This window comes from Crassostrea angulata, chromosome 5 (assembly GCF_025612915.1).
Source record: "Crassostrea angulata isolate pt1a10 chromosome 5, ASM2561291v2, whole genome shotgun sequence".
NCBI classification, from domain to species: Eukaryota; Metazoa; Mollusca; class Bivalvia; order Ostreida; family Ostreidae; genus Magallana; species Magallana angulata.
Genome location: NC_069115.1, coordinates 18307371 through 18379459, shown reverse-complemented (window position 1 = coordinate 18379459; position 72089 = coordinate 18307371). Strand labels below are relative to the sequence as shown.

The 72089-nt window shown below is 33.7% G+C and overlaps 4 protein-coding genes and 2 pseudogenes across 5 annotated transcripts; 2 read left to right on the top strand and 4 right to left on the bottom strand.

The window, feature by feature from the left end:
* LOC128185813 (uncharacterized) overlaps positions 1–11851 on the bottom strand; it is a 22953-nt pseudogene extending 11102 nt beyond the window's left edge.
* A 5284-nt stretch (positions 11852–17135) lies between these two features.
* Positions 17136–26786, bottom strand: LOC128185669 (pyruvate dehydrogenase E1 component subunit alpha, mitochondrial-like). Of its 2 annotated transcripts, none has more exons than XM_052855292.1 (9): positions 26683–26786; positions 25914–25976; positions 24947–25120; positions 23700–23826; positions 20844–20935; positions 20089–20337; positions 19598–19734; positions 18804–18912; positions 17136–17814 (listed from the first exon to the last, which is right to left on the bottom strand). In XM_052855292.1, the coding sequence occupies exons 1-9, from the start codon at positions 26731–26733 to the stop codon at positions 17650–17652; spliced, it is 1167 nt and encodes a 388-aa protein (XP_052711252.1). In that variant the 5' UTR covers positions 26734–26786; the 3' UTR covers positions 17136–17649. The 2 variants fall into 2 exon arrangements, with proteins under 2 accessions (XP_052711252.1, XP_052711253.1); XM_052855293.1 differs by lacking the exon at positions 23700–23826 and adding an exon at positions 22855–22981.
* Positions 26787–30358: 3572 nt separating this feature from the next.
* LOC128185739 (recQ-mediated genome instability protein 1-like) lies at positions 30359–40239 on the bottom strand. The gene is made up of 14 exons (XM_052855383.1): positions 40036–40239; positions 39455–39601; positions 37341–37445; positions 36964–37083; positions 36301–36434; positions 35530–35684; positions 35192–35253; positions 34003–34255; positions 33173–33817; positions 32879–32967; positions 32317–32430; positions 31820–31861; positions 30994–31044; positions 30359–30630 (listed from the first exon to the last, which is right to left on the bottom strand). Exons 1-14 carry the CDS (start codon positions 40144–40146, stop codon positions 30460–30462), a joined length of 2199 nt encoding a protein of 732 aa, XP_052711343.1. The 5' UTR covers positions 40147–40239; the 3' UTR covers positions 30359–30459.
* Positions 40240–43577: 3338 nt separating this feature from the next.
* Positions 43578–47324, bottom strand: LOC128184730 (sorting nexin-12-like). The gene is made up of 4 exons (XM_052854303.1): positions 47102–47324; positions 46745–46840; positions 45024–45148; positions 43578–43904 (listed from the first exon to the last, which is right to left on the bottom strand). Exons 1-4 carry the CDS (start codon positions 47270–47272, stop codon positions 43799–43801), a joined length of 498 nt encoding a protein of 165 aa, XP_052710263.1. The 5' UTR covers positions 47273–47324; the 3' UTR covers positions 43578–43798.
* Positions 47325–47539: 215 nt separating this feature from the next.
* Positions 47540–55627, top strand: LOC128184729 (AFG1-like ATPase). The gene is made up of 13 exons (XM_052854301.1): positions 47540–47686; positions 47958–48193; positions 48931–48997; positions 49431–49532; positions 49952–50082; positions 50438–50537; positions 50765–50823; positions 51176–51258; positions 51395–51468; positions 51825–51925; positions 52342–52482; positions 53003–53119; positions 54317–55627. Exons 1-13 carry the CDS (start codon positions 47599–47601, stop codon positions 54455–54457), a joined length of 1440 nt encoding a protein of 479 aa, XP_052710261.1. The 5' UTR covers positions 47540–47598; the 3' UTR covers positions 54458–55627.
* A 2839-nt stretch (positions 55628–58466) lies between these two features.
* On the top strand, positions 58467–71004 carry LOC128182812 (uncharacterized; annotated as a pseudogene).
* The last annotated feature ends 1085 nt before the right edge of the window (positions 71005–72089 follow it).

Below are 72089 nucleotides of genomic sequence, written 5' to 3'. Positions count from 1 at the left end.
CGAAATTTCTACTATCATTACTGAACATATATAGAGAGAAAGTACAGAGTTATCTTTTCTTGGGCGAAGAGATTGGGTTTCTGCAGCAGACAGCGGTTTTAATGGGATAAAAACGCTTTTTACCGAGTTTATTAGGAATATTTGAGTGTGAACGTGTTTTTTGACAACATTTGCAACATTGTGTGCGAGGATTTGCGTAACTTTTGTGAAGTAAGTTGTTTTTGACATTGTTTACAAATCGTGTCCTACTTTCGATTCTTCCCTTGTGTATTGTGGCTATTGGTACTTTGCGGAACGGAACGGAACGGAACGGAACCAGTTAAGAGGCCCCAAAAGGGGAAACAATATTTTTTTTAAACGTCATTATTTCAATTTAACTTATCGTAAATGGAAGATTGTTTTACAAATTTTGCTGTTTTAATGAACTGTGTATTACATAAAATATGCTACTCATTGCTCTATAAGTCAATACACGCTTCTTTCCCGAGAAAACCTAAAGTCACTAGTTGTTTTATGATGTTTGATTGACACTGTAAATATAAAGTTGAGGTTTAAACCAAACTCAATTAATCTGTGTGTGTAAAGTCGATGAAAATTACTTAAGTAATCTTTCTTCTGAATAAATTTCTTCTGGTTCCGTTCCGTTCCGCAAAATACCATTCCCGAGTGGATATTGGTATTTTACGGAACGGAACGGAATCTTTCAAACTTTTTAAATAAAGGAAACCATCATAACAACTACTAGCTGTTTGTTTATTTCTATGTTCTTTTGAGATAAATGAAGCAAATCATTTCATCAATTCAAACATCTTGCATATGTGCATATCACTCCTGTGTTGTGTACAGCTATAACTTTTATTTCATCTATGATACTACATTAATTACACGGATGATATTACTAGTTTGTTCATCAAGCTAGCAATAACGCAATGTGTATCCTATATTACGTAGAATTCTAAAATATAACGAGCACATTCGCAAGGAAAAAGTTTAATATTCATCACTTACCTTCCGTCTGAACAATTTTCTTCTGGTTCCGTTCCGTTCCGCAAAATACCATTATCCGTGTGGATATTGGTATTTAACGGAACGGAACGGAATCTTTCAAATTTTTTAAATAATGGAAAATATCATAACAACTACTCACCGTTCCTTGAATTTTTTATCAGATTCTTTAAAGATGAATGAGTCTATCAATCAAATCAATTCAGTCATCTTGTGTATTTGCTGATTATTAATTTCAGCGTTTGTGTGCGTGTGCTGCATACAACAACTCTGTTTTCATTTTTTTTTTATCAATTTCATATCATTGTCACGGCAGAACTAACTAGTTGGTTAATTAAGCTAGCAAAAACACAATGCTTATATCAAGTAGAATTCATATTATACCAAGATCATTCGCAGCGCAGGGATAATATCGATAAAAATACTTGATAGTCTTATTTGAAATAAATTTGAATGAATGATGATATAACAAATGTTGTTACCATACTTATAAATAATTTTCTTCTGGTTCCGTTCCGTTCCGCAAAATACCATTACCCGTGTGGATATTGGTATTTAACGGAACGGAACGGAACCGTTTAAAAATTTTGAAATATAAAATATATCATAACAACTACTAGCTGTTCGTTTATTTCTATGTTATTTTGAGATAAATGAAGCAAACCAACAAATCATTTCATCAATTCAAACATCTTGCATATGTGCATATCACTCCTGTGTTGTGTACAGCTATAACTTTTATTTCATCTATGATACTACATTACTTACACGGATGATATTACTAGTTTGTTCACCAAGCTAGCAATAACGCAATGTGTATCCCATATTACGTAGAATTCTAAAATATAACGGGCACATTCGCAAGGAAAAAGTTTAATATTCATCACTTACCTTCCGTCTGAACGATTTTCTTCTGGTTCCGTTCCGTTCCGCAAAATACCATTACCCGTGTGGATATTGGTATTTAACGGAACGGAACGGAACCGTTTAAAAATTTTGAAATATAAAATATATCATAACTACTACTAGCTGTTTGTTTATTTCTATGTTCTTTTGAGATAAATGAAGCAAACCAACAAATCATTTCATCAATTCAAACATCTTGCATATGTGCATATCACTCCTGTGTTGTGTACAGCTATAACTTTTATTTCATCTATGATACTACATTACTTACACGGATGATATTACTAGTTTGTTCATCAAGCTAGCAATAACGCAATGTGTATCCCATATTACGTAGAATTCTAAAATATAACGAGCACATTCGCAAGGAAAAAGTTTAATATTCATCACTTACCTTCCGTCTGAACAATTTTCTTCTGGTTCCGTTCCGTTCCGCAAAATACCATTATCCGTGTGGATATTGGTATTTAACGGAACGGAACGGAATCTTTCAAATTTTTTATAATATGAAAAATATCATAACAAGCACGGCATTTATTCAATCTATAACGAACATGTATTTGTTACGGGAGTTTACGGGAGATTAAACGAGTTTGTTTATCAAAGTAACAATATACAATGTTTACATCCAGTAGAATTTTATATTATATCAAACATATTCTGAGGGATAACATTATTTCCAAAAATAATTGATGGCTTTATTTGTAATACATTAAAATAGATATTAATATAAGAATATGGATTCCATACTTATTAATAATTTTCTCACGACTCCGTTCCGTTCCGCAAAATACCAATACCCGTGTGGATATTGGTATTTAACGGAACGGAACGGAATCTTTTTTTTTTAAAGCCATCTCAGGGCTTTGTTCGTACGATCAGTTTTATAATAGAGATTAACTGCCATTGATCATGGCTAAATATACATTTACATGCTTTATATGTTAAAAAATATAATGTGCACATTAATTGGATTGCATGTCACTGAATTTTCATATCCATGATACAGCAATAGACAGATTATCATTATGTTGATTAAATGTGCTTAATTATGTGTCTCTGTATTCCACTTGTAAGTTTGTGTTACTAATCAGTGCAGTCTAATTGCAACTTCTCGGGCCTTCCCGACAGGCTCGGAAAAAACATGAATGCATTAACATTACCGGATGTTAGAATTTTATACAAAATGGAGTTGCTTCCCATTTAAATAAGGATAGACTAAACAGCCTTGTGTGTCGTTTTTCGTGGTATAATTTAGGATATATCGTTGGCTTTAATGAAGTCTATGTCAGGTCTCAACAGATCATAGATTGCGTTGTATTTATATCAAGTTTTATAAAAATGGATGTTACCATGTACACCTATCTAATACTTTCAATTCTGTCAATTTCAACTGTTACCCTCCAAAACAGGACTTTTTTATACTGAATGTTTTAAAGGGGCATGGTCACGATTTTGGTCAAATTTTATTTTTCTGTTTTTATCATTTACAGTGCTTTATGAATGCATTTCTAATGATCACATGAAATTTGGGTGCCCGTCGGTGAGTTTTAAGCAAGATACAGGGCTCACAATTCTTCATAATGTAAACAAGGCTCGTGCCCTGTTTTTGTTTACATAGGTTCAATATACCAGTAAAAATATCTTTTTCAAGCTGATTTGTCTATATTCTTATTTATTTTAAGCATAAATAATCAGTTCCTAACGATTAACACATTCATTTTAGGTCTAAAACTGGAATTTTCACTTCAACAAAATGTAAACACAAGCTTTGTTTACATTGCGAGGAATTGTAAGCTCTGTAACTCGCTTATTAGTCAACAAATGACACTAAAATTTTGATTGTCTATTAAAAATGCCTTTCTGAAGCATTATAAACATTAAAATCGAAAAAATAATTTTTGACCAAAATCGTGACCATGCCCCTTTAATTTTAGAGAACATTTTACTGCTTCTACATAGAAATGACGAGAATTATACAGCAAACCGTACGCGTATGTAACAATTTGTGTGTTACCCGTTGCCAAGGGAGTTGCTAATGCTGAGGGTAATATAACGGATTATCAACTGTGTCTAAACCAATCAGATTTCAGTATTTTTTTTTTTATTCGAACTTTCATGTACAAGTTATTCACATCATCTTATATATTTAGTTTTACAGTGCATACACATCATATATTCACTTCATTTGAGATTTAGAATATAAGTATAATATAGACACAGTCACATAACGAAGATAAAAAAGCACATGTACAGACAAGTGTATACACCGACAGACAGACGTATATATGGACAAACAATCTCGAAAACTTGCTTTCAGAAATTAACATAGAATTATAATAAAACAAAATATTCGGAAATGTATTTATTGGCCAATAAATCTCTCATCGACGGTAGAAACTAAAATATACATATAAAGACAAATGAATTCAAAGCACAAATCACACACCAACGCTAGATCAATCACAACGACAACTGATTACCCTTATGGCACGTCATACTATTACTTATTAGGTTAGTTACTGACTCACTACGCCTCGCTTTCGATAAGTTTGGCAAGTATCTAGTACATTTCGGAAAGATGTGTTTATTATGCAGCGTACAGATGTAGTCAGACGATAGGAATAAGTAATTTTAACATTTTACAACCTATATATCGTCAGAAATCGTTGGAGAAACGGAAGAACTTGTTTAAAGCATATCTTGAAATGAGGACCCCCTATAAATCCAAAATGGCGAGTGTCGTCCCTTTACTTTTTTTAATGTACATTGAATACACTTTTTTAACATGATTGAAACGGGAGGTTTCGGTGAATTTATTTATTGCAATACACAGAAATACACATAAGATTACCAATTTTAATCAATTTTTTCTTCGGGAACAAATAATTAGGAAATTCACTATCCAACAACCAAGCCCCTGTGATTAAAGTATTCTCGTGCAAAATGTGACATAAAGTAAGCATTAAAGATTTTAATTGACTGATAACTGCAATGCGATAAGAATCTGTAATAAACAAAATACAAATAAAAATGACAGGTATTGGTTTCCATAGAAAAACAATTCAATAAACCTTTCACATAGAATTAAGTAATGCAACATATCTTAAATATATTCTATAAATAAATTCATTAATTGAATAGAAAATAATGAGTTAAAACCGTAATCAATTGACTTTATTAAACTGACAGTACGTAATTATCAAGTTCAAAATGTAATGTTTGTCGACGAAATGGCTCACCATACTTGAAGCACATGGTAAACTAAAATCCATCGGTAACAAGAATATGCAAAACTAAGCATAGTTGACAATAAAGACAGAGGTAAATTACATCACTAAAAGATTAATGATACATAATTATAACAGTCAAAACACTTACACAGTGGAATCAAAGCTTACAAAAAACTCTAGTAATCGAGCGATTAGAAATATGGCGCAGTACTCCACCCATAAACAAACAAGTCGTACACAAAATCTTTCGTACAAAATACATGTATACTCTGTCCCAAGATATTTTGGATTCACGTTTGGCTTAATTGTTTGATATTGATAAATACCTAAGGATTCAAACGATGTTCATTCAAAAGTATAAAAAATTTCCAAGATTTCTCAGTCAAAACGCCCCTGTTAGCTTATCAGGTTTCAATACAATGCTAAAAAATGTGATGTCTACGGAGATTTTGCATTGCAGCAAGCCCGGATGATAACGTTGAAATATTGCGCGATGTATTCCGAGTGTATTCCGAATGGAGAAAAGATGTAAACATTCCCCATTATAAATCTCCGTAAGGAATCTGTTTTCGTTCCTGTGAATTTTTCCGAGTGAAAGATGATAATGTGTCAATGAAATTATCTTGGAAAATATCCCTTTCAACTATTTCAATTGCACTTCTTTCACAGGTAAGTGTATTTTTATTAAAAATCGTCCAAATGTGCAGCATAAATATCTCGGGACAGACTATAGTAATCAAAATAAGATATGCACAAGACATAACAGAAATTAAAGTTAACGTTGTACACAAGATAAGCACACAAGATATTTATAATTTTATATTAATGAAATGGTTTGTTAGCTTGCTTCTTATATCCCAAAATGATGTTTTGATATTTTCCATTATTTTTTTTTTTAAGATTCCGTTCTGTTCCGTTAAATACCAATATCCACACGGGTAATGGTATTTTGCGGAACGGAACGGAATCATAAGAAAATTATTCAAAAGTTTCGTAACAACATTTGTTATATCATTATTCATTTCAATGTATAACAAACAAGCTATAGGTTAGCTTTTTAAAAAGAAAGTTAAGAAAGTCAGCCAGCGGAATATTATTTTTGGTCAAACGTGAATACACAATCTATTAAAATACAGGTAATGTAGTTTTCAGAAGAATGATAATAGGCAAGTGTATTTTTAGTTTGCACGCTTATTTTCATGTCTGTATGCATATGTGCGGAGAGAAGCTTATATATTATAGCAAAGTACTTACATTGTACGATTGCAAATCTACTTATTACTTAAAATTGTAATTTGCAAGATTGCACTCTGAATTTCATGGTCCTGTCGCAAACTACTGCCGATGCATTTTCTCTCCAATCTCACTAAGCTGATTCCGAAGACCCCGGCCCGTGAATGCAGACGATACTTATGGGCAGTCTTTCAAGATATATATCCAGTTTGACCTAGAATCTTCGAGTTTCTCTAACAAGGACTGTCTAATTCCTTCCCAGAATTTTAATTTACGGAAGCGCAATTGAAGTTTAATCCCAAATTAATAAGTCAGCCCACTCATAAGGCTATCAAGTATTTATTTTTAAAAATGATTATAACCCTGGAAATGGATTTGATATAAACTTTGACTTGATGTAAACATTGTCTTTCGCTAGCTTGATTAACCAACTAGCTAATTCTTCCTAAAAAAAATCAAATAATTTATTATATAATGAATAAATGTTGCCTTTGTAAAAATATGTTTCACATATTAAAAAGTTTGAAAGATTCCGTTCCGTTCCGTTAAATACCAATATCCACACGGGTAATGGTATTTTGCGGAACGGAACGGAACCAGAAGAAAATTGTTCAAACGGAAGGTAAGTGATGAATATTAAACTTTTTCCTTGCGAATGTGTTCGTTATTTTTTAGAATTCTACGTAATATGGGATACACATTGCGTTATAAACTAGTAATATCATCCGTGTAAGTAATGTAGTATCATAGATGAAATAAAAGTTATAGCTGTACTCAACACAGGAGTGATATGCACATATGCAAGATGTTTGAATTGATGAAATGATTTGTTGGTTTGCTTCATTTATCTCAAAATAACATAGAAATAAACGAACAGCTAGTAGTTGTTATGATATATTTTATATTTCAAAATTTTTAAACGGTTCCGTTCCGTTCCGTTAAATACAAATATCCACACGGGTAATGGTATTTTGCGGAACGGAACGGAACCAGAAGTAAATTATTTATAAGTATGGTAACAACATTTGTTATATCATCATTCATTCAAATTTATTTCAAATAAGACTATCAAGTATTTTTATCGATATTATCCCTGCGCTGCAAATGATCTTGGTATAATATGAATTCTACTTGATATAAGCATTATGTTTTTGCTAGCTTAATTAACCAACTAGTTAGTTCTGCCGTGACAATGATATGAAATTGATAAAAAAAAACCAAAACAGAGTTGTTGTTGTATGCAGCACACAAACGCTGAAATTAATAATCAGCAAATACACAAGATGACTGAATTGATTTGATTGATAGACTCATTCATCTTTAAAGAATCTGATAAAAAAAATTCAAGGAACGGTGAGTAGTTGTTATGATATTTTCCATTACTTAAACAGTTTGAAAGATTCCGTTCCGTTCCGTTAAATACCAATATCCACAAGGGTAATGGTATTTGGCGGAACGGAACGGAACCAGAAGAAAATTGTTCAGACGGAAGGCAAGTGATGAATATTAAACTTTTTCCTTGCGAATGTGCTCGTTATATTTTAGAATTCTACGTAATATAGGATACACATTGCGTTATTGCTAGCTTGATGAACAAACTAGTAATATCATCCGTGTAAGTAATGTAGTATCATAGATGAAATAAAAGTTATAGCTGTACACAACACAGGAGTGATATGCACATATGCAAGATGTTTGAATTGATGAAATGATTTGTTGGTTTGCTTCATTTATCTCAAAATAACATAGAAATAAACAAACAGCTAGTAGTTGTTATGATATATTTTATATTTCAAAATTTTTAAACGGTTCCGTTCCGTTCCGTTAAATACCAATATCCACACGGGTAATGGTATTTGGCGGAACGGAACGGAACCAGAAGAAAATTGTTCAGACGGAAGGTAAGTGATGAATATTAAACTTTTTCCTTGCGAATGTGCTCGTTATATTTTAGAATTCTACGTTATATTGGATACACATTGCGTTATTGCTAGCTTGATGAACAAACTAGTAATATCATCCGTGTAATTAATGTAGTATCATAGATGAAATAAAAGTTATAGCTGTACACAACACAGGAGTGATATGCACATATGCAAGATGTTTGAATTGATGAAATGATTTGCTTCATTTATCTCAAAATAACATAGAAATAAACAAACAGCTAGTAGTTGGTATGATGTTTTCCTTTATTAAAAAAGTTTGAAAGATTCCGATCCGTTCCGTTAAATACCAATATCCACACGGGTAATGGTATTTTGCGGAACGGAACGGAACCAGAAGAAATTTATTCAGAAGAAAGATTACTTAAGTAATTTTCATCGACTTTACACACACAGATTAATTGAGTTTGGTTTAAACCTCAACTTTATATTTACAGTGTCAATCAAACATCATAAAACAACTAGTGACTTTAGGTTTTCTCGGGAAAGAAGCGTGTATTGACTTATAGAGCAATGAGTAGCATATTTTATGTAATACACAGTTCATTAAAACAGCAAAATTTGTAAAACAATCTTCCATTTACGATAAGTTAAATTGAAATAATGACGTTTAAAAAAAATATTGTTTCCCCTTTTGGGGCCTCTTAACTGGTTCCGTTCCGTTCCGCAAAGTACCAATAGCCTGTATTATTATATATATGTCATAGAGTGTAGAGCGGATACGATGTCCCTGTGCTTGACGTAGGCAACATTCTTTTTACGATATAAAATAATTCTTTAGCAAATCAGAAAGCGCGTTACAACCAGAATTAAATTATTCAAAGATAAAATATTTGCAATATCTTCTAAGCAAAATTCTGTGTAATATGTTACTGACATCTTGTGTATTTACGGGTATTAGTAAAACCCTGTGACCCAATTTCAGCTGTAATGCAGAAGATCTGTTTACAAAGTCTAAATTATTTCCTGATAATCTTAGCATTTACTTTGGAGGCTTATTATCTAATTACCAGATACTAACTAATGCTACTGTCTTCCCAATAATTTATTACCACTGTTTGTAAATTTCTAAGCACTTTAAAATGCATCACTCATTATGCCGTGGCGTATAACCGTATAACTAGACCCAAAAGAAGACTCTGCTAGTTGGGTTTGTTAGGTCACAATATGGGTTCTGTCCAGTTGTGAGAACCTTTTAAAATAATCGTCACTGTTGTCCCCATTACTTGATCATTTGGGATATAATTAAGCCACCTTTAATCAATTACGGCAAATCTACTGACCAAAAAGCACACAGCTCGACAAATCAAAAGTTGTAAATATTACTAATGCATTTGGGAATTTTTATCCTGAAATTTGAAAAATATGTGGCTTTTTGCCATTGGGAATGGGTCCGATATTCGGTTCAAAACTGAGGGAGTGACAGCCCTGCCTTGTAAAATATTGTCATTGTACATGTAAGAATGCTTATTTAGATTGGACTCAAAAAACAATCTTTATTAAAAAAAAATATTTCTACACTTGATATTCCAAAAAAAGTAATACATGTATAAATGCATAAACATATCATGAAAATGGTAAGTTTGTTTATAATAATTATTGTTAATAAAAGTAAAAAAAAAACAGTCTGTCTAAACGTAATATTTGATTTTCTTCAATTTACCTGTGTAGTGCTCAGCCATAAAGAGGTTATTGCTAGTGTCCACACATAAATCCCATGGACACTGTAAATGACAGTTGTCAATGTAGCAGAGGAACTGTCCGTCCTGATCCAGGATGTGGATACATTCATTGCTACAGTCTGCTGTCAGGATCCGACTCTGGCTGTCTGTAATGATGCCGATTGGTTCAAATAGATTTTTGGTAACATGGGGAGGACCAGTGTAAGTAAACCGGAGTTTTCCAGCCTGGTTTACCACCACTACTGCACACATATTGGGGTCACTGTCAGCCACACAGATGTCTAAGTTCTTGTTCTCACTGATGTATTTGGTATGGTTAGAAATTGAATAGAGAGGTTGTCCTTTGTCATTGTATTGAATCGTTTGTTTTTCTGTGGAACCAGAATAACGCACAACCTTTGCTTGTTTCTTTTCAGAACTCATCATTGTAACCAGGAGGTCACCAGAGGATGTACTGCAGACATAGCCAGGTGTCCACCCCCATAGCCTGATCACTGTCTGTATCTGTGTATTTTTCACAATGTTCACAGTTTTGTCCTTGGGATCAGTATAAACTAGTTCACCACTCTGTGTCACTGCAATGTCTCCGGGCATGTTCCCTGACTTGGTTTGGATTGACTTCACTAGTTTACCATGGAGGTTGTAGAGTCTCATCATGTTATCCCGACCACGCGTCCACACGTCAATATCACTCAGAGAGGATATACTACATAATCTATTAGATTCTGCATACTCTGTGTTTATATCTGTGATGACCAGTGGTACATCAATGAGCGGTCTGTTTGGGGGAGAGAACTCGGCACCAGGAGATTCCATTGTGTAGCCATGTTCTTCTGTTTTGATAGATAACGCTGACAGAGAACCAATCTGCAGATAAATCTGTTCCTTGTTAATCTTCTGAGGGGTGAATCTTGGTAAGGAAAATGTGGGTTGAAGTGGCAATTTTCGAAATTCAGCATTTCTGGATTGGTATGTAGAGAAAAGGCTATCATCTTTGGAATTCAGTAATTTCTTCAGATTAGCAATCCTCTGTGTGATTTCAGAAAGACTGTGCTTAATTTCATCTTCTTGCTTATTTAGGGCTATCAGGTGTTTAGAGTCCATTTCATCCACATCAGATTTCAGTTTATTGATAGCAATGTCTATTTCTCTGTGCAAAATTTCTCCATGTCTTTCAAACGCTTTTTTCAGTTTCTTTGAGTTTTCATTAAGTTCAGCTTTTTGAACTGGGATGTTAGATGCAATTTCTTGGTATTTAGGATAAATCAATTTCTCTAATTCTAGTAAATCTTTCTGTAATATTTCCTTCTTTGCTGCTAGACTTTTCAAGAGTTCAACCTGTTTGTGTCCTAGATGTTCACCAGAGGAAACACACTCTAAACAAATAGGAATGTTACAAAGTTCACAATAAAGCTCACATAATTTTTTGGAATGTTTTAAACATTCAGGAGCAAATCCCCGCTTTTTAAATAGCACCACTTTGTGATCTTTGGATTCATCGGAGAGATGTTCCCCCACACAGGCTTTACAAAGATGTATGTGACAAATGTCACAGTACATAGGGGGGCCCGGGGTCTCACAGAGTTGGCATCTCAGTACATCCTGGGCCCAATTACGGTGGTCCATGATCAGGCACCTTTCTGGGTGTTTAATTGAATTCTGTAAATAAAATTTACTGATTGTTTACAATAAATTAAAAAAGACTATTTCTCAGAAAAAGTCTATATAGATACATTTGTGTAAACTTAATTATTCGGGATCATATCTGTTTTATTTGTAAACAAACTATATACACACCTTCACTCTCAAACATGGCGACTCAGGTTTGTTTATTTCCTGGTCTGGTCGGGCTGTGGTTGTCACGTGAGAAAAATCGGAGGTGGATAAAAGGGATGGAAATTAAATTACGCACAACTTTTTATTTGTTGGCTTCCTATTTCCAAGTACTTCTAAGTAATTAAACAAGAGGCCCAATGGCCACATCCCTCACCTGGGCAACATAAGACATAATAAGATCAGCTTCATGAAGTCATATCTAAACTATTGGGACAATGAATGAGTAAAACAAAACGTATTAGAGATTTTCAAAATTTTCTACAGATGTTCTTATGATGAACCCTTTTGGTACCGGTAAGTAGATGATTTCATAGATATATCACATATTGAGCATTGCCATCCTCAAAATAATTGTAAACAACTGTTCATATGAATATATTTACACTTGCAAATGTTTTCCCTTATATAACACTGTTCGAGCAATCCGCTGTTATTTCTGCATAACATCATTATGGGTCAAGAGGTCAAAGTAGCGCATGAATAATATAGGTCACTACTTTTTCTATGTACACAAACTAATCGACTTGTGCTGAAACACACCTACAGTACAAGATATCGTAATGAAAACATAATTTAGGCATAAAAAATAAACGTATTTGTATTTTGTTATACGAAGTTTTATTCATTAATTCTCATAAAAAATATAACATTAATTGTGGGGATAAATGATTCATGTTAGATAACACGTTAGGCATGTAAACAGAATGTTTATGGTTCGACATCGTAACGAGACGTTCTTGAAAATTACAATCGTAATTTGTCAAAGGAGTTAATTCAGTTAAAATTCATTTCTGATTTTATTACAAGCCTCGGTCAAAATTGCAAACGCAATCTTACTGACCTTTCTTGTGTAGTACATTCACGGATCACGGTCAAATTTAACTCCTTGTGTTTTCTGTCCGATTTGTTCCGTAAAAAGATCATCGAAGTTAAAATCCCTTTCCGCTATAATGTCGGAGGAAATCATTATGCTCTTGAATCTGATTCTGCGATAGATTTCCCCCTGAAAATGCTTAAGTATACTCTAACTCAACTTTCAATCGCTTGTTTTTAAATTTCTAACCGCTCTGCGACTTCAACACAGGTGGTACTATTCCGCCAAGCTTCAATCAGTTTTTTCAATTGTACAAGTGAATTTTCTTTTCTGTTTCCCTTTTAAATGATAAAAAAGTGTTGTCTCCTCAAAAGTAGTGTCATATTCATTTATCACAATAATCAAATGCTTGCAACATTGTTGCACTATTTTTTGTTACGTCATTTTAATCGAAGCGGCTTTCTAGGTCATCACAAAAGAGAACGTATGGAGCATTGTTAGTGTCATAATTTGCAACAAATGTAAATATAAGAAATAAGGTATCATTTTTGGATGTCTATCGGGATATAGATACGGGTTGGTACGTGATCAAATCTTCCATAAAGCCCTTCGGGCTTTATGGGATTTGATCACGTGACCAACCCGTATCTATATCCCGATAGACATCCAAAAATGATACCTTATTTCTTAAATAAACCTACATCAAACTTTGAACCCCTTGTGTGGCCCAACCCAAAAATTACCCAGAGCCACAGTCTAAACAACTGAAAATCAACAAATATTAATATGCTTGCATATTAGTAATACTATATATTATATATTTTTGAGAATAATCAAATTTATTTCCTATGTAAAAAGTTGACCCCCCCCCCCCCCCCCCCAAATTATAGTCTCATCCTTTTTTATTTCCTTTTTAAAGATTTTTTCTATATATATTACACAACCTGAGGGTGCTTCCACTCAATTAACTCAATTAACAGCTTTTTTGACAATGAATTTTTGAGAAGAAGATATTTCTCTTTACCTTCCTTTGTAAAAAAAATTTGATCCCCATGGTGGCCACATCGTAATATGAAAAAATGTCCAGACTATCTCTTTTGAAACGCCCCCTCTACCGCTTCAGGTTTCAATACACATCCAAAAAATAGAAAGTCTATGGGGATTTTGCATTGCATTGGCCATTAAAAAGCCCGGATGATAACGTTGAAAATTACGCGAGGTATCCCGAGTACTTCCGAATGCAGAAAAGACGTAAACATTTCCCATTATAAATCTCCGTAAGAAATTTGTTTTCGTTCCTGTGAACTTTTATGAGTGAAAAATGATAATTGTTCAATGAGGATATCATGGATATATTCCCTGTCATCGATTTCAACTGTGTTTCTTTCACAGGTATGTATATTTTTTTATGAAAAATCATCAAAAAGTAATATGGAAGCAATGGGACAGATTATATGTCACTGGCGTCGGAAGCAAATTGAAAGTGGGGAGGGGGGGGGGGCTAGACTGATCCTCAAAAATATTGAGAGAAAAAAACCTAATTCCCAAAATCATGAGAATCCTAATCCGAAAGGGGGGGGGGGGGGGGGGCTGAACCCTCTTTACTGCTATGTGCCTAATGGTTAGGTCTAACTTTGCCAAAAAAGTGGGGGGCTAAGCCCCCCCTAGCCCCCCCCCCCCGGTTCCGACGCCTATGTATGTCAACTGCCAGAGTAAGGCAAATCCTGACTTATATACACCGCGCTGGGGGGGGGGGGGGGTCCTCAAAAATATTGAGAGAAAAAAACCTAATTCCCAAAATCATGAGAATCCTAATCCGAAAGGGGGGGGGGGGGGGGGGCTGAACCCTCTTTACTGCTTTGTGCCTAATGGTTAGGTCTAACTTTGCCAAAAAAGTGGGGGGCTATGCCCCCCCCCCCAGCCCCCCCCCCCCCCCCGGTTCCGACGCCTATGTATGTCAACTGCCAGAGTAAGGCAAATCCTGACTTATATACACCGCGCTGGGGGGGGGGGGGGGGGGTGTTTCTCTTAACGGATCAGAACGACACATACCCTATACCTTATTATAAACGCGTGTATTATCAGATATATAGGGTATTTTTTTAAATAAAATTTATAACGTCAGGTGCCTGCTGTGATCCATCCTGATGTTTACCTGAAATTGAAACAATTCTTAATAAAAAAAATTACCTGTTCTCTTTCATACATTTTACCGGGGGGGGGGGGGGGGGGGGGCTAGACTGATCCTCAAAAATATTGAGAGAAAAAAACCTAATTCCCAAAATCATGAGAATCCTAATCCGAAAGGGGGGGGGGGGGGGGGGGGCTGAACCCTCTTTACTGCTATGTGCCTAATGGTTAGGTCTAACTTTGCCAAAAAAGAGGGGGGCTAAGCCCCCCCCCCCCTAGCCCCCCCCCCCCCCCGGTTCCGACGCCTATGTATGTCAACTGCCAGAGTAAGGCAAATCCTGACTTATATACACCGCGCTGGGGGGGGGGGTCCTCAAAAATATTGAGAGAAAAAACCTAATTCCCAAAATCATGAGAATCCTAATCCGAAAGGGGGGGGGCTGAACCCTCTTTACTGCTATGTGCCTAATGGTTAGGTCTAACTTTGCCAAAAAAGTGGGGGGCTAAGCCCCCCCCCCCCCCCCCCCCCCGGTTCCGACGCCTATGTATGTCAACTGCCAGAGTAAGGCAAATCCTGACTTATATACACCGCGCTGGGGGGGGGGGTGTTTCTCTTAACGGATCAGAACGACACATACCCTATACCTAATTATAAACGCGTGTATTATCAGATATATAGGGTATTTTTTTAAATAAAATTTATAACGTCAGGTGCCTGTGATCCATCCTGATGTTTACCTGAAATTGAAACAATTCTTAATAAAAAATTACCTGTTCTCTTTCAAACATTTTACCGGGGGGGGGGGGGGGGGGGGAGAAAGGGGGTAGCAAGAGAGATTTATTTACTGAATCAATTAAAACTATTGGGGTCAATTATTGTTGATTTCCACTGTTTTTATTGTTGATTTAAGATGGCTCGACACACCAATGCATTATTTGATAGATCGATGGAGAATCATTTTTTAGAAAAATGACATCGTTATCAGCTTCCAATTATCAGGTCTAGGCAACCTCCGTTTTTGGAGGATAGATTTTATCCTCCGTTTTTGGAGGATATATGTTTGCGCCCCCTGGTGGATCCTATCAGATGAAGGGCAATTAACTCTGTTTTTACAAAGGGAGTTAACTATGAATAAAATATAATTATTATACTATAAAAATATCACCTTTTTTAGCTATTAATAATTATATTTATTGATAATATTTAATAAATATTTAAGTTTAAATAATTGCAGGGCTGATTTTAAAGAAAAATATCTTATGTGAAGACTCTCACATTTTTTTCTTCAATATTCTGGATAATTGATATCTATAAATGGTATCATTTTAATTAATAAAATTTAACAATGTCTTTTTGTGTGAAGGGATTAAATTTAAATGATACTTAATAACATTTGAATTAATTAGAATAAGAGCTACAAAGTTCCTAAGGTATATGCAAACATTTACTTTGTACATGTACAATATAGCAGATCAAGATATCTATTATGTGTCTCTAAACGTGAATGAACTCATTAATGTTTTAATGAGTAATAAACATCACTATTTTGTGATTTTTATTAAATGAAACATGTAAATAGTCTATGTCATTTGTAAAACTGAACACAGGAAGTACACACTTTCAAAGCATATTGTGAAAATACTATACATAGAATTTCAAATCGCCGCATACAATCATTAGTTTATTCCCTTAACTTTAATTCCCATATGGTCTGGTGCTTGCATTTTCTCATTAAAGATATGCACGAAGCCTTTGAAATATACCCATGCTATCCTCCAAAAATGGAGGATAATTTCACCCACAATGCAAAGTAACTTTCCATATATGGTAAAAATCAGCAGCCATCTTGAAATTGAGCTATCCTCCAAAAACGGAGGTTGCCTAGACCTGATTATTTTATGATTTTTATTTGTATTTTTTATAGAAACCGGAAATATCGTTTTTATCGGCGAACAGGATATCTTAGAGCTAAAAATTTGGTATCAATTAATGCACAATACAATAATCTATTGTAAAATTTAAGAAAAATTGGAAAATCTTAAAGTCGAACCGATCCCGAATGTATTAAAATAGATCCTGAACTTTAATTCGTTTTTTCTAATTGAAGTTTTACATTTGGTTCCAAACCCCATGCAACCAATTTTGATTCTCGTGTTTAATTTTTGAATATATTTTTCAATCATATCATAAGCAAAAAATATTACTACTTATATCAATTAGAACAAAATTAATAAGTATGTTCTTTGTGTTCAATTTAACGGATCCTTACAAGATTATTTTAATCACATTTGTAACCTAATAATATTTCTAAAATATTTTTATTATGCATGAAAAAAAAACCTTGAAAATTCATTTGATTTTTTATATTTTAATTTCCTTTAAATACTTTATAATATAATGACAGAAGGAATGAAATAACTTCAAATAATTAAAATCAATGCAAAGTACATGTACATGTACATAGCATACACAAATAATTGATTCATGTTACTGTTTGTATAAATTAAAACTGTTACTGAGTGACTACAAAATCCTAGCAAATGGAACAATATCACTGTACTAAAATGCTTCAAAATTTTTCACTACCGGTTAATATTCACAGTAATAGTTGCTGTTTAGAGCTAGTCATGTGGAGATATGTTAATTCTTAAATTCACTATTGACATCATAAAACCTCTATAATTGATATTAAAAGATCTCTTCCTATAATGGAGTATTATCATTCCAATATGGATTCAAAAACAAAACAAAGATAACAACAATCTGTTTTTCCGACACTGTCAACTCTATCACAACACCAGATGATTAGGTTATATATAGATCTTTCTTCCCTTTGACCATGTGACCTCTCGCTGACCCCCTGACCTCAGTGGGAAATGACCCTGATGCTGGGGTCACAGCCCCGGACGGTATAGTCTGGGTCAGGGTGGATGTAGATATTGTTGTACAGCTCCCCCAGGGGGATTTCTGGGTCTTTCTTGGCCTGGTCAGCTGCCTTGTCTATCTCTTTGTCAACTTCTATATCTACTTTCTATAAAAAAGGACCAAAAAAACCTTAAACTATATGTAAGGCCTTCTGAGAGAGAGAGAGAGAGAGAGAGAGAGAGAGAAAGAGAGAGAGAGTCTCTATCACTTGATCAGAAGTACGTGTATATATCTAAATATACTCTATTTAATATCCAATTTAAGGGTCTTCTACACCCTCTGGACTAGTTTAAAATAGAAAAGATTTTTTTATATTCCTTTATTTATAGCATGTTTTCAACTTAAAAATTACAGAAAAAAAGTCACTTTCTAAAAATGTATTCCTTTTTTATAAAAACAGAGGTCCCAGCTATTTTCGAACTCGGGACCTTCGGGTCAGTAGACCGAAGCTATATCCATTGTGCTATGAGTGGTGACAAAAACAGTTTCACAGTAAATTAAATTGCCATGTTGTGACGTACTGTCATAAAAAGAAAAAATCACGGGGTGTCAAGAACTCTAAAATATACAAATTTATATAAACAAACGTTAAATGTACATGTAACTTTTCTCTCATCTGACTTTTTGTTTATCATATAAAATTTCTTTCGGAAAAAAAATGATTTTATACTTTTAAAAAAAGTGTCAAAATAAGACGAATTATGCAATTGTAGGCATAATAGATAAATGTCAAGGCTTACAGACTTAAGACAAGAAAGGTAATTTGTGAAAGATTCTCTCTACAAAATGCTATATATATGTCAAAATAATCTGAATTATGCAATTGTAGGCATAATAGATAAATGTCAAGGCTTACAGACTTAAGACAAGAAAGGTAATTTGTGAAAGATTCTCTCTACAAAATGTGCATAGAAATCTGTATTCCTTCAGAAATAAATTTACTAATAAACCCCTTTTTATCTACAGGTACTAGTCTAGTGAAAAGTGTCATTTTCTGTAATACAGCAAGTACTTTTTGAACTATTAGAATGTAAATAAACATTTAACTGAAATAAATAACTCCACTGTATAATGCCCTCAAAGGAAATAATCTACCTTCAACTCTTCGGGAGTCACCAGATTGCACTCCAAAATCTTGCGCCTGAAGACAGTGATTGGGTCCCTGGTCTCTCTCATCTCCTTGATCTCTTCCCGGGCTCGATAGCTGATGAAGCAAAAATAAATCATCCACTTAAACTACAGCAAGTGATGTAAACCGGCACACATGTGGATATGGAAAATATAAGACGATAAAGGTACATAAATGATTTGAAATCTAAGGCCTGAAGGGCCACATGGCATCAAGTTGAAGATAATTTGAAGAGTAAACACCTGAACAATTTTTTTAAAAAGTTTTTTTTTTTTTTTTATGCTTCCCCCCTTCATTAATCACACATTTATGTACTATGAATTAAAAAATAAATCATGAAAAACATATTTATATGTCAATCTTGACTTACAAGCATGAAAATTGAGTACTGTGGAATCATTAAAATTCATGGGGGCCAATTTTCATGGTTTGCTTAAATTTTACAGGTTCGAGGGGACGTAATTTCGTGTATTTTTGTATACATCCAAAAGAATTATGAATTTATAGCACTAGTTTATTAGTTCATGGGGGTGTATATTCGTGGATGAGAGGTATCCACGAATTCCACGAAAATTGAGCCACCACGAAATCTAATGATTCCACAGTATTTTGTTTTCAATCTAGCAATAAATAAATTCAAAAGATGCAGCAAAAATTGACTCGATCGAAGCAACTTATGAACAAAACATTAAAATATTTTTGGTCATCTTCTGATTTTTATCCTTATTCAAATACCCTGCCTTTTAAAATGTGTCAATACCTTGTTCCTGGGTCACTCATACTGTGTCCATGGTAACGGTAGGTAGCTGCCTCAATAAGGATGGGTCCATTGTTCAGGGCGTACTCTCTGGCAAATTTTGTGGCTTCCCTGACAGCCAGAACATCCATACCATCAATCTAACAAACGACATTAACAGTTATGGTTTCATGTCAATGGCTCACATAGTACAATGAATTTTAATTACCAGTAACTGGGGATCAAATCCTGCTAATTTTGTCAGATGTCACCATAATTAAATCATGAATGACACATTACATTAACTGTAACAAGAGCGTATTTGTTTTTCAAAGTTGGACATGAAAGTATTGAAATCCATAGAAATCAACAACGTTACCATATTACAATGTACTGATCTGAATAAGTTTCAATAGAAATTCAAATTTTCTGAAACCATAAAAATCACCTTCTTTTTTTTTTTTTACTAAAGACAGTTTTAACAGAACATCTCAAAAACTGAAAAAAGCCTTCACCCTCATTCCTGGTATGTAGTCCCCGCGGCTGTAATAGTCGGTGCTGGCCGATGCCCTCTCTACGCTGGTTCCCATTCCGTAGCCGTTGTTCTCACAGACAAACACACAGGGCAGGTTCCACAGCTTAGCCATGTTGTAGGCCTCGAACAGCTGACCCTGGTTAGCAGCCCCGTCACCGTACAGGGTCACACAGATGTTGGGCTTGTTCTCGTATTTCAGCCCAAACGCAATGCCTGCTCCAAGGGGCACCTGTCTCAGAGAAATCAAATATATATATTACGTATTGGTATTTTCTTGGGGGTTGGTGGGGGCATGAGAATACAGTACTATAGTTTATTCATGGGCATCAATTTTTATTGCTTGAATGACAGTTTCAAGGATACATACAGCCAAACTTCGTTATCTCGAACTATATGGGACTGTTGAAATAGTTTGATATATCCGAGTATTCGAGATATCGAGGGTAAAATACTTAAAATATAAGTGGTTGGGACTTACTGTAACAAATCACTTCGACATATTTATTGTATTCGAGATATCAGTGTTCGAGATATCGAAGTTTAACTGTAAATTTGAATATGTGGCAAATTAATCAATGATCAATACAACATTTTCTTTGATATTGCGCAAGAAAAATTTAATGTCCTAAATCTCCTTGAACATGACGATACATCGATCTGTATCAACATACATGTATATTATAATACTCTGTTGACAGTATTACTGTAAGAGAGAGAGACAACATAAAAACAGACCTGGGCCCCCACAATTCCATTGCCTCCATAGAAGTTCTTGGTGTACATGTGCATAGAGCCCCCTTTCCCTTTAGCACAACCGGATGCTCGGCCTAAAGGAGAACAAAAAATAACACACTGTCAGATAGAAGTAAATTACCAGGTAGATGAAGTGAAAATTGAAGTTTGGGTTATTGGTCCCAATACAAGAAAATTTGAGTTCAAGTTAAATTTATCGCTTCAGTAAAATTAATGGAAGATACAATGATTTTGTTGAAATTCAAACAAGATATCTGTGAGCCAATGCTCACTAGTGATACCCCCGCTCTGATGTGAATATGCAAAATAAGCAAAGTCGACATTTAACAGAAAGCTGGCATCCAATTGGTACAGAAATATATCCCACAATATGGCATGCCTAAACAAATAGTGTGTTAAAATTTCAAGCATCTGCGATAAATAGCTGCTGAGAAATCTTTGAGGAAAATTTGTTTGAAAATTTTGGCTAAAATAAACAAAGTACTCATTTAACAGGAAGATGACGTCCGATTGGTAAAAAAATATATCCCACAATATGGCATGCCTTAACAAACACTGTGTAAAAATTTCAAGCATCTCCGATAAATAGCTGCTGAGAAATCTTTGACGAAAATTTGTTTGAATATTTTGGCTAAAAATAAACAAAGTCATTATTTAACAGGAAGTTGACATCTGATTGATACAAAAATATATCCCACAATATGGCATGCCTAAACAAACACTGTGTAAAAATTTCAAGCATCTCCAAAAATAGCTGCTGAGAAATCTTTGATGAAAATTTGTTTGAAAATTTTGGCTAAAAATAAACAAAGTCGTCATTTAACAGGAAGTTGACGTCCGATTGGTACAAAAATACATCCCATGATATAGCATGCCTATACAAATACTGTGTAAAAATTTCAAGCATCTGCGATAAACAGTTGCTGAGAATTCTTTGACAGAAATTTGTTTGAAAATTTTGGTTAAAAAATAAGCAAAGTCGTCATTTAACAGGAAGTTGACGTCTGATTGGTACAAAAATATATCCCACGATATAGCATGCCTATACAAATACTGTGTAAAAATTTCAAGCATCTGCGGTAAACAGTTGCTGAGAATTCTTTGACGGAAATTTGTTTGAAAAGTTTTGCTAAAAATAAACAAAGTCGTCATTTAACAGGAAGTTGACGTCTGATTGGTACAAAAATATATCCCACGATATGGCATGCCTATACAAATACTGTGTAAAAATTTCAAGCATCTGCGATAAACAGTTGCTGAGAAATCTTTGACGAAAATTTGTTTGAAAATTTTGGTTAAAAAATAAGCAAAGTCGTCATTTAACAGGAAGTTGACGTCCGATTGGTACAAAAATATATCCCACGATATGGCATGCCTTAACAAACACTGTGTTAAAATTTCAAGCATCTGCGATAAATAGTTGCTGAGATAAATGCGACAGAAATTTTTGTTACGGACGGACAGACAGACGGACAGACAGACAGACAGACAGACAGACGGACGGACGGACGGACGGACAGACAGACACACAAGGGTAAAACAGTATACCCCCTCTCCTTCGGAGCGGGGGTATAAAGATGTATATCAATAGATGAAAAGTATAAAAATGCTTTCATCATTTCACATTACTGTCATGAAAGAATTATGGTATCGTATTAGTATTGTGTAATTTCTTATACATGTTTTAGTTGTGGTTAGTAACTTTGTTTAAATAAAATACTGGTAATGATGATTCTAATATAATGCTAGTGCATCAATAAGAATGAAGATGGTTAAATTGTAATTCAAAATTAAAAAAAAATCATCAAAACTGAAAAAAAATTGTCAAATTTAGAAATAAAAACTCAAAAGAAAATCAAAATAGAGATAAAGAAAACAAATCTGGTAGGGAAAATTGGAACATCTCTGTCCTTCTGTCACTACAATGTAGGTCACATTTTCAGGGCATGCAGTTTACCCGCCATCTCATGGGGGGACACAGCAATATTTCTACCTGTCAACTCCCCCAGGATCGCGTGTGGGGCCACGCCCCTTACGTAGGTCCAGCCATGAGCTCTGTAAGCTGTGATTACAGCGTCGTCTTTCGTAATGCTCGACTCCATCCCTACACAGACAGCCTCCTACAGTAAAAACAATTCCCAAAAACCATGTACACTGGAGTCGAAGAAACTAGATGGTGCTGCAAGATGCCGCTTTAAGCCAGAGAAGGTTAGGGACTGCACGCTATAGGGAATTTGCGGGAAACATGTACAGTATAGAGCTTGGAGAGGAAAAATATAGCATCCATAACTGTCTTTTTACAATTCTCGCTCCCCTCCGTGAATTGTTTAACCATAACACTACCTACCCCTTCTACTAATTCCGTGTCCCCTCTCCCTTTCCACTAATTCCTTTTTATTATCAGACCAGTTTGTGTATATTTTCTTTCCACAAAAAAAAATTGTTTAATATGATTGATGTATTATTGATGAAAGAATGTATATGTTACCTGTGAATATTGTGCAGTAGCTATGCTGTACATGTTAAAAATAAAGCAGTGGTATTCAAAAGCTAGGATATTAATTCTAAGTGCAACACACTGCAACCTTTTAAAATTCATTTGGCATGCACGAATTCCAAACAATAAGTTAACATGAATGATTTCACCCCACACACCACAAGCATGCATAGTTAATATAAACTATAAGGCCTTTATCACAAAAGAGTGAAATCTATAAACACAATGTTAGAATGATCTATGATTATACACACTCCAGTTACGCTGTTACATGTATGAACACAAAGAACCGCAACCCAGACTGTAGAAGGGGGAACCAAGAGTGATCTCCCCTGTACTACCTGTCAGTTCCGCTAGGACCCCGAGAACGCTGATGCCCCGGACGTACGTCCAGCCGTGGGCGCGATATGCAGTAATGACGGCATCGTCTCGGGTAATGGCGGCCTCCATGCCAACACAACATGCTTCCTGTATTTATACAGCGGACATTACCATTACTTCTGTAAATTTCCTACCACAGTTCCTTTCTTTTCAAAGCTAAACGGTTTTATAATTTTTTAATGATAGTCCTCTATTTTGATTTCTTAATAATCTTCATATTTTAGAAGTTTTAACTACATTGTATACCACGATGAGAGGTAATTGTCGCCTACTACATGTACGTAAAGACAAATATTTTATCCATTTTTTCTGATTTGTTTTCCTAATTAAATGAAAAAATATATTGTCCAAAATCTACATGAAAATAGATCTAATGACTACATATTTTTTAAGTTGACAAAAATCGGACAAAGATCAAGCATTATACATGTATAAACTTTCATCTCTTTAAGAATATCCAAACTATACAACTAGATTGATTCTAAACGAAAAAAACGAGAATGCTTGCTATCATGCAGTGGTAAAAAAGGATGCATGGGAACATTCAGTTATTGCAAAACAGAGCGAGAAAAGCCATTTCAGAGCAAAAAGTATCTCTAACATGAAGAAAGCAGTTTGAAACTACAAGGACTAGGCTATTTGTGTTATCCAAATCAAATAAAGACATCAGCTTTATTAATTTTCGAGATTTTACATATAGTATACCGGTAGGCATGCCAATGACATTTTTACTCAATAATTTTTCAAACTAATAATAACCAATTATCAACCAATGGTTTATACATGGAATTTGAATTTTACTTAGCCTAGTTATATAAAATAACCCAGTATACATGGCATATATTATATCATCATTTACATGTCAAATACTGTTCAGTAAACAGAGGTTTTCCTGAGTTTTCAGACTATGGCCTATGTCTTAACTTTTAAGGAAAAGGGAATTTCAATGCATCAAGTATTCAGATTTAGATACAAAGGACAAGCTATTTTGAAATTAAGGACTTAACTTGATTTGATTATCCTTCAGAATCTATTCAGACTTACTTGATAAAAAAAAAGAGCCAAAAATAGGGAAAACAATACCTTTCATTATTTATTTAATGGGTCAGGTACTCAGGTACCGTAAGACCCAAAAACTAGCATGGAAAACCCCTGCCGATTGAAAAATTGAAAATGTGCTTTTACAAGAAACCCATTATCTGAGTACCTGTCCAGAGTATAAATGACAGAAGCCTCGGATTTGTTTGGCTTTGTACAGATTGCCGGCCATCGTCTCCATCCGGCGTACTGTCCTCATGTCCCGGTAAAATCGGATTGCATCCTCCCGGGTAACGGTCGCCTGGGTCGGGGGACCATGCTCTAGTTTGTGAAGTGTGCACTTCTGTAAAATTGCATGCATTCAATGTCAAAATAAAATATTAATATTTAATAGTATGTGTAGAAAACCTATCGTTTCTCCACTGAATATCAATAGTGTAGCATTATGTTTGTATGAAACCTATTTCGAAGAAAATATGTCTATTAGTATATTACATTTTCAACACTGAAATACTGTAATTTATCCATTGAATAAAAGGGATATTCTTTCACACTTTGAAGTTGACATGAAATTGATACTGTGGGTTCATTAATTTTCGTGGGTATCAATTTTCGTGGATTTTCTGAAAACCACAGTTTCAAGCGTTAGGGTACGTAATTTCGTGGCCAATGATCCTATCAATACAAAATGTTAGTTGAAATTGAACTTCAGTGAACATTTAATTTCGTGGATCAACTCAACAACGAAATCCACGAAATTGGTATTCAACGAATATTGATGAAACCACAGTATTCTGTCGCAGTAATGTCAACCAGCACATATATGTGGATGATGACATGTGCATGTCAACTTAACATTAGGTGGCAGAGAAGGATAGGATAATTATGTTTTATATCCATGATTTGTTCAGTTTTCCAGACAATTTAAAACCATGAAGTCTGATAAAAATTTTCGAATCCCTTTCTCTTTTCTACATAACTTTTACATAAATCACAAGAAAATTGAATACCCAGTACATGCTGGCTATTCAATTTTTCTGACATACCAGTCAAACGTGTACATTTCATCCTAAAGCTGGCATTTTCAAAAATTACAAATATGCCGTAGCTGTACAGTTTAATAGTTCATGACAAACCTGTATATCTAGGGTGGCCTCAGGTACCGTTGAGTATTTACTGACATTGAATGCAGAAACATTCTGTGGGAGAAAGTAAAGAACAAGATTATGCTACACATAAAATAATGAAAACTTTAAGGCATAATTAATTAATAACATAGACTTGAACAGTCAAAAGAACCACATACACATACATTATTTTTAATTTATTCTTTTAGTTACAAGTTGTAACTTTATGTTTAACTTATTGTCACAATGTCTGGGGCTCTGAATAAACTTGTGTTCTCACAACTCCTGACCTTGTCATAATGTGTATATGGCTTGGAACAACCGACTTTCTCTATCATTAAAACTATCAGTATAGACATGCACAATAATGAATATTAGCTGATACAATATCATACATGTAAAAATTTAAGACACATTAAAAGTAAACACTGTATTATTTCGGATAATTATAAGTTAGGACTCAAAATACAAATCCTTTAACAAACCCCCCCCCCCCCCCCCACTCCGTTCCTATCGAACAGAAGTTGCTAAACTAGCTTTTCCACATAACATTTACTTTAAAAGAGATCATCCATGTATAACAAGAATATGTTTTGACGAATTAATGAATGTGCACTCAATATAATTACACACAATACATGCAATAAGGATCCAGGATAGAACTTGTCAACCAGTTTTAACAGTTCATTATCCGATCAGCTCCAACCAATTACGAACTTAAGAAAGAAAATGATTTAACTTATGAGAGTTTCATTACTGAAAATGTAAAATATCTCACCGCTCCGACAAACGAATTTCTAGAGATCTGCCTCAGTGTTAGCGAAAACATTATTGAGTAAATTCTGGTAAGGTGACTTGCGCACCAAGACCCAAGGTGAAGGTTATTGGGGCAGGTCTATTCGCCGGAATGGCGACGGAATAGACGTAGTGACATGTATAAAAAGGTCGATAACTTGTGTTAGGTATAAGCTTTCACCATTCGGTTTTCAGTTTTTTAATTTGTGGATAGAGGGCTATCGAAATATGTAAAAATTTATTTGATAGGTACATGTTTGATAGATAAAACCTTGACCGGAATGAGCTATGGTCGCAAAAATCAGCTGCCGGAATGACGAAGTCAACTTTATAAAACATCTAATATCTCAAAAAGTTTTTAATATTTTTTCATTCGGAAACGATTTTTATGATCACAATGACCAGGCCTATAAAATGTGAAAAAATTAAATCGATATCTTATGATTTAGTATGCAAAACCTTGACCGGAATGGAAATTTTTCGTTAAAAAAGAATGCTGTAATCGTGCAGTCATCTCTAAATAATCACCTGTATCATAAAAACCATTGATTATATTTCCATTCGGTCAAGATTTTTTTCATCCTTAGGAATACACCTATCAGATAGTATATACTTTTATATATTAAACTGGATTTAAATGCTCAAAACCTTGACCGGAATGGAAATTTTACACTCAAAATTTACAAATTTTCTTAATGCGCTCAGGTATCGCTCAGGTAAAGAAGCCGTACTACAGGAAGGTGTGAACAACACCTGTAATAAAAACATATATGTACTACATGAACTCGTATATGTAGATAATCTTACATCTGCTTTTTTAAACATCATTTTAAAAAGAAACAATATATACGCGAAATTAAGATAAGGAAATTGGTTATGGGTTATTTATTTTTTATTTAAAAGGTTATTATATCATTTATTAAAAATAAATATCAACGATGCTTTTATCACAGTAAGTAGAGCAGTACCAAAGCTAAAATTGAATTAAAAGCTGCTTGGCAATGTAAGCCGTGATGATGATTTAATTGTTTAAATCAAAGTGAATTAGAATGTATTAAAACCATATATATAATTATATGTAAAAACTGCTTGTCCGTGTAAGCCGTGATAATTAGGATCGGATGATGATTTTAATTTTTTACATCAAAGTGAGTAAGAATGTACAATGTTAACGGTAAAGAACATCCGGTAGATGCTTTAACATTAAGTTTACAATTGTTGCAGTATAGGTATTTTTACAATATTCAATGTGGGTTAGCAGGTATAGGGCAATATAAATTATTAGACATGTTTTCTTGTATAAAAATACCAAAGGATGAGATTGTAATTCCTAGCAAGTTCTTAGAGCCTGAAGAGATTATTGATTATGTGCGTGGTACTTTAGAAAATTTAGAATCACTGTGAAAATCTGATTGTAATTCTACAACTACTGTATGTAAGCTCTAATATTTGTAATTCCAACGAACATGTCGATGTCGGCTCCGATGAACATGTACCTTTTCTTTCAGAATGTATTTCCGCGGAAACCGTTCCCGAAATTAGCAAAACAAATTTAAAAGGTATTGATAATTCAAATTTATCGCAGACGTGTTTAGCCAAATTGACAGTCGCGAATAATGGTGTAACTTTTGTCGAAAATCAAAAGGCTTTCATTGTTAACGGTAATAATAACAAAAAATACGCAGTAACATTATTTCCTAAAGAATCGTGTCAATCCCAGCCACGGGTACTTGTTATCATAAGAATAGTTTGAGACGTAACGATAAAAAATCCGGTAGGAAAAAACCGCGACCGAATGATTGCGACAAGGAAGTTATACCAGCTCCAGATTCCCCCGCCGCCGCGTTAGAACAAGAGGATGTTGGCGACGACATTCCCGTTAAAAAAATCAGAATGTAAAGAGGGTTCCGATAAGGTTGTTCAAGACGAAAAATGGGTTTCTGGGCTTAAAGTTTCGCACAAGAAAAATATTTTAGATCCAAAAGGGTGGTTGTGTTCCGATATTGTGAATTATTCATTAGATATAATCAAAAAGCAGTTTGAACATATACATGGGTTACAGTTAAAAAATTTTGCACCACTATTTGACGAACAAACTAAATCATGGAAATGCGATAAAAAATTTGAACATACTCAACCACCTTCAGTTCAGATACATCATACGGGTAGAAGTCATTGGGTAACATCTTTTCAAAATAACAATAACGAAATTTGTATTTTAAATAGTCTTAGCATCTATTCTTATTAAAATTTTAGATTATCAACAACAAGAAAATGGCTATGATTGTGGATTATTTGCAATTGCTAACCTTGTAGAATTTTATTTTAATCCCGATAATTCATTTCAAACTAAAACCTCTTTTAAATCAGAAAGTATATGAGAAACCATCTTGTAGAATGTTTAGAAAATGGTTTATTTACGCAATTTCCGCAAAATTCATCACAAACTCCTGACATTACAGTTTTAAAACATAAGATTTTAACAATTAATTGCTGTAGTTTTTGTGGATTTCCACATTGGGTGGATGAAATGGTAGGCTGTGATTTTAAATTAGGGAAAAAGCTTTGTAATGTTTGGAAACATTCAAAATGTGCAGATGTAAATAATGATTGTACAGATTGGCTATGTATTGACCATTGTCGTGATTAAATTTGTGTTGTTCTACTGAAATTTGTTGTTTTAAGATATGTTTTTATTACTTGTGTTGTTCACACCTTCTTGAAGTACGGCTTCTTTACCTGAGCGATACCTGAGTGCATCTAATATTGGCCGATACTACTTAACGAACCTATTCCAGTTGATAATAACTTTTCCGGAATTATCTAATTTAATCTGCCATCCGATAAAATAAATAATAAACTGCAAAATTCGGTACAAAACTATTGTTTACAACATTCAAGCATTCTGATCAATATATGAGACTGATATCAAATCACTATATGTACATAGTTTGCTATCTGCATGTACAATTTTCTGGCAAAATAACTCTTTCTATTAAATGTAGATCCAGAATCTTTTTTTTTTCACTTGCTCTGATGAGAACTGTGTGCATTAATTTGCCTTGTTGTGCACTAAATACTATGCCACCGTTTTCTCAATAAAGCAACAAAAGTTATTTTTGATCATTGCATGCTGCTCATTTTTTCAAAATGAAACAACACTATTCAATGTTTAAAATGATACTCCTTTATGCCATATATTTTTTAACATAAAAAAGCAAGCCTGGTAAACATTTATTAAAAGACTTAATGATTTTTCTCAGTTTTTATTGTATATTTATAATAATTTGATTAACAAAGGGAGCAAACTCAATATTTAAAACGCCCACTCTTTCCCCCCCGTTTTTTAAAATGAACAGATGTGATAAACGACTTAATGAACATTTTTATAGCATTATATAGATAAAACTGTTTAAAATGAAATTAGAAGATAAACTTTTTTGACAAAAAAATTATTGTCCTTCAATACTTTATTTTCTCATATAAAGCCTTTTGATATTCAATGCATTTCTAATATTCCAGACCAAAAATAATCAACTTAATTTTTAAATGCACTTCTAGCGTATTCAAGTTCTTTTTTAACTTGGACATTTAAAAACCTCTATCTCAGTGTATAAAGTCAATCAAAAAACACAAATAATAAAAAAAAATTAACTAGATTAGCAGTGACAATTCATTTAATCATAAATTACTGCTAGAATCATTTCAAGCCAGAACGCTTGTAGATGATAGAATAAAACTTGAAATTCATTAACATGTGTTAGGAGTCAATTTGAGAGAGAGCCCTGGACACTCTGGACTGTAGCAACAAGATATCCTGGTCACTGACATCCCTCAGACTAAGGATCTCCGGCTTCTCCGCCCCAGGGGAGACAACTAGCTCCATCACGGCCAGTAGGTTGATGAGGGACTGTTGGCAGTCCTTGATGCCCTAAAGTACACACACAAAAAATCAAAATTCAATTAACGGTGTATTCATTTTTTTTCACGTTCAAAATATGAAGATATATAGTTAATTGGCAACCTTTATAATTTTGGCAAGTTATTTTTTGTGAATACCAAAACGTATTCTTTATTAAACTTACATGACTGTCACAATATATTGTATTTAAAGTGAACATGAAAACTGGAGCAAAGTGAAAATTAACTAGATAAACAGATAAACTAATACTTATACCTTACAAAAAATTGTCATGGATATTTTTGGATTTCAAAATGCAAGTTTTAAATAAAATTGTGAAGATCAACAGAAAAAGAGTAAAACAAATTTAATGTTGAAGCTCAAGTCCATTACCTTGTTAAGTTTCTTCATAAGGAAACTGTCTGGCTTTAGGTGTCTCATCTCCTACATCACAAAAGGGAAATCACATTAAGAGGGCTAGATGATTATTACCATTCTTACACCGATATTAACCTCCTTAAACAGTAGAGCTCTGTATAAACATATAGAAAATTTCAAATCTAGAATATCACGATTATATTGGTTTTTTCTTTGTTAAATGATAGTTTATAGCTAAGGACAACATATCTAAAAATTTAAGGAAGATCTGATGATCAACATGTTGACCACTCAGCCTCCTTAAAGCTGAACACTGCTCATAATTAGGCATCATGGTCACACAGGTATATAAATAAACATCCTTCAATTTTGTTAAACCTGACTGTACACCTGAAAGCCATGAGCAATATGTAGTATTCCTTCCATATCCTTTGATTTTATGATCATATTCTGTTTGTATATTATGCATTAACTTGTATATTTGATGTTTGTATTCTCCTGAGTTAAAATAAGTGTGTAAAAATATTATTTCATCACAATCAAGTAACAAGGAGATGTAAGACGTACATCAATACTGGTGTGACCTCTACAGCGAAATATCTTCAATTGTAAACAGGTCTGCAGCTTATATAGGGGTTTTAAGGCCTATGATGATGAAAGCGAAAAATACAGGACAATGCCTTATATGAGTATTGTTCAGCTTTAAATCCGTGTATACTCTAAATGTTGACAGTGGCAATACACATCAAATCTTATTTCTTTCCTTTTAACATGTACATGTTATATGACGAGGCACATGCTGTATACAGATAGGATACATTTCTGATCACCAGACTCTTACCATTGTTTCTGGAACTGAGAATCCAATCAGTTTGGTAAGAACCTGCAAGGTGAAATTCATATTTTTAAAAAATTATTATCTACAAACAAATGAAAGGCTTTCCATCAAGACAACACAGAAAAATAGATTTGATTTTTCCTACAATTTATCAATATATGCAAGTTGATGTACATGTAATATATATATATACCACTTGTCAATATTTTAGAACTGAGATATGAGATTTTAATTTATATAGCACTTTAGTTTGAAAGACTGCCTATCTTAAAAAAAAAAATATCTGTACTCAGGAAAAATAATCTGATCAAGAAAATTCAAGCATTAGCGAAAAAAGGTCTCTATGAAGTTGGCATGCAAAAAATTCCTTAATAACACCAATCGCTTTTAATATTCAAATGATTACACAGTAGAGTTACAAGGAAAAATAGTTAACTTATGAAAATTCTGCATATACTTTTAATGCATGACGTGACATGTTATTGTAGTTTCAAACTGACCTGATTGGAGAGATTGACGTCCATGACTTCTGAGCCGTCGTTGATCTTACAAGGCAGCTGCCACCTAACGCCTCCGATCCGACGAAGCTTGTCGGTGAGAGTGGACACATAAGCCTGTCAATACAGAAAATAGAGAAGCGATTCTAAAGTCTGAACTTAAATTGAAAATAATATTGACAAGAAATTACGTTGTATGTACCTTATAATTTATGGCTGAGATGGACATTTTTTATACAAATGCAAAGACTTTGCAAACCTTATGACAAATGCACAAGATTTCATGGCTGGTGACCATGAGGGTAATTGTATTTCTTCTGCAATATTTGCTACTTTCATACTAGCATGCACCAACAAAGAAAGCATAATATTGCTGCTCTAGTCTAGTCATGGCTTGCAAGGCGAACTTGTTTAATGAAAATTGATAAAGAGTCTGAGGACATTAATTGGACAACAATTAGTCCACCAACAATATTTTATTGCAAACAAAATGGCAATATGTATGTAGGTAGTTAAGCTTTATGTTAACACCTGTATACAACTACTACATTATGATTATACATACTTTTGTATGGAATCTGATTGGCTGACTGACGGGCATCTTTTTCTTCACAAAGGCCAGGTAAGTAAACGGCTCAGACTCTGGTAAGAGTTCTACAATACACAATACCATCTGCTCAACAACAAAAAAACCCACAAAGTACACATATCTTGAATACAATGGATATGTCAAAGTGATTTGCAAGTCCCAACCACTTATTTTTTAAGTATTTTACCCTCAACATCTTGAATATCTTCGTGTATGTTTTTAAACAGTCCCATCTAGTTTGAAATGACAAAGCTTGACTGTATTTCATACCTGTGATTTTTGTGCTCCCTCCAGCTGAAGTGGCAGCAGATTTCAGTGGACTTGTAATGGCTATCACCACAGGTTCTCCACTCCCTTTACTCTCTAAAGGTTTCTTCTTCTCCAGCGGCTTTCTTATCTGTGTCTGAAGCACAGAGTTACTGGGTTGTTCTTGACTTGTGTTTATCAATATAGATTCACTCATTTCCTTCTTCATAAGCCCTTGTGAGCTTTTAGGACTCATAAACAGTTTCTTTTTCTGGACAGGTAACAGAGGGTTTTGAGTTTTGCTGACATCATTTTGTATACATGTATTTTCCTTTGCTCTTCCAGAATTTGAAGAACCTCCCAATACAGACTGTTTTTCAACTCCATCACCAACAGCAGAAAGATCGAAATCATCCAAGTCATCTAAAAACTCCTCATCACTAAATTGTTTATCATTTGTGTCAACTTTTGGTAAAGATTCCTTCTCCAATCCAAGTTTCGTCTTTAGTTTACTTTGACAAGACATGGCTGCAATTTGCCCAGCACCATTATTGAGCGTGCCTGCTGCATTCTCTGAATGTTTTTGCTTTGCACTCTGAAAACCACTAGGAAGATCGACAGAACCTTTTGTTTTCTGATTTTCATTTTCTAGGGAAGATTTTGATTTTCCTACAAAAAAAAAAATTCAAATAATATCATAGTGAACACAGCTAACTCAAAACACAAATAAAAGCAATTTATCATTTATTCATATATATTTACAGAAAAAATAGCAAACATAAGCTTGCCCTCTTTCCAGAATCTGGAATATTCACTATAGTTAATGTTCCTCTAGAAACAGGTTAATACACTACCAGATATAGAGGAAGACTTTATGGACTGTGGGCCCACACCCAAACTGGACCTTGAATGAACAGCAGATTGCTGGACCGCAGAAGAAGCAGTGTTCATTGGCAGAGGTCCGGAGGAATGAGAGACAGGTTTGGGTTGTCTGGAAGTTTGTGGGGCTGAGAAGTTAGGAGGGGGTGGAGGAGGGGGAACTGAGTCCATCTCAAAATCATCCATGTCTTCCATCAATCCTTCCAATCCAATGATGTCATCTTCCCACTGCAATGTGTAAATTGACAGAAATTAATGACATTCATCAAAACTTTCTTCATTGCAACAAACCTCCATTTAGGGCTGGGACGATACTGTACTGAGCCGATTCGGTACATATCACGATACATGAGATGCGATACGATACATATCACGATGCATTACAATTAAATGAAAACATGAATAAAAGTTTAAAATTTATTCAACCTGCCGATGTGTTACCGCATGTCCAAGTTATTTTGTTATATTCATAATGAGTGTTGCACAATTTACAAATTACTTTAGTCTCGTGTACACTAGTTTTTCATAAACAAGTACTCCAAAAGTTTTCCACACTCCATATTTAGCTTCCTAACAGTTTTGACAACTTTACGAGGTTTTCCGCCATCTGTGTACTTTCATATTAGGCGCGCGGACTAAAAATAGCCGATATATGAAGCTCCGATATTTTTGAAAAATAAAAAAAGTTCGGTAAGGTATCGTTGTATTAATGGTAAATGTATCGATCCAAATATCGTCAAAATAAATACCGCGATGCACCGGTGGATCGTCCCATCCCTACCTCCATTACTAAATAAGTCTTATCTTTTGTTTTTAATTTTTTAGATTCATGAACACAGCATATTTGTTCATAGGCATCATAAAAGTTTAAGACTCCTACTTGTGGCATATTAAAGTGATATATTTCAAAGCTTCAAGTCATGATTGCACAGACAGACTGACGGACTGACAGACAAGGTGATTCCTATATTTACCCCCCTAAACTTTGTTTAAAGGGGGTATAATAACTGTTTACAATAATTGCATTACTGATTATTATGTACGATACATTAAAATTACTACCTTCACTTCCCTTTAAAGTAAGCTGTTAAGGTATAGACATTAAAATTACTACATTCACTTCCCTTTTAGGTAAGCTGTTAAAGTATTATATAATAGATATACCTCATCTTCTACTTTGATGGCCTCCTGTTTTGGAGCTGGTCCACTCGTGGGTCTTGGTCCAGCTGTAATTATAACCAAGTACAACAAGCACTCTATAAAACGGGGGAAATATACATAGGGCAAAACAGGCACAAATGAGTTAGAATCATTATTACTAGAATCTGTTAAATCCAATCAATTTAATAAATTACAATTCTTCCATAATAAGGGAGATAATAATGACTTTTGCTGCAAGTGTGAATACCTTATGTACATGTACCGGGTATTTGCGTTTGCTATAAAAATGCATTAGTTTAACCCAGAATCTAGAATTTATAACATTAAGTACTAGTACTGACCCAGTGGTCTGTTCTGTTGGGGCTGGGAGGGCACCTCTGTCTTTATTTTCTGAGACTGAAACTCTGTCTTCAGTTTCTTATTTTTTGATGTCACAATGCCGTCACCGGAGAACTCCTGGTGGTAGTCCTTTCCCGAAAACTGAAGACTTTGTTCCCTTTGGAAACAGCATGTGATGAATATAAACAGTGACACTACACTTCAGAATCACATCAATATATATCGTCTAGAGTTTGAGCGATGTATTTTAAATTTATAACAGAAATTACAAGACTAGATGTACAGTTACATGTATAACACATTAACATTAATTTTAATATTCTAAACCCCCCCCCCCTCCACTCCCCATTTTCACAATTCATATTAATACATGTACATGTACTTGCCATGGCAAATTTTTATGATTCTGCTGACCAACTTAATAATTCAGCCTACTGTTTACTTTGTCCAAATACCTTCATATTTTGTACAAACTTAATTTATCCATAATATGTCATGGGTCAAAATTTGAACCTTTATCAACTTTTGAAATACAATCCTGGTAAATATATCGTATATAATTGTAAAAGTAACATCAAACAAAATGGTTGAATCACATCAGGCTGTTAAATGTAGATCATCAGTTCAAACAAAATGCATTTTGTTAAGTTTGATCTGATGAATTGCGCCTAGCAACAAGACATGATCTGAATTTTGGATCAATCTCCCGTTACGATTATATATTTATAACATACTCTTCCATTACAAGGCACTAAATTCAGCGTTAAACGTACATTGCCTGTTTCAATGAGTTGACGGGAGTGTTGGTCTCCACGAGGGCATCCACTTCTCCGCCCAGCACAGTCACGTTGTCCGCCGTCAACATCAGGATCCCGCGGCGACACTGAACACTTCCCTTCACCAGAACCTGAGGAAAACCAGAGCAAATTGACACAAATTTTAAATCTTAATTTAACAAGAGTTTTACAAAGTGGAGTACCCCCTTGTATTTTGGAATGTGTTCAAAATCATTACACCTCTTTTGTTTGTTGTGTTCTACTGTTCTCACTAACATGAAATTTAAGTAATGTTGTATAATCATGTACATATAGTTAAACTCAATAATATTAAATATAATTTGTGAAATAATGCACTAAAAACTTAGACACTGTAAAGGGTTTGACAATTTACAATGGTTTTAAAAGAAACATGCAAAGTTAAACTTTGTACACAAACACAGTAAGACACTTACATACCTACATATATACAAAGCAATGCTATATCCCCTCTCAAGGAAATATCTACAGCTGTGACTTCTCACACAAAGAGCTTGCCAATTGACATTTTAATCATGAAACACTACCGGTAATACCCAACCTGTCTGAATGAACTATAAAAACTAAAACCAGTCTTTCTATACAATATACAATGTACCTTACAAAACAGTTTTTTTATACCTTACAGCCTGGTTTCATCTGGCCGCTCAGACAGGAGATTGGTTTGTACTCCATTCCCTGCACCGTTATTTCACCGTCTGTCATCGTCAACATCATCATCCGTGTCGGCTTGGGTTCCCACTAAAAGATACAGTTATATCTTTATATATGATTGGACATCTACTCCATCATTTCAATAGGTACAATATGTAGTTCATAAATCATATTTGAATTTTTCCTTTCCATAGTTTCAAAGTTATAAAAAATATTTTGTGAAAAGGATAATGTGTTTACTGCGATTTAAAGAGGCTATTCACCAACCATTTTAAAATTGTGAAATTCTGATATGGTCAGGTAGGGTGACCGCTTGTAACAAGAATGATGGATAAACTGTTTACCGGTGGAGCTGGCTCAGCAGTGACCTCCACATTTCTGCTCTCTGACCCCTGCACTTTTTGTAGTTGACCATAATATGGCTTTCCTACATCTACCATTGAGTCCACCTGTCAGAAAATTATTAATCAAAGGCCTGAAGGGCCACAATGGCGTCGAGTTAAAGTTAATTTGAAGAGTAAAAACCTAAATAATTTTTTTAACAAGTGAAAAGCTGTCAATGTGACAGCTAACCGGGTTTTTCTTTTTATATGCGAACTGTAACCATAATCCATGTCAACCCATATCCAGTGAAATAAAGTACCCCATATGCAATATTTTGCTAAAAAGACTTAGTTCAAAAGCTGGTATTTTTTTCATAAATAATCAGAAATAAAAATCCTAGAAATATTCACACCTCTGATACATGTACAATTAATCTGCAAAAGAACAACTTTTTATCTATAAAACTGTAGGAATAGTTATCTGTACAATGAGGTTACTCTATATGCAATATTTTGCTAAAAATTGACTAACTTCAAAAGCTGGTATTTTTTTCACAAATTATCAGTAATCAAAATCCTAGCAATATGCACACCTCTGATATATGTATAATTGATCTGCAAAAGAACAACTTCTTATCTTGAAAACTGTAAGAGGAGCTATCCGTACAATGAGGGTACGCTATATGCAATACTTTGCCCAAAAATGATTAAATTTTTTGATTTTTTTTTCATAAATTATCAGTAACCAAAATCCAAGCAATTTTTTTCATAAATTATCAGTAACCAAACTCCTAGCAATAAGCACACCTCTGATATATGTATAATTGATCTGCTAAAGAACAACTTCCTATTTTGAAAACTGTAGGAGGACTTATCCGTACAATGAGGGTACCCTATATGCAATATTTTGCCAAAAAATGACCAAGTTCAAAAGCTGGTATTTTTTTCATAAATTATCGAAAATCAAAATCCTAGCAGTATGCATACCTCTGATATATGTATAATTGATCTGCAAAAGAACAACTTCCTATTTTGAAAACTGTAGGAGGACTTATCTGTACAATGAGGGTACCCTATATGCAATATTTTGCCAAAAAAAATGACCAAGTTCAAAAGCTGGTATTTTTTTCATAAATTATCGAAAATAAAAAAAAAATTAAAAATAGAAAATGTTATTTATCACATAACTAATAAAATTACAACTCATTACAAATTTGCTCACCTAATTATTAAAAAGTTTTGAATTTCAATTGAAAATTTAAGTTTATAGAAATATCTTAGGAGTTAAAAATTTTTTAGATTTTTTTTCTCTATTTATATGAAAATAAATATTAAAATTATTATTGTGTTTAATCTTATATATTGTATACTGCTGATAACCACTCTGTCTCTCATTATCAATTTCATCTAAAATTCACAAGGATCCAAATGACACGGGCCGAAAAGATCAGGGGTAGATAAAAGAAAGCACCCATTCACGTTGTTTACAAAGTGAAAGTAGTTCACTAGTTGGTTTAAAATAACTTTTGGTTGTAGATGTACTTATCGCTCGATTAGGAAGTTTTGTTTCTACAAGATCAAACATTTGTGCATTGTCAATTTTCGATATGGATACAAAATAATCTATTTTGCAGGCTAGTACATTTCATAACCAAATTGAGTATGTAAGCCCAGCTATCGCATGTGTCTCGGTGCTAGTGTATTCATCCGCTGAAACCGAGACATATTGTTTTCAATAAAATGTGAACATTTTTAAAGACGGCAACCATTTCGAATCTGCAAACTTGTTTTGTTGACGTACAGTTCTGTTCGAAATTGAAGTATGTCATCTATTTTTCTTCAAACACATACGAAAACTTTGCACTCATTTGAGTTGTTTGGCTCCTAAAAACGTAACTTCCGGACGTACGATCCCTAGATGGCTTTCGAGCTTCGCTCGACGCCATAAAAATATATAAAAAGATCTGAGGATATATTGATACAAATTGCAAATTAACATGTACGGATATGTAGCTCTAACGTCGTCCATCTTTCTTTTTCTTTTTTTTTTTTTGGGGGGGGGGGGGCCTGGAAGCTACACACCTGCATGGAGCAACAAACTTTCATAAATAATCCTTTTACCAGCATGTTCATACCTGTAAGGCAAATACCCCATTGAGCTGAAATTTTTGGGTAGATGCAATTTGATCTGGCAGGCATTTTGAACCAATTTCTCTCAAGTCGGCGAGAAGCCACTGCTCAAATACAAGTCCATTCAGTTGTGTTTGAGAAAGCCTTATCCCCTAAAAAGAGATTAAAAATTACATCAGGATTCGTTTTAATCAGCAATAAGTTTTAACTACATGTATGAGCAGAACTGCTAGTCCCTTGTCTTGCTAGCCTATATGTACATACCTTTAAAAAGAATTCAAGAGTTATAAAAATACAACAGCCAAATCATAAGCTATTCAAAAGTAAATTCATTTGGTAAAAAAAGTTGTCTTTGCAAACCATGACATAAACGCAACCTACAGGTGCAATGTCAAACCTCTATCAGCATGATCTGCTGATCGATCAGTCCATATGTTGCAATCAGCATGGACTAAACGCATTCGTATTTTTTTCTAAACAAGGTAGCCTTTTGTAAAAACATTAACATCTAAAGCACACTAGGCCCCTGCAAACATTGTATAAGGTTTACAGCTTTGTGAGCGGGCAATGTTTATAAAAAGTCGACCTGGTTTTCCTCTATGATCCATTCAACACAAGCTTCAAGCCAGTCTCCGGGTACAAGGATATGTCGGGATTTTAGCCAGGAATTAGTTGCAGACACCGAAGTTTGAGTCATGCTATTACAAACTCATCTGAGGCACACTGCTTGGTATGTTAGCTGCTTTAATTTCTGCTGCTTTAATTTCTTCTGCATATCGCCATGTCGGTGTTTTGGCGGGAAATTTTGTAAACAAAAATAGTAAAATCCGAACCCGGGTAATATAAGTTCCGGATTTTTACCCACCCCCTTTCACCCTTTTTTTAATGGTTCTAAAATTTTAAAGTAGCTATTGTTCGTACATCATGTTAAAAGTGATTTGTTCTACGGAAAAATGCATTTCTTTACAACTGATCAATCCGTATCCAAATGAAAAGAAGCGGCGCTTCTTTTTTTTTTTTCAGAGTACTGTTTTGGTTAGCATCGGTCCTCCAAATTCGGAGGGAAAAAATATAACCCCTCCAAAAAATTAAGGTTACTTTGACCTATTAAATGGGAAGGTAAATTGCCATAGTCACGGTATACGATATGAAAATTCAAAATTTATAATGTTTATAAGAAATACCGTTTGCATTACATGGCTTATATGGTAGCCGTAAATCAAAACTTTTATTCCCTTAATAAGACAAATATTCTAGGTATAAAATTGCTTGAAAAATAGTTATACTGCAACTTGTAATCTAAAAAATCTAGTCCGTGAAAATTTAATCCCACAAGTTCACCGTATTGTCATGAACAACATTTCTATCAAACCATTTATATTTACAACTATTTTGATTTTCATTAGTATATATTACAGATATTACAATGAAACGTTGATTAGTTTGCGATTAATAAACATTCATTAATTTGGTCGTAAGTCGTAAGTTCTTTTGTAAACCGCAGCCCAGTGGCGTTTAAAATAATCATCTTTTATAAGAATATTACTACATGAGTATCATAGAACATTTTCTATGATACTATAATAATCTTAATTTAAAAAATTATTTTATTATTATTATTTATTTATTTATTTTTTGTAATTACATCCACCAAGTATGATTCCATCTATATTTTACGGATATCATATCTACACGCCCCCGGCGTTTGTCGATTGGTCGATAAGAAAAATCACGGACTGCACGAAATTATCATGATGGTGTCAGACTCAGTCTCCCATAGGTGCCAATTAATTTGGCTGTGTTTTCTTAGCTAACGTACTGATGTACATTAACAGTAATTTAGGGAATTTTACTTACACTTTTACAATCATGCAGTTTAATAATCTGTAAAAAGAAAGATGTTTATATAAAAAATGATATGATTTCTTTGACGATTCAGGTCATAAAGGTAGCGGATCATTGCAGAATAAAATTCATTTATGTAACATATTTTCTTTATTTGTTCGCATGAATTGTCGAAGAAAGTATTCTTCTGTTTAATTAATATAGCTCCAGAAAAAATTGCTCGAAATATAATCATGATGATAATGCATATAAATTTATCATGTGCAGCATGGCACCTGACGTTAATCAAATTTTCTTAATTAATCCAAACAATAAAATGCTTTCTTTGGTGATTCATGCGGGCTATGAATCATGGAGACAAATCACAAAAATACATAACCCGCGTTAGCGCAGGTACGTAGCATCGTTTTTGAAAGTTGGGGTAGGGGAATCATCAAAAAAATCTCGACCCAAAAAAAAAGGGGGAGGTATTTTACACTTTTCAGAAGTCGTAAAAATCCTAATTTGTGAGTGTGGGGGTGGTGGGGGGGGGGGGGAGCGTACTGGACTCTGTATATATAACTTCTACTTCAAATTTTACTGTTAATTTTCTACCTATCACTTTAAGTCTTAATTGTTTACATGCTAACCAAAAAGTGGGGGGTGGGGTGGGTGTTAAGCTCCCTCCGATGCTACGTGCCTGCACCATAGTAACGTTCTGCAAATTTTTTTCAGCAATGATCGCTACCGTCATTAGTTCTCTGTTCATAGAGAAAGGTACTATAGTTTTTTCCTGATGGCTATAATACTTATAACACTTCATGCAGTTAAATTTATAATTTTTATACACTACGTTAATGACAATTAGCGGGAAAGATTAGCAGTTAAATATGCTATACATATATCAGTAAACTCAATTAAAGTACACATAGCAATCCATTGAATAAAAGAGAAAACAAAAACTTGTGTATATATATACAGTTTATTTTACAGTTATGATATTAATAAGATTTGTTTTCCAATTGTCTTTTGTGAGGAAATATGATGATATCAAAGAGACAACACGATACACATGAACAGCTATACACACATATTGAAAAGTTATCACAAACGAGTTGGCTTTACGTCAATCTCGACAAAGTCTATCATTGGGCCATAACAGTATTTACACGTATGTCATTTTGCCTCAGTTAATCTCTCCTATACTATCTCAAAAGGGCTTTAAAAAAATGTTTTTATACAACCTGGTGTTGGGAGAGTATGGTGCTCAGTTGCTAAGACTTACACATTTTATAGTTTAATAAAAATAAAACCATTTAATTAATTCTTGTCTTAAAAATCAAATGTACAAAATACCATGTAAATTATTCACAATCATCTACATGTATTGGCAACAGAAGGAAAACTTGGTATTATTACAATTCTAATTACCCTTAAGTACAGAGGATTTTATTTTTCTGGAATGTTTTAGACAGTTTTTTGTGTCCGTAATTAAGTTTATCTATTAAACACATAAATGCATATATATATCATAGTGTGCCAACTAAGTAAAAAGAAGTGTGTGTGTGTCAAGTACAAACTTTTTGGTTGCATATAAAATGTTACTGTCAGTTCATCATAGTCTTTAATTTATTACCGGTAAATGATGTTTCAAAGTGGATGGGGGGTATTTTTAACAATGCACTATTTGCAAGTAGGTATCTACTGTAATGATACATATATTAAAAATTATGCAATTAAAAAAATTAAGTTTTTCTACTTTTTGGGGGGCTTCACATTAATATTTCAAAGATCAAAGAAAGGACCATTATGTATTGACTAAATGAATCACAGAGAAGCGTGCTACTTTAAAAGTAGAACAACCCTTATCATGCTTATTGCACCAAACGAAGTTTTATAGGGATTAAAAAAAAAACTCTTGTGACAATGGTAATCAATTACTCTAGAAGTCCTGTATTTTAATTCCTATATGAGTCTGACAGTAAGCAAGTTTGGTTGTGCATAAACTGTTACATACATGTACATTAAAACTAATTCAACAAACTTTTTGCTGTATTGCTTCAAACAAAATTATACATTTATATTCTACACAAATTCTCAAATTTGTTCACACTTCAACAGGCCATAAATAACTATAAACTCTACTCAACAAAAATGTGGACTTGATTGACCAGTCATAAATAAAATCAAGTCCTAAATTATTGATGTGACTCTCCCAACATTCATGATTTCGATAAAAAAAAACAAACCTATGACTATGATATACATGTACTTGTATATATATATATATACAGAGTGTATATTCAAATAAGCACATGGAGTCAAAATTTCAACAGGCATGGGGAAAGAATTTTTTTTTACAGTTTAACATTGCAGGCCTGTAGCCCCTATCGTCCATCAAGAAAAAAAAGAAGAATTTTCACATCTAAACCCTGCAGAAAAACAATATAAAATGCCTGTCACATAAAATACTCTGTCCTTGCTATCAGACGATGGTGGGGGGAGAGATAGAGTTAAGAGTCCACTCATGTGGTACGAATTTTCCCTGGCACATAATTCTTGTCAATATTTGTTTCCTGTAGGAACATATGGAGACACTTCTCATTCTGTGCAAGAGGGTGTCCTGCCACTCTGCAAAAGAAAAAAAAAATTTTCAAAAAATATACATTTTTTTTTTGGACATACTGTGTACAGGAAATATTTACCCCTGTTTTATTTTCGCCCATTTTGCCCTTGTTGCCAGCGAGCAAATTTAAGACTGGGCAGATTCCTTTGTCTCAAATTATCTCCCTTTAAACACAACTTTGTCTGGGTGAATTCAAGACAAGGCGAAACCGTTATTTAGTAAAGAAGGATGTAAATATCATGGAGCGAAAATGACTCTGTATACAGTAAATGGTAAGGTTAGCAATTCAGAATAATGGAGCCCTAAAAAGACCAAGAATTATTTTCTTAATTCACTGCCCACTTGGGCTTTCAACATAAAATAATGGCGTCAATTGATAATTGCAGAATCTTTAGATCACTATATACATTTGGTCAGGAAAAGACTTAATGTATAACTGGCCCAATGGGCAAATGCTCTTCACACAGCGTCTGCTTAAATCCAAAACGTAATGGCTGCAGATCAAAGTTAATGTTATTTACTACATTTACTACACTAAATAACTTTAAAGTAACTTACCTAGAGACAAAAGTTAAATTTAAAGACACCCAGATGAAAAACAATATAACACCTATCTTTGATCACAAGGTCATAAGAAAAATGTTTAGTTTAGATGTTCAATGTAAAAAATTCATATTACATTTAAATTAAAGTATTCTCACTCTGACATCTAGTGAGTAGTGACTGAATTTTATTTCGCCTCTAATTTAAAGAGTGTATTGTTATACTAGTGAATTACAAGGAAGTTTAACATTCATGCTACCAATATTGTACTAAGTTGACTCACAGTCATACTATAAAGTATTTAAGTACCTATGCCTCATGATAATGCTAGTTTTGGCAATCCAAAGTCTTCTTTAATAATAAAGATGTTTTGTATTCCCAAATCTATATCCTCTCTAAATTATTATTTGATATCACCAACTGTGGAACATAAATTTGTCCCCCTAAAGATAAACTCAATAGACTTAACGGTAGTATTTAATATTAAAACATATGTCAAGAAGTTCTATGACAAATGATAAAAATTTTGAAAAGATACAGCAAATGCTTTGACTCAACATCCCATGTAAGAGATGATGTACCTGTTGATAAATTGCTCTAGTCCTTTTCTTCGATCTTCAATGAAATCATCATCAAAAATCCCTTCATCGCTTCTAAATGGTAGCTGTCTTTTCCAAGCTTTCCCAGGAAGTGGGGGAACAACAATCTATTTTTGAAAACAAGATTTTCAATTAAAAATAATGAAATAAATGTTATTTAAGGGAAGGAATTTAATCTCAATTAACGTAAGCCTGCCAAAAGATAATGTCTTTTCAATGAATTCTGTGTGTAAGTGAAAAGGAACCATTAATTTAAAAATAATTTTTTAAATTTTGCTAATAAAAACATCCTGTGTTATAAATTCAATAGCTGGATTTTACAAGAAATAAAAACACAATGATTATATATTTACAGTTTATCATGATTAAAACTTTAATTGTAGGAAGGAAGTAATCTTGACTAAGACTTGGCTCTGCTTCACCATGATATTTGAAATAACACCATCACCAAATCTTTAAACTGTCTTTAATATTTTGTTTTTGAAAACCTGGCCCAAATTAAGGTCTCTTTGCAGTTAATATCTGGATAGTGGTGTATGCCAATTATCAAGCAGAGCTGAATCTCAGCAATTGACATAATCTGTGATGTCATTTGTTTTAATGCTGTTTTTCCACTCATCAACTTGACCAGTAATCTCAAAGATACTGTAAACCAACTACAGTCAAACCCTGTTATCTCAAACTAGATGGAACTGGTTAAAAACTTTGAGATATCCAAGTATTCTGGATATCAAGGATAAAATAAAGTATAAGTGGTTGGGACTGACAAATCACTTCAACATATCCACTGTATTTGAGATATCAGTGTTCAAGATTACTATGCAAAAATTCTTGCATTAGGTTACCGAAAATTTCAAATTTTTAAAAAAAATACTACTGGCCATTAACCATTCTACTAGAGATGGGACGATCCACTGATGCACCAGTGCATCACGGTATTTATTTTGACGACATTTGGATCGATACATTTACCATTAATACAACGATACCTATGCAACCATTTTTTTATTTTCCAAAAATATACGAGCTTTATATACCGGCTATTTTTAGTCCGCATGCCTAATATGAAAGTACAAACATAACAAAGATGGCCGAATACCTTGTAAAGTTGTGTCAAAACTGTTACGAAGCTAAATCTGGAGTGTGGAAAACTTTTGGATTACTTCTTTATGAAAAAGTAGTGTATATGAGACTTAAATAATTTGTAAATTGTGCAATTTTAAATTTAATAAAACAACTTTGGACATGCGGTAATACTTCGACAGATTGAATAAATTTTAAATCCTTATTCATATTTTCATTTAGTTGCAATGTATTGTGATATGTATCGTATCGCATCTCATGTATCGTGATATGTACTGAATCGGCCAAGTACAGGTTGTCCCAGCCCAACATTCTACTGAAGAAAATATATTGCAACAAACCACTGCATCACAAATCAAATGCAAAATAAAGATGTTTTCCGTAAAAGTTGGTTTACAGTAACTTGTTGTAGCAGGGTTGTCTCTAAAAATTGAAGTAGACGGAGGAAATGAAAAAGTAGAAGGGGGTCTGGGGGTTTTGCTTATAGCTACATTGTGTTTGAAATGCAAAAATAGCCGGGTAATTAAGGCATTATAGGTGGGAGAATTCCCCGCCTCCCGGGTCTTGGAGACAACCCTGTTGTAGTATAAACAAGTTTGCCTCTGCTTTACTATGTTTACCTTACTATCTCTTTCTAATTCGTTTCGCAGCCATTCAAAATCACTGTACCTCCTCCTCACTGTTGACTCTTTTACTTTGAATACTGGTAAATTTGTCTGAAGATAACAGAAAATAGCTTGAAACACTATAAAACAAAATAGTTGGACTGTACATGCATTACATTAATACAAAGAAAGAGGAAATTCAAGTTAATTGAATACCCAGATAATCTGTTCCCTGTTTCAAATAACACAGACGATCTGTATCTCCAGTGTCAATAATCTTCAATTGAGTTGTATAGATGTGAAGATACAATTTTGATCTATGATTACTGAAAACTTCCGGATAAGGCTTAAAATAAAACTGATGTACAGTACCTTCATTTTGACAGCATAGTCTGTATATCTTCCTTTCGATTTTGGCAGTCCATGCGTTTGGGGGTCTGTGATGTCTATTTCAAGAAAGTTAGCGGGAGGAGAGTATGCGTCCTCTAACGTTTGTTTCTTTGGCGGAATCCGAGACGTCGCTGGCTGGTTGTTCGTACTCATTTTCTCTTGACTTCAATGCAACTCCTACAACGCATGAACTGATGACGTCAACAACAAAAAGTGCAAGCTCGAGCCCGATGCTAATTAAACTGGTGATAGATTCTTCCTTGTTACATGATTGCTTTTAAGCAATTCTGAATCACATTTCATTGACTTTGCAAGATTGCAAATGACTGACCTAAAAACGACAGCAATTATTATAAAAAATATTTTAATCCGGGATTTTTCCGTGTTCCTGAAAATATTTTAACTATTACTCACTCCCTAGTTTTGTGACGTTTTACGCAGTACACAAGAGAACTCGTTAGGTAAAGAACTTACACGTTATGAAAACTATAAAATCTGTATTTTTTGTTCAGAGAAGGGCCTTTAGTGCCACCAATGTAAACGGATTTGTGAAACAATATTCAACAGGTAATTTTTCATTCATGTCCTCATTGCTTAAGAACGAATTTCACAAAATTTATCATGAAATCACTGTGACCTATATAAGGTATTGATGTTCCAAGGGCAAACATAGATAGTATTGGATGGATGCATTGGGTGATTATTGCAACAAAACGATAATAATTACTACGTTAAATAATGTCGAAATATATTTGTAATCCGTCTCCTATCATCATGATCATTAACTATGTTAAATTTAATTGAATATTTGCACATTATAAAAAATATTTTTTTAAAGATGCTTCAGCATTTGCTCAAGAAAATGTTAGCCAGAACTCCACTTCCAGCACCTCTTCACCCATCACCACAGAGATGGAATCTGACAGTCCAATCACTGCATATAAAAAGCGCATTGCCTTAGGACAGCTACAACAAGATGATTACCAAATGACTGTTGTAGAGCGGCTCCAAAGTCTCTATAATAAAATAGACAGCTATGAACCTCCATCAGGAACTGTCAACTGGATATCCAAGGTGGTTTTAATAGAATATATGTCGAAAAATTGTTTTTTTACAATGTTGCTGATGTTAGTACATGTACATGTAAATATGTATGTTAATTACCTGCTGCAGCAATAAATGTAATCTCAGCGAGATTCGTCGAGACTGAAAAAATTTTGACGGACGTCTCTTCCGACGTCCGTCAAAAAATTTTCAGTCTCGACGAACCTCGCTGAGATTACAATAAATGTACTATTGTCTGTCACAAGATATTTATGCAGCACATTTTCTTAAATCATTCAATATTTATAAATACCTCAGAATTCAAACAAAGTTCATTAAATAGTAAAAAAAAAAAATTCCCATAATTTAATTCTCCTTTGAAATGCCCTCTCTAGCATATCAGGTTTTAATACAGGGCTAAAAATAAAAGTCTAATGGGATTTTTCATTGCAACAGACATGAAAGTACCCAGATGTTAATGTCGACAAATTGTGTGAGGTATTCCTAGTATCATCTGAAAAGATGTCACCATTTTCTTTTATAAATCTCTGTAAGAAATCTGCTTTTGTTCATGTGAATTTTTCCAATTTATTTATGAATTATATCTTGGATATTTTACCTTTCATCAATGTTAATTGCACTTCTTTCACAGGTATGTGTATTTTTATAAAAAATCATCAAAATGTCTTGGAACAGACAATATAGTACTTGTCATATAAATTATGAACAATTGTTAAACTGGTCTTGAATACTTTTGTAATTTGTAGACATTTGGATTTGGAGCAAAGAATGTTGAAAACAAACCAAAGGGTCTATATCTCCATGGACATGTTGGTATGTATATACAATAAATCCCCAAATAACCCTTCAATCCCAAATTATCCTCCACTCACACAACACACAAAATTTTGACTCAAGACTGCAGGTATAGTGTGGTTTATTGATTTAACAGAAATAACATTAGAAGTTTGAATTAATTCTTTTTTTTTTAAATCAGAAATCTTTTTATGGGAATTAACGTCATGCGTCCATTCATTAGTTACTAGATGATGTATGATACTTTAATACAATGACATGAAGCCTGACAAACTTATGATTTCAAAACAAAAATATATTCAAGTAGAAAATTATCTTGGTTGCACAAATTAGCCATTGCAAACCAGTTTATGCTTTTACTTACCTAGAGCATTAATATATTACCCGGTACATGTTTAAGCAAAAAAAACTTATACCACCAGTGCTGATACTGCTGTGTATGTTATTTCAGGTACTGGGAAGACGATGCTAATGGACATGTTTTATCAACATTGTAAAGTGAGAAGAAAACAGCGTGTTCATTTCCACAAATTCATGCTGGATGTACATAAAAGTAGGTACCAGTAATGACACTGTTCTCCGGCAGCATGGACTAGTCTGTACATTCCCATTTCTTTTCTGTTTTGATTAGAGTATACACAAATATAAGGTGCAAAAGTCTTTGGACACCATATGTTGATATTGGTGTGAGAGTAGTCAACATAAAACTAAGACTAAAAAGTTTTTCACCTTCAGATTTTATTCTTTGCTGCAATAATTTTCATAAACATGTATTAAACTCAAAAAAATAAGTGAAAAAAACCCCCAGACATGTATATAGTTACCTGATTATTTTCAAAAATCAAGTGAAGACAATATACATGTATTTGGATATCACTACATTACTTAATAAGTGTTCTGCATACATTTGTATATATTTATGTATTATAGTGAAAAAGATCAATTAATTATTTTGTTCCTGATTATTTCCAGGAGTGCACATTTTGAAGCAGTCGGTGCCCAGACAGTACAATGTCAGGAAAACACAGTCGTTTGACCCAATTCCTCCCGTTGCAAAGGAGATCAGTAACGAGGCCTGGCTCCTGTGTTTTGATGAATTTCAGGTACCTGAATTTACTCTTTTGTCTTTTAGAGCACACCTTCATGTACATGAGTTTGAAAATGAAAATATCAAAATGAATTTTTCTTTTGAATGTCATCACAAATTAATTTTAATATACCGGGTAGTATTCCCAAAAATCAAAATATTAATCTTTTGAATCTATTTGAAATAGTTAAAAAATGCAAGTTATTAAAGTTAGGCAAACATGTATCTCTTTTTTTATTTGCCAAAAGGTGTTTCTTCATCCCAAAGTTTAGTTTACTAAAGGGGGATGACAATTTCAAAGAATTAAAATAAAAATATGTCGCAAAACTAAATTTGAAGTAATTTCATTGTTCACAATTTCATTTATTTAGGTGACAGATATTGCAGATGCTGTAATACTTAAGAAGCTCTTTACAGAATTATTTAACTGTGGAGTGGTAGTGGTAGCCACTTCAAATCGACCACCTGATGGTTAGTGGTATTTTGATAAACTTTAGTTTCAATTTTGAAAGATTATTATTTTTCTTAATCAACAGCAGAATGTAAAATACAGAATGATGAACTATGATAACACAAAATTTCAAAAATCTTGGTAAAGGGGAATAACTCTTCCACAATGTTTTTTTAAAGTTATCAATTCCATGAATTCAAAGAGATTCTTCCTTTAATGTTCTGGTTTTGGCTTTTTTTATTGTCAGATTTGTACAAAAATGGTCTGCAGCGAGGCAATTTTGTGCCTTTCATTGGGGAATTAAAGGTAAGATCTTTCAGAAAATACATTAGATTCAACACTTTCAAATTTGTGTATATGCTGTATACCTAAATAAGAAAATATTAATTAAGTTCATTAAGAATTGAAACAAATTATGTTTATTTACTTGTCACAGTGTTGTAAGAAAATGAAATGGAAAAAAATGTAGTATTTATGATTATCAGTGAAACTCAAGAATATTCATCAGATGCAAAGTTTAATACAAGCAGTTTGTTTTAAATTGAGATTTCTTTGAAATGTACATGTATACCTGGTAATTTATGTTCATGTTTTCATTCTAATGGAGGACTTGCTTTCTGACAAGACATATTAATTTTCTATTTTTTTATTAATTTAGAAAAATTGTGATGTTGTGAGTCTCAACACTGGTGTGGATTATAGAATGAACACTCTGCCAGCCGAGGGGAAAATCTACTTCCTGTAAGTCACAATATTTCACAATCTACTAAAACAGTTACTTTAGATGTACTTCGAAATACTTAATATCATTTTAATTGAATCCTGTTTCTGAGCTCTTCAATGTATCGAACAAATGATTTTTTTTTTCACTGATCAGGACGGGGGATGGGAAGGCTGAGGAGAAGATAGATGAGATTTTCCAAGCCCTCATTGCAGAGCAGGAAGAGCAAGGTAAGACACTCCGATTGATAGCAAAAGTGTCCTTATCATAGATAATCCCTCAGGGGAGGTGTCCTCATAATAGATAATGCCTCAGGGGAGGTGTCCTCATAATAGATAATGCGTCAGGGGAGGTGTCCTCATCATAGATAATGCCTCATGGGAGGTGTCCTCATAATAGATAATGCCTCAGAAGAGGTGTCCTCATCACATATAATGCCTCCAGGGAGGTGTCCTCAACAAAAAAAAAAACCTTTGTCGCTGTAGACTCCTGAATTTTAGTAACTCTATATAGACTTTTGATACATTATTGAAATTTAATCAATAAATTGATACATTCTTCAAATCCATTTCTTTTTTTCTTTCAGTAATTGGGTCTCGAGTTCTGGATGTACTAGGGAGAAAGGTTCTGTTACCAGAGACATGTGGTGCTATACTGAAGACAGACTTTGATTTTATGTGTAAGCAGGTGTGTTAAGTTCGTTCTATTCACTTTTATTAATTGCAATGCTCTCAAGTGCTCCAACTTTAACTCCCTAAAATCTCTATGCGTGGAAATACGAATTAAGCAGTGGCACTATAAAAGGAGGATTTTCCCCCCACAAATTTTCCCTATTACACAAACTTGCCAACATACATAATCCTAAACATGTATCATCTCTTTAAAAAAGTTTGACTCTTTGAAACCATATATATATATCACAGAAATAAAACCTTCCCACATTAATATCTTCACGAATAACCCAGGTTTACTGTAATTTATACACTTCTTTAGGCTAGTTACTGTATATGTACCATTTTCCATTTGGCGTTTGATTTTACCTGACTTCTGTTAATCAATGCGGATGTTTAAGTCTTTTTCTTTATAATTATGAATCTTTTAAGGCACGTGGAGCGATTGATTATTTAGAAATCAGCAAGGAGTTTCACACAGTAATCCTAGAGAACATCCCCAAAATGACTCTGTTCAACAAGACCGAGGCTCGGCGGTTCATCACACTGGTGGATACTTTCTACGATAACAAGGTTTGTGTCAATTGAATTTTTTCTGAAATTTCTTTAGTATCCAGGATTTTGAGGGACTGTTTCTTGTAAGATAATTATAATTGTAAGAACAATGGACATTTCTGTAATTATAAGCCATGGCATATCATTACAATGAAAATATTTTTACCCTTTATCAGATGTCTAGTAGCGTTAATATGCAGTCAAATTTTGCTATCTCAAACTAGATTGGAATGTTTAAAAACTTTGAGATATCCAAGTATTTGAGACATTGACGGTAAAATACTTAAAAAATAAGTGTGTGGGACTTGCAAATCGCTTTGACATATCCATTGTATTCGAGAAATTAGTGTTCGAGATATCGAAGTTCAACTGTATTTTCATTAAAAGCCAAAAGTTGAACTGATATCCCCACATCAAATTATGAAGAGCACAGAACCTTGAAAATTCTTATCTAGTAAAAATATATACTTGAATGTTCCTGCATTTTGTATGCTTAAATCTTCTATGATTTTATCATCTGTGGAATATTTTTTCACAGGTTCGGTTGGTGTGTTCAGCTGCAGCCAAACCTAAGGACTTATTTGGTGCTGGAGACATCAGTCAGAAGAACTATGACGACAACAGGAATCTGATGGATGACTTAGGGATTCAAGAGGTGAGGGAGAAAGATGTATCAAAATTATAATCAATGCAACATATGCAACATTGGGACAAAAAATAAAGTTTTGGTGTCAGTAACTCAGACAGTACCACATTATATTACAAGCTGACATATTATTAAATGAAATGGAAGCAACTCAAGTTACTATTTTGGGTTTTCAGAAAGGAAATTGCCATACTCCCAGTTTCCCATACATGTATTGCAACAAATATGAACATAAAATTCCTGACTGAATCATTTAATTTTATAATGGTTGGCCTAAGAAACTAAGATAATTTAGTAAGACCTAAAAGTCTGAGGTCTGTAATTTTATGTTTCCATATTCATATTATATAAATAGTGCCTGTTTGAGAGGGTAACAGTTGAAATTGACACCTGGAGAATACCATTGTCAACTGACGCTAAGTGGAGGTTGACAATGGTTTTCGATGGGTGTCAATTTCAACTGCTACCCTCCCAAACAGACAATATTTATTTTATTATACTAAATGTCTTAATTTTAGAGAACATTTAACTGCTTTTATACAGTAATGACATGAATTCTACGGCGAATCCTACGCGCATAATTTATGCGCATGTAACAATTCGTTGTGGTACCTAACAATTCGTTGTGGTACCCATTGCAAAGTGTGCTGCGAACGCTGAGGGTAATAGAACAGATTATTAACTGCATCTACACCAATCAGATTTCAGTATTTAACATGAAAGTATAATAATACATGTTACATTCTCCATTGTTGTTTGATATGCTAATGCTATCAGATTTCTTGTCCTTTTGTTTTGAGCAATTGTGATAATTATCCCTAAACATACACACACATCACGTATGTACTCACCTCATTCATGTGTTGCAGAAGTCAGACCTTGCCAAGTACAGTATATTTTACACTCTTTGTTAGCTTACATGTACATGTATCTGTGTTATTCCCCACTTTATTTTGTGACATTTTGATAACTATCACTCAATCAGATTAAAATCAGATCTTTGAATAGCCCTTACAAATATTATGTCACGACACTCAGATCTTTGATCCGCTCCGTCAAAGTTGATGTAGCTACATCAAGATCTGATTTTAATCAGAATGTGTAGCGACATCGAATTTGTTGGAGCAGATCAGAGATCTGATTTTATTCAGATTGACTAATTTTTTTCAGACTGACTATCACATTACATCTTCATCCTTTATACAGAAATCGGACCTTGCCCAGTCCAGTATATTTACTGGAGAAGAGGAGCTGTTTGCGTTTGAGAGGACCGTGTCCAGGCTGACGGAGATGCAGACCGAGGAATACTGGAACCTCCGGAGCTCAGTGGAAAACTCTGGCAGCTGATGATGTGTCAACTTAGGAAACTTTATATTTATTCAACAGAGTACCCCAATTAAAAGTCTGTGATTATTTTGTACATATTCATGTACAAGAGGCTGTTTTTAATTTACCCCATTTATTTAGTACATCTAGATTTTGGTGAACTATGCAATATGCATTGACTGATGCTAGAATATTTGTATCAAGTCCATATCAATGAAATATGAGCTGGTATTTGACAATGTCAATATTTTAAACAAATTATGAACTTATGATAACCCATATACACATGTACACTCTACACAAGTATAATTATATTCAAAAGTAGTAATTCTCCTGATTTTTTTTTGGCCTGTACAATTACATTTATGAAAAAACCATGTCCCAATTTGCTCAAAAGAAAACCAATGATATCTGATTGATGTGATCACTAGAGCTCTCCCTTAGGTGGGAGAAATAACTGTGAACTACTACCGTGCAGTATGTATAATTTCAGTCAAAACATTTTTTTCAGAACTGTCGCTTTAGATGCATATAAGTTGGCATAATATATTTCGAGATTTTAATGTTAAATCTTCAATATATACTTAAGGGGAGGGGAGATAAGTGTTAGTGAATGGGACACTTTCAAGCAATATTTTTATTTTTACATTTACAGAATTTTTATTTTATTTTGGTGTCAATTGTTTGATAGATGGACTTTTAAGACAAAAGCTATACAGGGGAGTTTTCTTACCCTCTTACCCTCATATTAAACCAAATTGTCCAGAATAATAAAGCATCCTGACTCACCAATATTACACTATTTTACATCCTGAATTATAAAAAACTGTTTCCATAAAACTTCATCATAAAGATGAAGAGTCTTAATTGTTGACACACAGGTTGTTGCTTTAATTTGCTTATCATTTGGATACCACAAGGTAGATCTTATCAGGGATTCATTGAATGTAGATACATGTATATTAATTTATAGATTTAGCTGCAGATCAATAGCTCTCTGATAAAATTCAAGTAAATGGTTGATTTCAACCAAATTTTTTCTTGCTGAGCTAAAGATCTGCAACTACATGTAATATAAATTCAGCAAACACATGTACATTTCAATGACTTAACATATTGTTAAATATCATTATTTTTTTGTATTCAGGGAAGGCCACATGAAACATCTTTTGTTTTGATGAGAAACTATTTTTTTTTGGGGGGGGGGGGGGGTGGGGGGTAATTCCTACTGTCTTTTCTTTTAAAGACTTTAAGTTGAGTTTTGTTTAAGACAATTAAAAGTTTCCTCCTTTGCTGAAGATTTCATGCATTTATACCAGCTAGTGTATGAATCAATATCTTTCCAATATGTAAACTATCTTTGGAGAAAATATTGGTAAAAAAAGTTATTGATAGAAGAAATTGTTTTAAATGTAATGTATATGTTGAACTTAATATTGTCTGCACTTCAATGATTTATATTTTAACATGTAACATGTGGTTGCTTATGTATTACAGTACATAAAGTACACATTTAAAATGGTTTTGTCTATGATAAGAGCACTCATCTATTCTGTTACATGTTTATCTTAATTAGCTGGATAATTGTTCTATTAGTGCTTCACTTTTATGCAATCTTATTAAATTTATGTTCAAAAATTGTTTTAAAACCAGTGCATTTTTGAAATTTATATATTAACTTCACAACAAATTTTAATTAAGATCAAGCATGCATACATGTCATAAATATGTTAATGTTTATACATTTGGTAAAAATTTTTTTAGATGACATTAAAACAAACATGTGTCTGATACTTTTTTGTCCGAGTTTTGTAACGAAAAATAATACTTTTGAAATAATAAGTTAAATCTCTGCAGATATTGCAAAAGTTTATGAAAAAATATGATGAAATATTATCAATTATGGATGAAAAGTAAAGGGTAACAATATGTATGTGCACAACTATTCTACTATAACAAAGGTGTGACAAACAAGATTTTAATAATAATCAAAAGAGAGATGGAGAATGTGAGACCAATTAACTACAGTACCTAACAGAAAGTAAACCCCAACTAAACCCTGGGTTTACTTTCTGGGTTTACTAGAGTGGACCCAGAGTAAACCCCAAGTAAACCCAGAGTGGACACAGAGAGTAAACCCCGATCAGAAGTATACCCTAAAAGCAGACGCTACATGTGTATTCGGAATATACAAGGGGCAGGAATTACAGGCAGTAGGATGATTAGATAAAATACAGGTCTGCTTCACACTTCAGTGCGTATAGTTGACTCCAAAAGCAATTCTTGAGTAAACCCAAAGTAAACCCCGAGTGGACCCACATTTTCTAAAAGTAAACCCAAAGTAAACCCAGAAAGTAAACCCGGGGTTTAGTTGGGGTTTACTCTGGTGTTAGGTTGGGTCTGATCGGTACTGTATGTTTCATAATAAGTTGAAATTCAGTTTTGATCGAATGACCTAGTGTACCAATGTCAACTCCACTAAATTCAATTGTCACTTGCTAGTTGCGCAATTTATGTGTTCGTGTTTATAAAAAAAAATAATAATTTTAACATGAAATAATTATCTATTTGTGTGAAGTTTACGTATACAAACATATCCGTTTATCTAAGGCTGCTATAGTTTCAGTAGCATTTCGATTTTGAATAGGAAACTCAAATGCAAAGAGAGAGGCTAATCAAATTGAAAAAAAGTTGTCCAATAAATGCCACAATGTAAAAATCAATAATATGCACACCCTATCATGTTTTATTCTGTACAATTCATGTTTGCATCTCGACTACCAAAGAATGATTAAATTTCTTTATCAGATAAATTCAATCTAGGTTCAAAAAGTAGAGCCTCCATGCACTGAGCTAAAAGCATGGAAACGAAACAGCTTAAAGGCGAAAAAATGACTTACAAATGTCTCGTTCATGCCAAGGGTTTACTACCTTTACTTTGTAGAGACTGTGATGGTCCGGTTTGCTTGGACTGTCTGACCACTAACCATGTTGGACACAAAATGGGTAAACCATCTGAGTGCATAGAAGACGTATTTAATCAACTCAATGATACCATTCAGGGGAAAAATCGGCTTGTTTTAGTTTGAAGCAAATTAAAGAAAATCTAAAAAAGAACCACGACAGATTAAAAGACCAAGTGAAAGAAATGGTACAGCGTGTCTCAGAGAGAGAAGGCGAGATCGTGAAAGAGGTGAAAAATGTCTGCCAGAAGACAATCAAAGAAATAAAGCAACTTGAGAGGGAAATCGAAAATCCAATGAAGAATGTCGAAGAAATGCTAAAATGTTTAATGGCCTGTGTCGAATTCCAAAATGAGAACGATGAAGAATTCATAAAATGTCTCTACTTCTACAATGGACTGAAATTGCTGCAAGAAAAATATGTTGCTCGAGACCAAAATGATGTTCAATTTACTTTAAGAACTTGCAATATTTCGGTTGAAAAAATCGTTGAACTTGTTGGATCTGTCTTGACTGACGACCACTCATCATCAGATGAAGACTCGGACAACGTCGAAATATTACCACTTCTGCATGAAACAAACATAAACGATGAAAGCCTGCCGCATCAATATAAGAAAAACTTTCCAGATTCAAGGTTTAATGACATTATGTTAGTGTCGACCGATAAAAAGTTCCTTTGCATTGACGAAAATCTTTACCATCTATCCAAAACAGATGCTAATGAAATGGTTGAATGCGTTAAATATTTCGCATATGTACCCGAAACTGATGAAATAGTTTATGTTTTGAAAAGTCAAGCTTCAGAAATATTCCGACGTCCGGTGTCAATAGAAGGCGAGGGAATGTTATTAATAAACCTTGGCGATGAAGAAGCCTTATGTATAGAGCACGATGCTGAAAACTATTTGATAACTCTCACTGTATCTAAAAAAGAGTCAAAATCCTTGGAAAATATTTTCGAACTTAAAATTCGTTTCATCAATGAAATGGGAGGTCTTATGAAACCAGGTCCTTCAATTAAAGGAAGCGCCTCGTCATATAATATGCCTCCCCGTTTCAAAATTATACAGTCATCATTAATGGTAATGGATACCCATAAGATCACAATGACCAATGGATTCGAATTTGATGATGACTTGTTTTCTTATTCTGGTAGCATTGCATGTGACCCTTCATCTACCTTTTCCCCGGTCGATGTATGCACAGATCCAGATGGTAACTTCCTTGTCATCGATTCTCACGACGACACAGTGCACCTCTTAGATCCAAAGGGAGATTTTTTTACGGATCATCATGTCCGCCGAAGATGGACTGAGCAGAATTGAACGCATAGCCATGGACAGTTTAGGTTGGTTTTGGATTGGATGTTATGATGGAACGATTCATTTTGCAAATTACCAACATTTCAAAAATACAACTAGACGAGATAGATATATGGAGAAACTAAAAGATAAGGAAAAAGTATAAAAGAAAACAATTTATAATAATCAAATTTAAACCCTTTAACATTCAATCGTTAAATTAAAAAGTCCATAGACTTTTGCATTTCGTTGATTGTGGGGAGGCGATGATGACATGGTGAATTCATTTGTGATGTCAGCATCTGACTGTCTGCCTTTGCGAAGTGGGACATCTCTGTGCTCTTTTTCATGTAATATTATGTTAACTTGTTTTGTTTTTGTTTTTATTTGACTTCAATACCATTTATCCTTTGTTTGCCAACTTTTGTACAGTAATGGTCATTAAATTATATGTGAATATAGAAGGATACAATGTTTTTATCCTTTCCTATGGAGGTTGATCTAAAAGTTTGGTGGTATCACTTGCACTTCGATATGATGCACCATTTAATCTTTAGTTAACTATTTCAACATAAGGATATAAAATTATAAAACGAACGTTTAACGAAGGTTGTCCCAAAATAGCATAGACAAGTTGCGTTAAGATAAAATTTGTGTAATTTGTGTAATTTGAGTAATTAGAAATAAATTTGTATTGAGTATCTAGAAGTTTTATGTTAATTTCATTTTTATTATACATTCATGGTATAAATTGATTTGTCAATGTGCAAGGTCAAACGTTAGATAAATTATTGGTCATTGTTGAGATATTGTCAACTTCTTGCTTGATCTTTTTTTTACAAATTGTGTATTCGAGCTGGTCACTATTGAAAGACTACCAACATGTACTTAATCTTTGATTACAAATTTGTAGTCGGACCAAGATCTTCTGTAATAAATTAATACATCAAATATTTACTGTAAGGGATCATGTTGATTGTTAGTTTGATCAATTTTATTATCTTAGGACAATTATGAAATCGAAGTTGTTAAATAAGTAATTGAAAGGATTATATATATGATATGGGCCTAAAATGCCCCCCTAAGAGGAACATCATCATTTTACTGTAATTCGCTGTTTTCTATTTACAGATATATACGTGATGCTTTTTTAAAAATTTTCATTTTGATTCAAGTTCCCACAGTTTAGAAATATGACATCGTAAAGATACCCCCCCCCCCCCCCCAATTTTGCATTTTTAGCATAAAACGGCTTGTTTACAAGCAGGATATTTTCAGAAAACATAAAGCGCATGATTTAACAAGCAATTTTTTTTTAATCAAAGATATACCTAGTCAAGTATTATGAAGGACAAAAAAAAATCATGTTCAAAGCGTCGCTCTTTGTTTCCCGATTGTGAAAAGATAAGAAAAATGTAAAAAAAAAAAAAAAAATTATAAAATAAACTGATTTTGATTGAATTATAAAAATAGCGTCACTTCTGATATCATATACTGCCAATGAGTGCAAATAAATCAAATAGATAGGTAAAAATATATTTGATAACAACTCTGCTAAAAAATAACAAATATTTATTGAACCTGTATGTAAAACCCCTGTCACACCGGAGCTGCGTTCTCACGGCGATCCCGCTGCGTCCTTAAATAATGTAAAACGCCAAGGTAACGCAGTAGAGTCTCCTACAGCGCCGTAACAACGCAACGGCATCTTCGTCCGTCGCGGTGTGATCGCCTTGAACATTTAAGAACGCCATGCGACGGCGCGCACTTTGAACATGCTTAAAGTACGCGCCGTGGCTCGGCGTTCTGATAAACACGCCGTAGAAGCGTAGTGAGGTCGCCGTGACAGCGCCGTAAGATCTCCAACAGCGCCACGAGAGCTCCGTCGGAGCGGTCAAGGAACGCAACTAATCGCAGTGTAGAAGCAGTGATAAGTCAATTGCACTTGCACGGAGACCTCACGGACTCCTTTGGGATCTCACTGCGTCTCTAATGCGCTCTCACTGCGAATCCACAGCGTTTGAACAAGTTGTTTTCCTTTTGGCTGCGTTCACACAGCGACCCCAAAGAGCTGTTGCTGCGTTCATCGCGCTCTCGTGACGTTTCTTCTGCGTTTATACCGCGCTACCACGGCGTTTCCAGTGCGTTGTCATCAAGACCACGAAAACTCGAAAAATGGCTGTTATACAATAGCAAGCGACATAATAATTATCAAACTGGATGTAGATGACTATGTAAAAAGTAGCATTTGCTAATTATATTCCAAGACCAATCAATGGACTTAGATGGAATTCATGCCATTTGGTTCTGATGTATTCACATTTTTTCTATGTTTTCTAACAACTAATAACGGATCTTTTTTGTAGACCTGACTACTAAGAGTTTAATCCTAGTCCTTCACAAATTGTTTAGAAGTAACTATGTTTCAATTACAATATACCTTTTCATAAAATCAAAACAGTTTTTTAATCATTTATTTACTAGTTGTAAATTCTTGTTTGTTTCCCATACAAATTAATATTAACCTACCAAAAGTAAAGAACGTCTTGTGAGCGCAGTCAGCGCGCAGAGCACGCAGTGGACGTGCGGTAAAAACTCCTAGCACGTCATGAGCGCTCGGCAGAGACTCAGCGAGAGCGCAGTTAATCGCCAAGTAGAACTCTGTGGAAACGCAGTTACACGCCGTGGGAGCTCCGTAAGAACGCCTTGGTCGCCGCCAGGACGCCGTGGCATCTCCACTTGTAAAATTTTCAAATAAAACTGTAAATTGTGGAAAAGTCATGGAAATCGGTTCTGAGGTAAAAAATGGCCAAGCGCGCCCAAACATCGTCAGTTGCAGTTTTTTTATTTTGAAATTGTATAACTATTAAAATTATTTTCTTTTTAGATACTTACAGTTTATGTGTAGTTCTTATCTTTATGTTAGCAAAAATTATTTGCAAATTAACTGGACTGCAATACTTTGTAATTAGAAATGTTCTTAATTTTTTTTTTAGAATGTTTTCTTAAACTGATTAAATTATTGTTGTGTGTTAATTAATTTTTTTTCTTTTATCATAGTAGTTGCAGTTTCTTCATATTAAATTGTAAAAATATACAGCTTGTTTTCTTTTAAGACCAATATGTTAAAGCCGCAGAGGCTGAAAACAGAAGAGCAAATCAACAACATAACAAGCTGAGCAAAGGGGCTCAAGACATGTACTGTAGAATCATTAGAATTCGTGATGGCTCAATTTTCGTGGCATTCGTGGGTAGCCCTCCCCCACGAATTTACATCCTCAACGAAAACAAATTTAGAAAAAGTTATCTTTGTTTCTCAAACTGAAAACCGGCGCATCCATGAAATTACATCCCCACGAATAAGTAAAAAATCCACAATCCACGAAAATTGGCCCCCACGAATTTAAATGATTCTACAGTATCTCATTATTATGAGTGACAACACATTTAAATTATTTCGAAATACAAGACACTATAAAATAATGTTCTCTTATTGGCGACGAAAGAGTAGACTAGATATTGTTCATGAAAAATACCTGCATTGACGATTTTCCAGTACTACAGACTACTGGGTATCCAAGCGAATCACCCAGAATTAATGATGAAACCAAAATTATGAAAAGTTTACTCCACTGTTACGCATTATAACCATGCTGAAGTTAGCAACCACTTAGAGCAGCTATTAAGCGGTAGAAGTTGACGACCAAAAAAGAAAATCGTCAAAGTACTAAAATTATACTCGAACAGAAAATATATTTTACTTTATCATCGGCATACTTTGATTATTATCAAGATGATTAATGCATTAATAAATTGTAGAAGCATTGATAACTTTGGAGGCAGTAAAGATCGTGTGATAAAAATGTAAGGAGATATAAACCTCTCAGAACCACCTGGTGGTACCCTTACAGCCCTTATCTTAGACATGGAAATACTAGTAATAGCCCTAAAAGTCTCCTGCACTGCCCTGTAATTCGTTTGATGTACAATTTAAAGAAAAGGAAGATAACGTCCCACCATTCACCACAATATCGTTGTCAAGAGTTTAAAAAAATGAGCTAAATAGACACATTTAAGGGATGAATTTGATTTCTACCTATGTTATACGATATAACATAACTTGGGGCAGTTGCTTTTCCAGTTCTTTTACGCCTACTCAAGTTTGCTGAATATTACATGTATATGTTTCGGAAAGGAAATGAGGAAAAGGGCCTTATAAAAAATGAATTTAATAATTTTTTATGTCAAATTTTGTAAAGAAGTTAAAAAAAACCTTTAACATCAAATACTACTTTTATAAGTCGTAAGCTTTTATAAAACAAAATGTGTTTTTAAATTATGTCATCTAAATTATTGCTTATAATTATCAAATAAATTCAATATGAAATATTTTGACATTTAAAAAAAAATCTTTCCTTTAAGGACAGTTTTAAGTTTATTTGTAAAAATGAGGGTGAGATTACCTTTCTCATTAGTTTTTGTTTTACAATTACATGTATTTTCTATTATTAATTCTAATGTATCCAATTTGGTAAGGCGCTTTGTCCAGTAGAGTTATTATCTTTTGTATTATTTAGAGCTTTTTATATCAATTTTCTGCTCTTAAAATACGATTACAAGTGTTTCACAATGGGTGTTACCATGATGCGTAGCGAATCTGTTATCTGATATAATTATTTCTATTTAAATCAGGCAATTGGAATTAACTTATTTCAATACAAAATCGTGTTGCTTAAGCTATAGAAAAATTTCAAATAAAATCTCTTTGAAAATAAAAGAAACAATATATTTGAAGCCTATTATTAATTTGTTGTCAGAACACAAAATCACACAAATCGTGTAATATGAAAATATTCACTACAGGTAGCAGACTGGTTTATGTGACCTACTATTCTTATCAAGTGTCTCACAGTTGTAAGTAATTATGGTATAGGTACCATTGTTGTATATCTTGTGTAAGAAAGATCTTGAGGCACTCGATCATTATGGTTCACATAAAGTGCACAATACTCCTTTCTTGTGTAAGTTTTGTAGCGCTGGGAATTTCTGCAAACGATGAAAAGAATGAAGCTTTCGCAGAAGACATCCTTGCTCTTCGCCAAGAACTGAAGACTTTGAAACAGGAGATCAAACTACTTAAACAAGAAGTTGCTAAGCCTTTAAATCCGAATCGTAAACAGGACATACTAAATGGCAAAGACCAAGCACTGATGGACTTGAACAATCCACAGCAAGAAAAGTCAAGACAAGAACGACTACTCGTACATCCAACAATGAACACAGCAACATCAGGTATTGAATTTTTTTATTTGTTCGTTATATTTTGCTAAACGAAAAATATCCTTAATATTTCATTTAAAATCATTTCTTAAAAAACAATCCTGACTCTATGATATTTTAAGTACAGAACTCCAAGATTAATAACATTAACTTTTTTAATTATTGTTTATATCTCTAAATACGAGGAATGCAATTTAAATAGTAAATAATTTCTTATTCAAGTATACAATTATCCCATTACATGTTAAATCAATAAAACACACAAGTGTACATGTTTTATTCGCCAATTAATAAATCGAAACATACACTCAATAAAACAAAAACTAAATTGCTCGACCCTTAATACGACAAATGTATTTATTCGCAGTTTCTATGATTTTATATGACCCAACATTTTTATAACGTGGACATTGAGTCGCAATCCGTTAAAATGTCTTTGTCGTTATAAATTCCTGGCTTTTGCACTTTGTTTCCATTGTGTTGAAATATAAAGTGCAAAAATCAGAACAATTTGATTTTGATAAATATTAGACCTACCAAAAAAGGCTCACATACATTCACGTAGGTTTGAAAAATGTTTATGCAAAATAAATCTTCTAGACACATAAGAAAGTGCATAAAACGTGAAAAAAAAAACAGATAAGCGAATAAGATGGCGCAAGTGTCCGTTGGTTTAATAGTAAATATGACTTTGAATTTACTTTTTTCCTTTTAATATTTTAATGATACAATACAATTTTGCAAAAGTGCGATTTCTCTTTGAATATTTTAACAAATATGAAAAAAATGATTGCTTCAGATTTGGAGGTATCCAAAAATCATCTCACTAAAGCCCTTTTCAATGAGGTTATATAAGCTCTAGTATTCTAACCACCAAACCATTTCAGTCACATCCAAGTGGGATATTGTTATACATGTAAGGCTATATCTAATTTTGACTACGATTTTACAGGCTTCTTTTATTGTACTAAAACGTTCAATTATTTGGATGCAAAATAGTATTTCTAATGTATAGTAGGCCATCTCTCGTCAAGTTTTTGTAAATTGGAATTGGTTCGTTTTCCATTGGATCTTAAATAGACTAATACAAACATATATTGAGCACAAACCAAATCATTTGTATGAAATGCAGGGCAGTTCTTAAAGACACTATTTAAAGATGTTGAAATGCATGCCCAAGTTCAATCCATATATTATAAGCATTTCACTTATTTAAGGGTAACAGATCGATGTTATCTTAAACAGATATCGTTTGATACGGATATTTGGAAGAATTATCAAATATGCTCAACTTGTTAGTTTTATATTTCAGTATCTAGTATTTATCCTAATGTAGGCATTTTACCCGCCTTTTTTGCATATCCTCTTTATTTTATTCTTCTCTTGTTTTTCTACCATAATTCATGGATTTAATACATATAATACTGCATTTGTATTAATACAATTCTGGCGTTGTTGTTATAGGAAACGTTCCAAAAATTGCTTTTTATGCCAACAAAGTTACGGATCACACCAATCTTGGTGTTCATCAAATTTTGAATTTTGGAAATACAATTACTAACAAAGGCAACTGCTATCACCATACCACCGGAAACTTCATTCCGTACGTCTCGGGTGTTTACGTATTCTATGTACACATGATTTCTTCTCCTGGGCGTGTATTATACACGGAATTAATGGTAGAAGGTGCAGTGATGGGTACGCACTTAAATGCTCAATCAACATACTCTTCTAATGGAGGAGGAATGGCCGTCGTCCACGTTAATGCCGGGGATACCGTCTATGTTAGAGTAAGGTCAGCGGAAAGCGGAACTTCCATAGGATGGGAGAGCAGCTTCTCAGGATTTCTTTTGTATCCAGAGTAATAAATTGTATTTTCTTGTCCTGACCTTTGTTATAACTTTATTACCACAGAATTTCACGATATTTTATACTAGCCATTGCAGAACCTTAATTTTGAGTTAACCATCTGTCAAGAACTTATTGCGTCAAAGACAATAAGTTAATTCTTTAAAGGATGTTTTAAAAGATGCCATATGATTGTTTTTTGCTTTTTTTTTCTTTATAAACGTGGGTAAGTCCCCTATACTAGTAGTGCATGAATAGAATCTCCTCTAAAACATATGTATATATTATCACTTGATATGCACATATCAAATCAAGGTTCAACATTAAGGATTTACTTGTAAATTAATTTATGTTTCATTGAAGTCGAATTAAAGTTATGTAAAATAATATAAAAAGAAACCCCATAACGCTATCTGGATTATTATATTGAGAAAATGCTTTTACATCTATGTGACCACACATTTTTCCACAGTACTAAGGACTCATTTAAAACAACATTTGTGTTTTGGATAACATTCTAAGTCACACGAACAAGCTGGGAAGATGACAAGAAACAGTCCAGATACGTTTTGGGCGAATACTTCAAAGTGATTTGAGATTATAAGCATTGTCATCCGCCATAGGTATTTTTCTTTGATAGGAATGCCATTAACTCGCTTTAGGCAAGTCATTTTTGTTTTTTAAAATATTTTATGAAAATGTTTCTTTAATTTGAAACGCAAAGTTTAATATGTTTTTTTAAAATAAAGATAAAGTCTTTTTTCCATTGCTTTCGTTTTTCAGAACTTAATAGTCATCCCCTTAAGAATGTAAATCTGAAACTGAAACGAGTGTGTTTGAATTGATTGGTTAAGCTTTACGCGGTTTTATAAAATATTTAACTTATTATATGAATATATAGAGTAAATCTTTAAAAATCTTCTTCTCAGAAACTCATCAGCCAGATGATTCTTTATAATTGTTTTAAAAGACTTTGGCTCCAGGACAATTCTTCGGCCTCATAAGAAGGTTCGGAGTTTGATGTAGCTTTATATCCCATATGTAAACAATTGTTAAGGATCGTTTTGAAAACTGCAATACTCAACATGTGATATGACTATAAAATCATCCTGTTAGAAAAGGGACCAATGATTATAAACATAAGAATATCCAGGGGGGAAAATGGATTTTATTTATACAGGATCTACATGTATTATTGTAAATTGTCCAGATATTTTGTATTACGACTCCATTAAGCAAATTTTATCATTCCTATTTTTCCTCATGTGAGCAATGTGGCCCATGGGTCTCTTGTTTAAAATTGTTATTTAATGTTTAATGATACACATCTTTGAGGTAAATTTATCAACATATTGTTGTTATTTTTTAATTCCTAAACATATTTTAATAATCTTATGGGTCATAAGCTTTTTCAAAATGTAGAAAGTTTAAGAACATAGAAATTATTGTTCATGATTCTGAAATATATTTATAAACATACATTTTCATCAATGCACCATCTTAATTTGTAAGAATGATCTTTTATTGCTCCTTTAAACCGTATTTAAACTTTGTTGTAAACAAATACCCAGTCCGAGAACATTTGTAAATATTTTTAATGTATACTAATTTTATAAGACACGATGTCCTAAATTTGTTCATTTCTCCGTTAACAAGACATCAACGTTACTTTGTTGCAGCAAATAAGGGGGCCAGGTTGCCTTTCTCATTTTTTTTTCTGATAATCAATGCGTAACATGCACTGTTCCAAAGTATCTTACTCGTCCAGACGCCTTGTCTAGGAGAATTATTGTGTTATTTAGAGCTAGAATTAAACAGACTTTTATCACAAATTTTTGCTATTCGATTACAAGCGTTTGATGTGATGACAATGGTTGTAGAGAGCACACCAATGGACCCCCTTCATATTTGTTTTCAGATTTCTAAATCTTCAAAATAAGTCTGCAGCTGCGCAGTTCGACAGCTGGTTTTAGTGATTAAATAGGCATTTTTCTGTTTCTTTATGCATAATTTGCAGATTAAATAACATGCAGATTATCATATGTATTGCTTTTATATCTTTTGGCAACAGTTTTGGGCACTTACGGGCAGAAGCAAGCCTGTTCAATAAATGTTTTACATTCTTATCCTTAAATATACAAGATGGCCGCACACCCCCCTTAAATCAGGGAATTGGAATTAAAATTATTTCAAGACAATTTAAATTTCCGTTGCTTAAGATAAAGCAGAATTCTAAATATTAATGTCTTTAAAAATTAGAGAAAAATATATATGGCTGTCGTCTATGTCTTATGTATTGAATTACACAAATATTTGGCTGATTTTTTAAAAACCACATATATCATGTAATATGAAATACTGTAAGTCGTTTTTATTCCACGGTGTTAAAATTTCACGAATTCTCAAAAAGTACCAATCGCGATGGTTTTAATTTCAAGCTCCAAGAAAACCAATTGATCAAAGTATAAGCAATAATACGTTTTAAAAAAAACCTTAATATGTTAATATTTACGATGGGTTTATTTTAGCGGAAAAACGATAAATCGCGAACATAGTGAAATTAAAATCATCGTGATTATTTGCCAATCTACAGTATTCAGGTGACAGACTGGTTTCAGTGACCTATTATTCTTATCTCAAGAGTCTCAAAGCTCTACGTTATTATAGTATAGGTGACATTGTTGTATATATCTTGCGTTAGAAAGATCTTTAGACACTCGATCATTATGGTTCATATAAAGTGCACAATACTCCTTTCTTGTGTAAGTTTGGTAGCGCTGGGAATTTCTGCAAACGATGAAAAGAATGAAGCTTTCGCAGATGACATCCTTGCTCTTCGCCAAGAACTGAACACTTTAAAACAAAAGTTTGTTCTCCAGGAACAGGAGATCAAACTACTTAAACAAGAAGTCGCTAAACCTTTAAATCCGAATCGTAAACAGGAAATACTTTCTGGCAAAGACCAAGCTCTGATGGACTTGAACAATCCACAGCGAGAAAAGTCAAGACAAGAACGGCTTCTCGTACATCCAACAATGAACACATCATCACCAGGTATTGTAGTTTTTTTTCTTCATTGTTCGTTATATTTTGCTAAACGAAAAATATCCCATTATAGTTCATTCAAATTAATTCCTAAAATAAACTTCTGACCTTAAGGATATTTTAAAAACACAACTCCAAGGATAATACCATAAACGGTCTTAAATTGTATATATCTTTAAATACGAGGAATGCAATATAAATAGTAAAATATTTCTTACTCATTTTATAATAATTCCATTAAATGTTAAATCAATAAACATAAGTGTAAATGTATTCGGCAATAAATAAATTTAAAACATACATTCAATAAAACAAAAACTAAATTTGTCGATCCTAAATACGCCAATTATATTTATCAGCATTTTCTATGATTTTTATGATCGAACCTTTTTTAGTACGTTGACATTGAGTCGCAATTGATCAAAATATCGTTGCAAATTCCAGTGTCCTGGCTTTTGCACTTTGTTTCCATTGGGTTGGAATACAAAGTGCACAAATCAGAACACTATGATTTTGATATATATCAGACCTGCCTAAAAAGGACCACCTTCATGCACTCGCATAGGTGTGAATTTTTGTTGTTGCAAAAATGTATCCTATAGATACACAAGAAACTGCATTAATAATCATAAAACGTAAAAATATAGACAAATAAGATGGCGCAAATGCCTATTTTTTTAAATCATAAAATATGACTTCAAATTCTCTTTTTCCTTTTAAAATTTTAACGATTTAATACTTTGCTTACTATACTCACTTTGGATATTTTAAAAAGAAAAACATTAGTTGCATTCATATTTGGAGGTGTCAACCCTCTATAAAGCCCTGTTCAGTAAGGTTATATAAGATCTAGTACTCTTACCACTCAACCATTTCAGTCACATCCAAGTCTATTGCTATACATATTAAACTGTATCTTATTTTGTCCACGGTTTCACAGGCTTCTTTTTATTTTCCTAAATCGTTCAATAACTTGGATACAAAATAATATTTCTTATGTATAGTGGGCCATATCTCCTCAAGTTTTTATTGATTGGATTTGGTTCGTTTTCCATTGGATCTTAATTAGACTCATACAGACATATGGAGCACATACCAACTCCAAAAAATAAAAGGCAGAACAATTCTTAAAAGTGACACTATTTGAAGATGGTGAAATGCAAACCCCATTTCAATCATTGTACTTTTTAAGGGTGACAGATCGATGTTTTCTTTTAAAAACAGATATCGTTTATTTGAAAGAATGTTCTAATATGCTGATATTTTTATTTTGCATATTGTGTCTTATTTGTCCTGATGTAGGCATGTTACCCGCTTTATTTCGATATTCTCCATATTTATACCCCCGCCCCGAAGTAGAAGGGGTATATTTTTTTACCCTTCTTCTGTCTGTATGTCTGTCCGTAACAAAATTTTTCTGTCCAATTTTCTCAGCAACTAATTATCGAAGATACTTGAAATTTTAGCATATAATTTGTTAAGGCATGTCATATCGTGGGATATATTTTTGTACCAATCGGACATCAACTTCCTGTTAAAAGTCGGCTTTGCTTATTTTGCATATTCACATCAGACAGGGGTATCACTAGTGAGCACAGCTATCTTGCTTATTCTTCTTTTGTTTTCCTACCATATTTTGTGGATTAAATTCATATAATACTGCTTTTGTATTAGATTTAATGCAATTCTGGAATTGTCGTTTTAGGAAACCTTGCAAAAATTGCTTTTTATGCCAACAAAATTACGGATTACACCAATCTTGGTGCCCATCAAATTTTGAATTTCGGAAATACAATAACTAACAAAGGCAACTGCTATCACCATACCACCGGAAATTTCATTCCGAACGTCTCGGGTGTTTACGTATTCTATGTGCACATGATTTCTTCTCCTGGACATATATTATACACGGAATTAATGGTAGAAGGTGTTGTTATGGGTACGCACTACATGGCTCAATCAACATACTACTCTAATGGAGGAGGAATGGCCGTCGTTCACGTTAACGCTGGGGATAGCGTCTGGGTGAGGGTAAGGACAGCGGAAAGCGGGACGCTCATAGGATGGGAGAGCAGCTTCTCAGGATTTCTTTTGTATCCAGAGTAATAAAATGTTTTCTTGTCCTGACCTTTGATATCTTTTTTATCGCACAATTTAAAACGATATTATTTACCATAGTCCGTCCCATGTTATTGCTTCCATCACATGTGATGATTTTTAATAAAAAAAACCCACATACCTGTGAAAGAAAAAAAGTTAAAATCGACAAAAGGCAAAATATCCAAGATATCTCCAATGACACATTATCATTTTTCAAACATAAAAGTTCAAATGAAAAAAAATGACAATAACAAACCGTCAACGATCTAAAAAATCTATAAAACGAAATACAAATCCAAAGCAGAGCAACACGGACCTCCAAAAAGAAAGAGTTAGGATCAGGTGCCTAGGAGAAGTGAGCATCCTTTGCTGACCGGTCCAGCCCGCCGCGTGCTCTTTGTCGTAATTGGGGAAAAACGTAGACAATTATGTGATTAAATAAGGTCTTACAATTAGTATGAAAAACGTCAGTCAGCATGCGACCCAGTGGAAGATTGTATTTGCTGACAAAGTCGTTGTATCGACCATAGAACTTACGAAAAGATGCCTTCAAACGAGACTGTTAATATATAGTCTTGTTTTATCAACTTGTTTGTCAGTAGCTTGCCTCAACTTAGAAACTGTTCATACGAAGAGCATGCCCTTGCGTATCGAATTAGCCGAGAGACAAAAATACCATATGCAGGTGATGAAGGTAAAGGTAGCAAGGGGTAGTTTCGCATAAAGTACCTGGTCAATATTTTAGAAAAAATCAGTGCTACTGTATTTGAAGGCCTGTATATACTACGAACATAGTGAATTGATTATAGGTGATAATTTTATGGTAGCAGGGAGTCATTCCTGTACTTTGATGTAAAGCGTGAAGGTCCCATAGTGTTATAAGGTGGTGCTTGGGAGTCAGATGGGAAACGGCAGCTGTTGGCAGGTGTGCTCACTTTTCATGCAAGAAGAGAGTAGGACAGACGGTAAGTGAAATAGTGTGAAAATGACATGGATGGGAGGTGGGGCGGTACAGACTGACAGGGAGGGGACATGTTAGACTACAGGTCCCGAGGGTCATCTCTCTAGCTGCAGGGAACACTGTAGGGTGGGATCTAAATGGGCCAAAATGGG

Bases quoted from the DNA above. Each gene is read 5' to 3' on its own strand.
- LOC128185739 (XM_052855383.1), bottom strand. From the start codon at position 40,146: ATGACTCAAACTTCGGTGTCTGCAACTAATTCCTGGCTAAAATCCCGA. The intron at 32,431-32,878 runs GTATGTATAATC...CTGTATTGACAG, and splicing joins CAATCAGATTCCATACAAAA to GCTTATGTGTCCACTCTCAC. The intron at 31,045-31,819 runs GTAAGAGTCTGG...TTTGTGATGTAG, and splicing joins TCTCAGTTCCAGAAACAATG to GAGATGAGACACCTAAAGCC.
- LOC128184729 (XM_052854301.1), top strand. From the start codon at position 47,599: ATGAAAACTATAAAATCTGTATTTTTTGTTCAGAGAAGGGCCTTTAGT. The intron at 48,194-48,930 runs GTGGTTTTAATA...TGTAATTTGTAG, and splicing joins CTGTCAACTGGATATCCAAG to ACATTTGGATTTGGAGCAAA. The intron at 49,533-49,951 runs GTAGGTACCAGT...GATTATTTCCAG, and splicing joins CATGCTGGATGTACATAAAA to GAGTGCACATTTTGAAGCAG.
- LOC128184730 (XM_052854303.1), bottom strand. From the start codon at position 47,272: ATGAGTACGAACAACCAGCCAGCGACGTCTCGGATTCCGCCAAAGAAA. The intron at 46,841-47,101 runs GTACTGTACATC...TGTTATCTTCAG, and splicing joins ACTATGCTGTCAAAATGAAG to ACAAATTTACCAGTATTCAA. The intron at 43,905-45,023 runs GTACATCATCTC...TTTCTTTTGCAG, and splicing joins CTAGAGCAATTTATCAACAG to AGTGGCAGGACACCCTCTTG.
- LOC128185669 (XM_052855292.1), bottom strand. From the start codon at position 26,733: ATGTTTTCGCTAACACTGAGGCAGATCTCTAGAAATTCGTTTGTCGGA. The intron at 25,977-26,682 runs GTGAGATATTTT...TTTCTCCCACAG, and splicing joins GAAATTCGTTTGTCGGAGCG to AATGTTTCTGCATTCAATGT. The intron at 18,913-19,597 runs GTATTGACACAT...TTGCTTCATCAG, and splicing joins ATGAGTGACCCAGGAACAAG to CTATCGAGCCCGGGAAGAGA.